Source organism: Peromyscus californicus, unplaced genomic scaffold, assembly GCF_007827085.1.
Source record: "Peromyscus californicus insignis strain IS unplaced genomic scaffold, ASM782708v3 Scaffold_22__1_contigs__length_63687245, whole genome shotgun sequence".
Lineage (NCBI taxonomy): Eukaryota > Metazoa > Chordata > Mammalia > Rodentia > Cricetidae > Peromyscus > Peromyscus californicus.
The window spans coordinates 16,492,510-16,564,598 of NW_026294525.1; the positions used below are offsets into that span (position 1 = coordinate 16,492,510).

Below are 72,089 nucleotides of genomic sequence, written 5' to 3' on the forward strand. Positions count from 1 at the left end.
TCTCTTTCATGATTTCTGTCTTCTTTTCTACTAATGGTCCACATAATTGGAAAACTCAAAATCCAACACCCTCTGAAGAAAAAGAAAGAAAGAAAGAAAGAAAGAAAGAAAGAAAGAAAGAAAGAAAGAAAGAAAGAAAGAAAGAAAGAAAGAAAGAAAGAAAGAAAGAAAGGAAAAGAGAAAAAACAAACCACCAAAGGTGGATCGGGGGATCCCTGCCAGACAACACAGCTTGATCAAAATGGATTTTTCCCTTCTTTCCAACACTGACCAAGGAGAATTTAAACAATTTTCAATATGTAATTTTAGAAAGATTAAAGACAAATGCTAAAAATATTTCCTTTGTTTCCCAGTTGGCCCCAGATTATAGAAAAAAGTATAAAAGTTAAAAAATTAAAAGTATAAATAAGTCCCAGTTCCTGGAGGTAGCTCAAAGGTGTTTAACTACAGAGAAGTGATTGGGACAAGACCTTTTGCATGAACTGAAAGCCACCATCACCTTCTCTGATGATGAGACACAGTTAGATTATGGACACTCAACAAAATTTAGGTGTCTTATCCTCTGTCAGAAGAATATATCCTAGCTGAAAGTACTGCCTCCAATCAAAAGATACAGTTGGACTATATCACAGGTTTACAACAATTATTCCACAAATGGGACATCTATATCATATTCCCTGGACCTAAGTCTCAGGAACCATAATGACAAGAGAATATCTGATTCAGTGTTTATAGTAATGTTTTTCTTCCTTCAGTTTAAAGATTTATTGTTATTTTATATGTATTCATCTTTAATGTTGACTTTTATAATATGTGTTTTTATAATGCATGGTTTGCCTGGACATAGGCATGTGCACCATGGACATGCATTGCTGGTAGAAGCCAGAAGACGCATCTGATCCACTAGAACTGGAGTTACAGACAGTTGTGAGCTGTAGGTGCTGAGAATTGAACCCAGGTCCTTTGGAAGAGCAGCCAGTGATCTTAACCGCTGAGCCATATGTCCATCCACTAAAATAAATTTTTTTTACAAAGACACAAAGTTGGGAATGGATCTAGAAGAAGTGAGGGGAAAGTGTTGGCCATAAATATGATCAAAATACATGTATGCAGGCACAACAATCACAAAGAATAAAAGTACTGTGTTTAAAATGCCTTGTTTACATATAGAGATCCACAGCCAGATATCATGCAGAGAGTGAGAGACCTTGGATCAATTATCCCTAAATGGGATATCTTCAACAAATCCCTCCTCAGAGTTCAAGGAACCCTGTGGAAAGGGGAGGCAGAAAGAGTCTAACAGTGTAAGAGCCAGGGCGTGGAGGGGTGAGGGAAGAGATGGGGGGATGGGCAGAGGGGATGGAGGACTCCAACAAAGCAAGGCTCTCTACATTAGCAGGATCAAAACTCATAGGTACTCACAGGACTGAAGCATCATGCACAGGTCTGCACAGGTCTGCACCAGGTCCCTGTGCTTATAGCATGGGTTTCAGTTTAGTGTTTTGATGGGATTCCTGACCATGTGAACAAGTTTATCTCTGACTCTTGAGCCCTCTGTCTGGGTCTTTTCCTTCTGTTAGTTGTTGTATTGTCTCTCTTCAATGTGATAGTTTTTGTTTTATGTTGTAAAGGTTTTTAAAAATGAATGAATGAATGAATGTAAACCTAGCCACTAGGGGATAGGTTAACAAGGGAACTTTCTTGTATACTTGCTGGGAGAGGAATAGTTTTTCTAATAGAAATCACACTGGCTATAACAAGCACTCCAGGGCACATCACCTGTTCAGAAGTAGTTGACCAACAAATAATGGATACCACAGTTGTGTGTGTGCCAGCGCTTTCATTTGGTTACAGTTGGGTGTTTTGTTTGTTTGTTGTCTTTGTATCTTCCTTTTGGGCGATGTTATATTTTGTTTTCTAGGTTTTTAGACATTTGTAGCTGTATTGGCATTTTAGATTATTTTTTGAGAAAGAACTTAAAGTTGGGTGGGTAGGGAGACGGGGAGGGTCTGGACAAACTTGGGGGAAAGGAAGAATACAGTCAAAATATATGTAATTTGAAAATAGTTTTCAGCCAAGTGGTGATGATACACATCTCTAATCCCAGCACTAGGGAGGTAGAGGCAGGTAGGTCTCTTAGTTTGAGGCCAGCTTGATTTACAGAGTGAGCTCCAGTACATGCAGGGCTGTACAAAAAATAATAAATATTCAAAAAATAAATAAATAAAATAGAATAATGGTTTTAAATAATAAAAATAGAAAAGATAAAAATACTGATACATGCTGATTATAAACTCATAGAATGACATTTATCACATCTACTGTTTGAGAAAGAAAGGGCTTTCTTTTCCTCTCTTTCCAGATCCCCATGAGTGCTACTCAAATGCTCTTCCTCTAAGCCATAGCCCCTTCTCCTCACCAGTGCCATCCAGTACCAGTACCTACAGGTTCTTGCATGGGATGGTCATTTTGAGACAAACCAACCTACTCCAATAAAGCTGCTGAGTGGCAGAAACAACATTTTTTTTAAAATGTGGTACTTAATTTTGATATTCTTGTGGCTTTCTCTATTTTCTTTCTGTTTATTAATTTCTGGTTTAGTCCCTTTTCACTATTCATTGATAAATTATATTGTATTAATGTTAACATTATTTAAGCATTGCATAGTTAGGCAAGCTCTATCCTGGGAAATAGTCTATGTACACTTGAAAAATAATATAGGTTATACTGTTCTGTGCATTGTGTGGGGTCTGGATTGTCTATAGTAGAGGTCCAAGCCCTATTTCCTTACTAATATCTGTTTGTTCTTTCCATTGCTGAGAGTGAAGAATTGATCCAGGTGTAGGGAACATACCTTTAATCCCTTCAATAGGGAAGTAGGGTCAGGTAGATGTCTGTGAGTTCAAGGCCAGCCTTGAACTGTATCTTAAAAAAAAAACTAACTAAATACAAATAATAAATGCAAGGAATTAAATTGCCATGTTGCTGTGGATTTCTCACTTTAGCTATAAACATTTGCTTCATTTGGAAGTTCTGATATTAAATGAATAGATACTTATGACTGTGATATGTTGCTGTTGAACATATCCTTTTGCCTTTATGTAATGCCTTTATCTCTTGAGACCCCAAGTTAACAACATACAGCAAACAATACAACTAAAACATAAGAAAAAGGACTTGGAAGGACATTTACCTTAAGATGATATGCAAATGACCAATAAGCCTTTGGAAACATTCGACATCATTTAGCACTGAAAATGTAACTCGAGATCACAGTGAGAATGATCCTTCATATGTGTTAGGGCGACTACTAGAAAATAAATATCCTTAAGGATTTGGATTCGGAGAAATGGTACTCCTCATGTACTTGGTTGGGTTTTTTTTAAAATTTTTTTCGTGTTTTTTGTTGTGTTTTTGTGTGGTTTGAGACAGGGTTTCACAATAGAGCCCTGTCTGAACTGGAATTCACTATTTAGTTCAGGCTGTCAATCTTTCATCATTCTTGCCTTCAAAACCAGTAACACACCAATGAAGCTTACACATTGCCCAGTTCAGCTGCCAGGTCAAGATGCCACCTGGCTCCACTGATTCGGATTTCTATGCGCTGGCTCTGGAGAAATACTTTCCTATTGTCCCTCAGTGGTGTTGATCCCTTGTTAATCACAGATGATTCCTTAACCTTAGTTAGCGTGATCAGGTAACAGTGATACCCATGAGGGATTCCTTGCTTAACTGCATCATTTGAAGTGGGAAGATCCACATCTAATCTAGATGTTTAAGGGAGGAAATGAACATTTCATCTAGATCTTTTGAGGTGAGAAGACCCACATCTAATCTGAGTCACACTTTCTATGAGGTGGGAAGACCCATCTCTAATCAGGGCCACACCTTCTGGTGGCAGCCTGTATAAAATGACATGGAGGAAGGAGGCTCTCTCTCTCTGCCTGCTTCCTACCTCCCTTGCTAGCAAGTCCATTCCTTCACTGGCATTAGAGCACACTTCTTCAGGATCCAGCACATACTGAAGATCAGCTGAGATATCCAGCCTCATGGATTGAACAACTACTGCATTCTTGAACTTTCCATAAATAGGCAGCCATAGTTGGATTATCTGAACCACAGCCTATAGGTCATTCTAATAAATCCCCTTTCTATACATATATAGAGAGATTCATTCTATAAGTTCTGTTACTCTAGAGAACCCTGACTAATATACCTGTCATGTGTTTCAGACAATATAGGTACCACAAGTTAACCCCTTTGTGACATGATCAGTTGAGTTTCCTTAAGGTTATTTAGGGAGACTTAGGAGAACACCATGGTCTCCATTGATTTTCCTCACTTGAGAGTGTTCTCTGCTGGAATGGGTTAGGGCATTACTGTAGTGTGTCTTCCTTGCAAGCACTGAAGACATTTCCCTCTGTGATTCATCCTCTTTACAGAATGCATGCTGGTTCAGGTCCAACCTCTGTCATCTCCATGAACTCTCTGATCAAGAGGACATTGTACAGGATACAGAGGAAAGTGACTGACGAACTTTGCTAATAGAAGGCAGAATAATCCTTCAAGTTTCTTGCTTCACTGAAAAGTCTGCCAAATATTCTGGGCCTGTAAGTCAAAGATGAATGCCCCGACATTGCAGAGGAACTTTGGATGACTGTCTAGGCAGGTAGATGTCTTTGTCATTTCTAGAGTTTTGGAAGTAGCTTGCAATGTCCTTTTTGTTTACTCAGGTAATGTTACATGCTTCTGGGATCTTTGATGAAGTTAAAGACTAAATAATTAAGGTTTCAGTTTTCCTTAGTTATGATAGAAATTAAATTAATTATAAAACTTTGGAGTCATTAAAATGGGATGAATGGTGGAGTGTTTTCTCTAAATTTCCTAAATACAAATGGACTGAATATTATAAATGTAATTCTTACTTGATAATTGTTTTTGTTGAATGTAATTTTACTATGTTAAAGTTAAAACCTTTCATTTTTATTTATATGAAAAGGGGGAAATGTGAAATATTCATTTTAAGATGTGTTACATTTGTTTATGCTGTGGAACATTTGTTTAGTGATGCAAAAATGTGTTGCATTCTTTTATATTATATTTGCTTAACATTGTGAAGCTGTGTTACTTTGCCTGTCTAAAACACCTGTTTGATCTAATAAAGAGTTGAATGGCCAATAGCTCGGCAGGAGAGGGAAATAAGCAGGACTGGCAGGTAGAGACTTAACTGAGAGAGAAAAGAAGAGGGAGGGGGAGAGAGAACGAGAAGGAGGGGAGAGGACACCAGGGGCCAGCCACCCAGCCAGCAATATAGTAAGAAGTAAAGAAAGGTATATAGAAGAGAGAAAGATAAAACCCCAGAGGCAAAAGGTAGATGAGAATCATTTAAGTTAAGAAAAACTGGCTAGAAATAAGCCAAGCTAAGGCCATGCATTAATGAATAATAATAAGCTTCCCTCTCATTTATTTGGGAGCTAGGTGGCAGGCCCCCAAAATGCCAAAGAGTAAAAATAACAGCTGCCCATAGAAAAGAAGTTTGCTGTCATTTTAGAGGTGGCATGAGACCTCAAACTCAAGCTTGAAAGACTACTTGGAAGGCAGTAATTTGAGTGTCTCTAGGTGGCTGCATGGAGCCTCACCCTGTCCTGCTGTGCTAGATGTAGCAGCAGCATGTGTTAGGAGGGACCTGCAAGGTCTCTAAGAACTTGACACTCCTGAGCGCTGTGATGTGCCATGTATAATTCAACCTTGCACCCCATGTCCAGGTTTGCACCCACAGTTCTCACTGGTGACTCCAGTGGACCTGTTCTCGACCAAGAGCTTCAGGGTAAGTCAGACTCCTAAAGACCTGAGTAAGAGGAAAGTCTAAGGAACCCAGAATTAAGAGCTTGCAGGAAGAGGGAAAGGTTAGGAAAGTCACAGTTGAGCAACCTGAGACCCAAAAGGGGAAGTCATCTCCAAAGAACAGCAGAGATGTTAGCCCTCCACTCCTGATTCACATCCTGTGTTCTGCACCTCCACTGCAGGCTGCTGGCAAGAATGACATCAACCAGACCAGAAGCTATTTTTGTAGGATCTCCACAGCATCCCCCTGTGACGCCTTAAAGTCCTACTCTAAAGTCTGTGGAGTCCTTTGGGAGGGCAGGTGTATTGAGACAAGAGAGAGGGGCACTGGGAACTCAGGCAGCCTATGGTGGAAGACAAGATCTCTGTTCTGACTGTGGATGGGTTTGGTTTTTACTCAGAGAAATGTCAGAATAATCCTTCTGCTGGGCCTTGCAATGGGTAAGAGCCACCTGAGTGAACTGCAAGTCAAATTGCTTTAGGTGGGTCCAAACCTCAGGAACATGTTTAGTAGAGGTATCATGGGCAGTGAGACAGCCCTTTCTTTGCAGATGACTACATGGATATGGGTCACGTGGATAGCAAGGACCAAATACATATAAATGCTGACCCTCACCCCCAACACACACACACACTCACACACACACACACACACACACACACACACACACACACACACGCACGCACGCACGCACGCACGCACGCACGCACGCACTAGTGAGAGAGCCTTACAGAAGGTAAATGGTTTAGCTTTAGGAGCTATTCTTGAGTTATGAAGATGAGGCCCAGATTCTGTAAGCTCTGTGAGGGTCACACCCACATACCACAAGAGCCTGTCTCATTACACCATACAATCACCTCCAGCATCGAGACCTGGCAGGAAGGCAGCAGGATGTGAAGATGGATGAGGTCTAATCTCTGGAAGAGAGGTGTCTGGTACTCACTGATCCTGTTTGCTGACACCCAGGAGAAGGCCTTCACTTAGAGCCTCAGGGAGCTGCTAAAGGGTTTACATGGGCTTAAAGCTGGTGACTTAAATGACTCTTTGTAGGGATTAAAACACCAGGTTCCCAAATTAACCAGGAGGAGTGAGAATCCCAGTGGTAGATGATGGGATTTTATTTGGTGATGTTGTTACTTTGTTCTTCTTGTTGGTGGTGGTGTTTAATCCTTTTCTGGTTGCATGTTTAAGAGCATAAAAGTGCCACAAACTAACTTTGTTTTGTTATGATCAGCTAAATGTCACAATTGTTACTTTTAGGGCCTTGAGAACATTCTATGTACTTTCCACTATTAGTTATGCCATCTGCTGGGATGGGCAAAGCTCTTGCTGTCCATGGGACTTCCCTTGGAAGCACAGAGGACCCTCCTCTTAAGATGCTAAAAAGCATTCTGCTTAGAGTCCAACCCCCAGGGTCTCCCCACCTCTGTACCTGTTTAGATGAACATGACACCCATAGGCTCAGATGTTAGAATAGTTAGTCCCCAGTTTGGAAAACTATTTGGGAAGGAGTAGGAGATGTGGCCTTGCTGGAGGAGGTGTGTCACTGGAGCTAGGCTTTGAGATTTCAAAGGACTCCACCATTCCCAGTCTATTCCCTCTGTGCCTCCTATTCAAGGATCAAGATGTGATCTCTCTGCTGTTTCTGCTGCCATGCTTTACTCTACCCTTACAGACTCTAACATCTGAACCCAGAAGCCCAGTTAAATGCTGTTTTTAAAAGTGTCTTGGTCATGGTATTTTTTCACAGCAAATGTAATTAAAGCAGTAAACAGGTAACTAAGTTGGAAAGCAACTGTCTTAGTTAGGGTTTTGTTGTTATGAAGAGACATCATGACCAAGGCAACTCTTACAAAGAAAACATTTAATTCAGGGTGGCTTGCTTACAGTTTCAGAGGTTCAGTCCATTATCATCATGGTGGGGAGCCCAGCAACATGCATGCAGATGTGGTGCTGGAGCTGAGAGTGCTACATCTTGCAGGCAACAGGAAGTGGACTGTCACATTGAGTGAAGCTTGAGAAAAAGACCTCAAAGCCCACCCCCACAGTGACACATTTCCTCCAAAAAGGCCATACCTCCTAATACTGCTACTCTCTTTGGGGGCCATTTTCTTTCAAACCACCACGTTCTACTGCCTGGCCCCCAAAGGCTTTTAGCCACATTACAATGAAAAATACATTCCGTCCAACTTCAAAAGTCCCTATAGTCTATAACAGTTGGAAACTTATTTCAAAGTCTCTTCTGAGATTCATGACAATCACTTAGGTGTAATCACCTGTAAAAATCAAAATTAAAAATCAGATCACATACTTTCAATACCTAATGCGCAGGATATACATAACCGTTCCAAAACACAGGAAAGAGAGCACAGTAATGAAATACTGGACCAAAGCAAGACCAAAAACCAGCTGGACAAACTCCAAATACTGCATCTCCACATCTGATGTTAAAATGCTCTTCAGGCCTCCAATTCCATTCACATTTGTTGACTGCCACACACTTTTTTCTCTTGGGCTGGTTCTACTCCCTGTTAGCAGCTCTGCTTGTCAGGTGTCCCACAACTGTGGCATCTGTAACATCGTAGGTTCTCTAAGGCAATCCAGGCTTCAACTTAATAGCTTCAAGCAGTGGCATCTCTACTAAGTCTCCATTCAGGGACATTCCTGAGCCATGCCTGGCCTCAGCGTCTTTATTCCATAACTCCTTTCTTCTGTCCTTAACTCTAAACTCAGAATCACATGACTGAAGCTGCTAAGTTCTGATGTTTGCTGGAGCTGGTACATTGCCCCTGAAAGACCAAACAGACACCATAATACGCTGCTCAGTCTTCTCTCAGATATCAGGCCTCAATTTCAGTTTCCTGAGACTGAGCAAGCACTTCCTGAGAGGGCCATGAAAAAAAGACAATTAATCACTGATGCCCCTGTTAGCAGGGACAGGGAGATAGGATTCACCAAGCTTGGGCCACTGAGCCAGCCCCCACAGTCTATACATGCTAGGTCTGCCAGCCTCCACAGCAGCTCAAGGACAAGGGCTGGGATTTGTCCAGGCCTGCCCAAAAATGGATAACTGTAACCCCTAACTAACGCTAGCCAATTAAATGTTACTAACATGATTGCCACTCAAGTAAACCAATCCTGAGTCTGTTCCTGTATAGTCTATAGACTTCAAGACCCCCTTCTCCTTACTTTACCCACTATAAAAACTTTGCCCCATTGCGACTTGGGGTCTCTCCTGCTCTGCTCTTGTGCCAGACTCGAATCCATAAAACCACTCTTTGCTTTTGCATTGGATTTTGTCTCTTGGTGGTCTTTGGGGGTCTCTGGGTACAACAGCCCCCTCATTCAATTAAATCTTCATTCAGGTGGGAGCTCCACCACAACCCCTGGTGCCCTGGCATCCTTATATCCAGAGTCTGGAATGTTCTGGTAGAAGATCTACCTCAACTCCCCTCCCCTGTCTCTTTCCCCAAAACCTCCCCTTCAAACCCTGCCAAACACAGCTCCTCCCCCAGAGAGGCTCAGGACCACTCCCACCGGGTATATAAGCTGCATCCCAGAAAACAGACACATGGTTCTTCTGGTCTCTAGGTCCCTTCTCCTCTCTGAGGGGCCAGGAGTCACCCAGGAACGCTTTATCCATTAAATTTGGGCTTTTCCAATTTCGGTCTGATTCAGTTTGCTGCATCGGCAGAGAGGCCTTTAGGATGAAAAGACTTATCAATCTTCACCAGCTTTTTGTCTTTCACTGCCTAAATTTGACTGTCTTGAAACTTGCTCTGTAGACCATGATGGCCTCAAACTCAGAAATCTGCCAGCCTCTGCCTTTCCAGTGCTGGGATTAAAGGCTTGTACCACCACACCACCAAAACTGGCTCTAAGCCTTTCTTTAGTTTTATTCCACAGGTTGGAAATTTAGCTGGGTGGGATATTGCCCAAAGGTTACCACTCCCTTTATTCAATTTCTTAATCCACTTATCTCCTGGAATTTAGGATTTAGCTCTATTCTACTTCTTGGTGCTCTTTTTCTCCTCAAAGTTTACATTTTGTAATTTACCCTGCTCAGCTTTCTCCTTTTCACTATAAATCTTCATTAGAGTTACCACTAATATCCACACACAGAATCTATACTATGATGTTTCTTCTGCTAATGGAGTTAATCCAAAACTCTTCACTTTAGCCTCAAGCGGACTCTTCCTACAATGGCAAAAAAGGCTACTTTCTTCACCAAAATATCACAAGAACGCTCTCTAGGCAACATGCTAAAATTCTTCTCCTCCAACCTTTTGAGTGAGCCCCCCACAGTTCATCAAATCACACTCAGCACCACTGTCTTCCATGCTCCTAAGAGTATGGCCCATTAAGCAGTGCTTAAAGCATTCCACTATTTTTATAACCCAAAGTACCAAAGTCTAAATTCTTCCAAACAAACACATGGTCAGGCCTATCACAGCAATATCCCAGTCCCTGGTACCAACTTCAGTCTTAGTTCGGATTTTCATTACTGTGAAGAGACACTATGACCATGGCAACTCTTGTAAAGAAAACATTTAATTGAGGGTGGCTTGCTTACATTTTCAGAGGCTCAGTCCATTATTATCACAAAGAGGTACATGGCAGTGTGCAGGCAGAATATTATATCTTGTAGGCAGCAGAAAGTTGACTGACTGTCACACTGAGGGAAGCTTGAGAAAGAGATACCTCAAAGCCCATCCCCCATAGTGATACACTTCCTCCAACAAGGCCACACCTAATAGTGCCACCAACTTTGGGGGCCATTTTCTTTCAAACCACCACAGTAACTAAGGCAGTTTGTGTGATCAGAAGGACAGGTGACTTACCAGGTAGGCAGGCCCCTTTCTGAAATATCTCCTCCTCTGGTGCCCTTGGAACCTGACTGACCTTGAGACAAAAGCCAAAATACCACTTGCAAGCTCAGCTCCATGATCCTGCTTAGTTTTGGCCTCCAAGTGTGATTATGAAGTGCCCAGAAGGTCAGTTACACCTTCTTGAAGATTTCTCAAAGATCTGACATCATTTCAAATCTAGTCCATGTGTAACACTGGATCTTTGACACAGACAGTTAAGGACATCTTGGCTCTTCAAAGAGTCAGTTATGAAAGTGGTTAAGACTGTGAAAAACATGGTAAGAACTGGATTCCACCACCTTGACCAAACATAATATTTTTGTTCTTTAAGAAGTTTAAAATAAAATAGCATTTTTTAAAGTTAACATATCTTCTGTGACAAAAATTAACCTTATGGGTTTTGTTGATCAAGTGAATTCACTTACCACAGAAATCTTTTCTTATTCAAAAGCATTTCTTTTTTATTGTGACTGTGTTTTCACACGTATAATATTCCATATCTCTTTCTCACATTTACTGGGTCCTTTCTGTTTTACCTTCTCTTCTAAAATTCTTCACATTCTGGGGGACTCTTTGCTTAAAGTCTCAAAGGCCAGGACATAGGGCACATCTGACCATTTTCTGTCCCTTACAAATGTAGCTAGAGGGTGGTGTCGAAGGTTGGAGCACTACTGATTAATTTTTTTTCAGCACATAATGTCAATCATCGGGTGACATTGTATGGTTTGTATAGGTCAAGTTTGTCTAAGGTCAAAATGAAAGTAACTAATTTGTTAAATTTGCTTACATACTGTGAATTGAAAGGAATTATCAGTAAATTTACATGTTCACTTTTATGTAGAAGCCAATTTGTATTAACTTCTTAGGGGGAAAATATATCACGGAAGCATATACATATTTACATCACATATATCACAATATGTGTTAAGGTAGATAACAACTACATCAAATCATAGGTGCAGCTTGCAGCTGGACCTGAAGAGCAAATGGCACCTAAGCAATTACGTAGAACGACTACAGAAACTCAATAGAAACTCAAAGGACATATAGATGACTGTGTTCATCAGAGTGCTTCCATAGTGGACATTCAAATCTCCATCACAGAGATCTCACCCTAAGCACCATGGAGACACAGCTTTAACTCTTCACTGAGTTCCCTGCAGGGAGTTCCCAACTCAGTGTGTGCTGAGAGAGCTATGGGTAGGGTGTGTCTGAGACTCCAGGCCACTCTGGCTCCATAGCAGCCTCAGACATTCACTTGAGGTGTATAAATAGTATTGACTAGTGGTTGAGTTATTACATGAGAGAGTAGCGCTCAATGCTACAATTGAGAAGCTCACCAAAGCTGGTGGCGCATGCCTTTCATGAGAGCACTCTAGAGGCAGAGGCAGGGGGATCTCTCTGAGTTTTAGGAAAGCCTGGTCTACAGAGTGAGTTCCAGGACACCCAGGAGCTACAAAAGGAAACCCGGTTTCAAAAAAAAAAAAAAAGAGAGAGAGAGAGAGAGAGAGAAGTGAACCAAAAAAAGGAAGGAAACTCCTTAAGTGAAAAGATGTTCAGGGTGGAGAGACCGTTGAGACATACAGTGTTTGCCCTGCACACATAAAAGCCCAAGTTTGAGCTTAGGACCCAAGTTTTAGAGGGAGGGGTGGTAGAGCATGCTGGCCATCTCAGAAGTGCTGAGGTAGAGACAAGTGGATTCTGGGGATTCAGTGGTCAGCCAGCCTAACCTGCCTACTTGCTAATCCCCAAGTCAGTGAACCCCTCTGTCTCAAACTAAAGATGGGAAACAGGTAGAGAACCACAGCCTTGCTAGTTCTCTGGCATCCCCTGCACAGGCATGAGCACAGAGTATGTGGGCACTACCCCTGCCTATGAGCACCCACCCCTCCCCTTCACCACACACACAGGAATAGAAACAGAATTACCGAATGTCAGCTGGATCACACAATTCCTGCCTGCCAGTGGTAACATTTTCTATGAAACTGATTTCTGCAGTTGTTTGTTTTATTTTTTTGAGACAGTCTCTCCCCAGGTAACTCTGCCTGGTCTTTAACTCAACAGAGATCTGGTGCCTGCCTCTGCCTCCCAAGGGCTGGGATGAAAAGCGGGTTCCATATGAGCAGCAAAGAAGTTGCTTTCATTTTGAAAACTCCAGCCATGTAAACAAGAAGACCTGCATATCATCCTCCATAACCCACACAAAAACTCCAGAAATGACAGTTTGTGCCTGTTATCCTGGACACAGGAAGATTCCCAGGTTTTGAAAGCTGTCCAGTCTAGCCAAAGCCATGAGCTCACAACTTCAGAGGGAGACCCTGCCTCAAACACCTAAGTTCACTTTCTTCAAGGCCTGTGCACACCCAGTGTTGACCTCTGGCTTCCACAAATGAGATGAGGGCCATTGCAGGGACGGGAAAAGCACAGCTTTCAGACAGGCCAACCAACAACTCTTGGGTGGGCCAAACTTCTTCGGTTTTTAAGACATAAAGGAAGAAGACAAGGGCAGTCTGAAGTGGAGATGCAGATGGGAAGAGAGAGGGGGTGGGGTGTGAAGATGGATAGACATGGCCAGAGAGGTGCAGGAAGGCTGCCCAGGAGGGCAGAGGAAGCTGGAAGCAGCAGAGGTGGGGAGTGGGTGTGGAGGTGTAGCTGCCACCACAAAAACATGCACACTCAGCCTGGATTACTTGCCTCTCTGGTTGCAGCTCCCTGTGGCCGCTTTCTCTGCCTTCTGTTCAGGTTTGCTGCCCCAAAGTCTCCAAGGACAGGCCGGTGAATGACTGTTGTAAGTAATCCAGGGCTTCTGGGCACTGTGGATGCAGAAGCCTGGAGCCCCTGCTTCTAGATTCCTTCCCATAGCCTGAGGACTACCTGGAATATGACTCACTGGAGTGGCAAGATTGCCATCCTCAGGGAATGGGGACCAGCCTTCAGGGACCCTGGAGTGGCTTTGAAAGCATCTGAGCAAACAGACGAGAACTAGGAACTGGTTTTGGCTAGATCATGGAGGAACTGCCTAAAATTCGCAACCCAAATTTCAAAAACTTTCTGTGGGTGGAGCAACCTGCAGGGAGTGACTGAGGCTTTCCCTCCATTTTTGACAGCTCACGTTGTTCCTGTTGCAGCCCAAGTCTGGAGACGAAACCATGGCGCTGAGTGCAGCCACCAAGCTCATTCATTGCCACCTGTTTCTGTCCCTGATGATGGTCAGGATGTGTCTCAGGCTAGCTGATGATTTCCCAGAATCAGACTGTGGTGGGGTGGTGGTGGAGTGTGTGTGAAGACACAGTGTGGAAGGCAGCCTGGGAACTCAGCTTCTCTGGACTCCTTCCAGAAGAGCCCAGGTCTCAAGTTCCTTCTAGCCCTCACCCCAGCCCTTCTCTCTGTATCAAAACCAGCTCTCAGGCTTTCTCTGGGCTCTTTGCTTTTGAACTTCTCAGTGTGCTTTACTAGATGACAGCTCCTGCAGCCAGCAGCTGCCCCACTCACTCTCACCCCTCCCCCCAAACGTCTGGCTCCTGTGATGGAGCAGTACACTTTGTAGCCCAGGCTAGCCTTGACTTCACTCTGTAGCCCAAGCTGGCCTTGAACTATAAACTTGCACTCAAATGCAGGAATTGAGGGTCTGTGCCACCACACCAAGATTACACCCCACTCACTTGGTTTATTGTTGAACCACATGCAGCTCCCCTCCCTTCACTGCCTTGTCTCACTAGAACAGGACTTTAAGCATCTCCTTCTCTAGCTGACAACACATACATACCCCTGACTGAGGACACTCTCCATCAAACCCACCCATTCCCACCACATAACCCAAAGCAGAGGGATGGGCATAATTTCCACTATGTAGGACATTTAAATTGTGCAGAGTAGAATCATATGAAAGGTTCCTCCCTTGCACCATCTAGTCTACCTCCTGGATAGGCAGCATTAAATAATAGTATTCATTTAGTCAGAAATCAGTTTCTCTATAAAAAATCAGGTACTAAATATTAACAAATTGGCAATCCATGCTGTATCTGACTCTTCATCAAATACTCAGTCGATGAACGGGAGACCAGATTTGGCCTCAGACCTAGTCTTCTGACCCCAGATTAAGGCACATGCAGTATCACAGGATTGGTGCCCATCCCCACATCACCTTCCCCAAGTGATGTGAGAGGTTCCTGTGTCAGAGTCCACAGTGAGTCCTGCACTGCCTGTGGCTTCTGGTGAACTGGAGGAGACATGAGAGGGACTAAAGTTTGTCACCCACTGACCTCTCCTCCGCTGTCCCGTGGGTTCTTTGGTTCACACAGCCCACAGGGACATCAGTTAGGCTGAGGTGGCAGATTAGTGAGGACCTCATTCCTGACACATCTTCCACGGGAAGGTTTTTTAAGTGTACTGTACAGGAGAACAACGGAGGCTGTGTCAGACAAAGGTCTCCTCCTGCCATTGAAGCCCTGACTATCAAAGTGCCATGCCTTGCCACTGTGGCGATTTCTTTCTGAGCCTCTTCTCTGCATCCGGGGCCTGTCTAGCTAATGTCCTACCTACCTACCTCGTAGGAGAGAAGCCCGGTTCGAAGTAATCCCCTGAGGCTTCGTGGTCCCTGATATCCCATGACCAGAGACCCCTGTCCCTGGGTTCAGCATGATGCTGAGCCACTCTGGATGATGCATGTTAGGGACCCGAGTTAGCTGAGAGGTCCAGAGTTCTTGCTGCTCTTCCATAGAAACAAAGCTCAATTCCCAGCACCCATGGCAACCAACACACAACAATCTGAAAGTCTAGCTCCAAGGGAGCTGAGACTGCCTTCTGGTCTCAGTGTACACCCACATGCACAGAGACATACTCACACACAGTCACACAGACATACACATCAATTTTAAAAGTTAAACTTAAAAAAAAAATTTCTTAAAAATGATGCATGTTTCTCTGCTGTCCTGTGTCACCAGCTTGCTCCAGACTCTAAGGGTCCATATTGTGATTCTCCAATTAGGAACTTCCATGAGCCGTACACAATACTTTTCCTAAGTATAGATGCCTCAGTAGTATAGATTGGCATGGATCATCGGCACTATAAGGCATGGTGTGTGTGTGTGTGTGTGTGTGTGTGTGTGTGTGTGTGTGTGTGTGTTGCATCTCCCTGGAAATGGCTTATCACATCAGAATTATTAGAGATAGCCAGGTACTGAGTTTCACAAAGGGCCTATAGTGTTTTCAGAAAGAGGCTTTGTAAGTTATCAGGAAGAAATTCTGGACCTACATAAGTGTTGAACTTCACTTTTGGAAAAAAAAAAAAAAAACTTTTTTTTTTCCTTCCTTGCTTCCAATTTTCATAGATGTCTTCTAAAGAATCGGGTCCTTTTGGTGAGTTGTGGCTGATTTCCTACACTCTGACCAGTTTTGTTCACTTGCAGTTGGTCTTGAGAGCTGAGTCTTTCCTGTCTGGTTTGAGCTCTGGCCTTTGAGGCTGTGGTGTCTCCTGTGGATGTCCTCACTGGAGCTCTGCTCTCTACTTCATCATCTACCTCAGCACCTGGCTCTTTCTGGTGGAAGCTGCCACCACATCCGGGGACAAATCACTCTCCAAATGCACTGGAGAGTTTCACCCTCTTGTGGTTCTCTGAGTCTATCTTCCTGCAAGCCCAGTACCAACACCTTCTATGATCCACTGCTCCTTCTTCAGCCATGTGAGTTCATTCATTGACCCAGCTCCTAAATGGATTTATGTTAGACATAGATGATGCTCACTTCATCATTATCTACTTTAACGTGTGGGTTTTGTCAGCTTTTAGCTCACAACTAAAATGAGAGGCCTGGCCCTGCAGAGGGTTCATGTTCATGTGCTGTGGGATATCATTCTGTATGCTGTTAATATGTGTTGCTCTGATTGGTTGATAAAGGAAACGCTGATTGGCCAGTAGCCAGTTGGAAGTATAGGTGGGGTACGCAGACCAGGAGAATTCTGAGAAGAGGATGCTGAGTCAGGAGTCGCCAGCCAGACACAGAGGAAGCAAAATGACAAGGCAGAACTGAGAAAAGGTACCAAGCCACGTGGCTAAACAAAAATAAGACTTATAGGCTAATTTAAGTGCAAGAGTTAGTCAGTAATAAGCCTGAGCTAATGGCCGAGCAGTTATAATTAATATAAGCTTCTGAGTGATTATTTTATAAATGAGCCACCTGCCTATGGGTGCCGGGCAGACCAGAGAAACTTTCACCTACACTTGGCTTACCAATGTGTGGCTCTCAAATTTTCATAAGGCCTAAAAGAGTTTTAAAAAGTCTTCTAAACACACAATAATGGAGCCCCAAACAGCTTTCTACTTCATGTTTCATGCGGGTTGAGTTTGGCAGGTTCAAGGCATATAGGCTTGAGTGCAGCATGGTGGATTCCTGCCACTGTACACAGTGGTGTCTGCAAGCTGTGCAGCATGGGGTGTGGTAGCTATAGTTTTTGCTAGTACAGACAATTTGAAAAAAAAAAGAGGGAAGCGAGAAAAGGTTTTTGGGCTACCAAGAGTGGCCAACATCTGAATGAAACAAGCTTCCCATTTCCTCACTTGTATGACCTCCTGCCCTGCTCCTTGCAGAGACACTTGCCTTGTGTCCACTTGGTGCGTCTGAATAATTTGTAAGAGACGTTTGTTCACCATAAGTTAGGACTGCCCAGTGCACTCAGTCCCTCACAGTTCCTGCCACGTTAGATGAACTTAGAGTAGCTGGTGACATTTTTATTTGAGGGGATGTATTTATTGCAGTTTAGTGGGATTTAATTATCGATGTGACCACATTCCTTTTTCTGTGTTGTCGCTGATGGGCAGAGCCCACAGCCAACTGCGTTAACTAAATACCACAAGAATGAAATTGAAGTGACAGATGAATTAGCATGTCCTGGGTCCTTTCACAGCAGAAAGAATGAGGATATCATAATATCTGCAGACAGAAATGTAAAAGATGGCCTCAAGTTCAGTTCTAGAACTTCCTGTGTGAAACACACTCCTCAGCCAGAGCCCGTCTGTCACCCACAACTTCAGTGAAGCCTCAAGAATGCCGTGTCATCCTATTTCCTACAGTCCAGCTTCTAAATTCTCTTTCCCTGGCAAAGGTCTCATATTTTGAGCCTGTTAGTGTCTCAGCAGAAGCAGGAGTTGTGATGTGCTATTGCACAGCAGGGTGACCAGAAGGACACAGCTCCACAGTTTTGTTCAGTAGACTTGCCAGTGCTGCTGAATAAGGTCATTTCTTGTGGGAGCCTGTTCTCGGGTTCCTCGTGGCTTTACCCAGCAGGTCCGCATAGAGGATGATTAGACCACAGGCCTAAGTGCAGGTGTCTGAGATGGTCTGCACTTGGCAGTCCTGGGGGAGGAGGTCTTTTGCTCCACCCCTTGGCGTCTCTATAAAAACCCTGGGGCAGAGACAGTCGGGCCCGTTGGAAAAGGTTTCAGGCCCTCTCGAGGCTATCCTTTATTTTCTATCTGTTTATCTCCTCAACATTCTCCGCAATAAATCCTTCTATCTAATATTTCCTGCTGCTCACACTCAAGAAAACTCTGGGGAACTGTGGGGGTGGTGGGTAAACGCCCCACAGAATGACGCCATGAACAGGGACTAAAGAAAAAAAAGGACTAAAAAAAAAGGGGGGACTAAAGACAAATGAACAGGGACTAAAGACAAAGTAATAGGGACTAAAGATAAAGGAAAATAATAGTTTTATTACAGAGTTTTTGGTGAAAGTGCTGAGTTCAGCCCTGCCAGTGGATAAGGCATGCCGGTGTTATGGAAAATATATATTTTATATATATTATTGAGAGGCAGGGGTTTTATCCTCGAGAGAAAAGGAAAGCGGACTGGAAGGATGTCCGATGCTGCAGCGAAATTCTCTTCTGTCAAAATTTTCTATCTTCTATCCCTTTCTCAATTTCTATCTGAAAAAATATAAGGTATAGGGTAGTAATATAGTTTAGGAAAAACTTAGAAGTATAAGATTGTGTAGGAAAAAATAAGTAAAGCAACTAGACAGAAAAACTCTACAATTTTCTAACTTTGGGGGCTATGAATGCAAATTGGGGGAAAAAATCTTTCTTTGGGCTTTATGGGTAGTGAAAAAGCTCTTCTCTGAGCTTATGGGGAAGAAAAAGTTTCCTCTGGAAGCTTTTGACCTGGAGACAGCTGAAATGCTAAGTCCAAGTGGCAGGAGAAAGTGATTTCTCCCTGAGGCAAAAAATGGGGGTGTAAAAAAGTCAAAGTTTAAAGTTCAGAAGCTTTGGGGAAAGTTGGTCTTTCTCTCTTGGGGGAAAAAAAATTTCTCAAAAGCTTTCCTTGGAAAACTTGGGGGGGAAAATCTCTCTAAAAAGCCTTAATCTTTCTCAAAAGCTCTCAAACTTAAAAACTAAAGCCTTTAACTTTCTCTCTCGGAAAGACAAAAATTAGAATCACCTGAAGATATTAGTATGGGGACCACCTGTAATTAGTTCTAAGGGAAAACAAACTTAAAGCAAAACCTCTCTAAGTTCTCTTTCAAGCTTTAAAAATCCTTCCTGCAATGCAGGAGGCAGGGACAAGTTCCTAAAAACCTCTTCTAAGCTCTGACTCTTCAAGCTAGTAAAAGACAGTGGGTCAGAGTACCCTGAGGGAAACACTTGAGAGAGTGTGGGTAAAGAGCTACAGAAAGCCCAAAAGGGCAGGAAACTTTACCCGAGAAAAGCAAAAAAGCCAAGCTTTTCAGTTACAGCTGGGTTTTGTTTCTGAGTGAGCGTTTCAGAAAGAAAAGGTGCTCCTAATCATCCTAATGCAAAGATCCCCTGAAGCAATGCAAACTGTCAGCATTCTATCCTTGCTTCTGACCAAAAACCCAGAGGCGACTGGCCAGCATCTCTGAGTTGGGGTGCATTTCGGGGATACTAGGGTTCCTGCAGTTGCAAACTTCCTGGAGCACAGAGCTGAGGCAGGAAGGTGCAGGGACCCAGGGGAAGATTGCTAATGAACAAACAAAGCTAAAGCTGGTGGGAACGGCACAGTTGCCCGCTTTCCTACAAGTCCCAGGTTGTTAGGTCCACAGCTGAAAAAAAGAAATCCGAGAAAAAAGCTTTCCTATCAGAGAAAGGACCTTTCTGGGAAAACAGTAAAGCTGAACTGTGTCTGAAGCAGTTGTGCTGCTGAGTCAGCACTGTCTGGGGAAAGAGCCCAGCCAGGGCAGGACAGAACTATCCAGGAGTAAAGTTTTCTTTTCTGTCAGAGAAAGCACCTCTTTGAGAAAAGCTTTGTTTCAACTGACTCCCTGAGATGAGGGAGTGTAGCCCTAAGGGATGATTGCCTCTGGCATAAGCTCTGTCCTTGAGCACCCAGACAAGCAAATACAACCCACTGGGGGACTGGGCCAGGTGAAGGCCTCATGGAACAAAACACCTGTCCTAACGGGAGTTTAGAGATGGCAAAAACCTCCCTTGTTAGATTTTCAGTCTGTACACAAACCACACAGACCCCGAAAACAGAAACGGACAAAAAGCCCCTACCTTCAGTAGCAGGGAAAGCCGCCACTGTAGTGTCGGAAACTGTTTCTGGGGTAGAGGGGATAAACTGAGACCAAACTGGGAACTGTCTGGGAGAAAGACTCTGAAGAAACAGAAGGGACATAAAACCTCCCCAGAAATATATGACCTGAAAAAGCTGCTAGAATTTAAGGCAGATTTGGGGAGAGAAAAAAGCCCCTACCTCCAAAGGCAGCTAGTAGAGGAACAGAGCCACAGACAGATACCTGAAGCTCTGCATCTGGGGAAGGAAGGAACAAGCAAAATGAGATAGATCAGTAGGAGAAAATCTCTGAAGGAGCTATGGAAATGCTGTTGTACGTGATCTTGTTTTTCACTGACTGGCTAAGACAAACTCAAGCCCCCATGAAAGCTGCTATCAGAAATGCCAGCCTCAATGCTAGCTAACGAGGCAGGTGTGGTTCTGATTTGGGGCCAGTGTCTGATGAAGGAGAAACACCTGTTAAAGCCAGCTAAGGAGAGACCAGAACCCTCCCAATGTGCCATAATTGAAAATGTAAAATGCTTGTTCAAATCTCCCGTTGTAAAAGCAAACTTTGTTCAAAGCTCCCGGGCAAGAATTTGTAAGCAAGTCTGGTAAAAGAACCAGTTGATTCTCAGACCCAAAAAGAACTATGGGAAATGACTGATATAAGGGAAATGATATAAGGGACTGATTTAAGGGACTGATAATATTATGGACTGATATAAGGGAAATGCATTCTGGGAAAGGTAGTTTTTCCGCTAAAGATGGCGACATTGCCCTGAAATACTTCTGTCAGCTCGAAAATACGTTCATGGTAAACTTAAAATACAGCTTTTAAAAGAATAAGGAGGAAAATCGTCTAAGAGTTTAAGTGTCAGTTCCAATGAAAAATTGAAAGGATACGGAACTAGGTGCTTCGCGGTTTGGGGCTCCGTTGGTAAAATGCCTTATTTACCCTAATAGCTGTGCAAAGTTTTTACGGTAGTTGGATGACAAAAAGCTACCTTTAAGAGCAAACAAGCCACTTTAAAATCCTTAAGAAAGCAAGGGAAAGCAGTTTATACACTGAACGTTGTCCTAGATATGAAGAAACTTATGTTGAAATTTAAAAAGTTCTTTGCCTTTTGAACAAACTGCCTGCAATGAGTAATTCCTTTGCAAATCTAATAAGGAGACAAGGAAAAAGGCATTCAAAAAAGAAATGACTGTTTTATAGATGGGAAACAAACTTCAGAAAATCTAGCTGTCTTACAAAAGAGTTGCTTCACCTGAAAGTTCCTTATAAGAAATCAATGCTAAATATTACAGCTGCTAATAATATCAGGAGTTAAAGCTAATTAAGTGAAAATACTAAATACAGTTCAGAGCTGTGCCACTTTTGGCTTTACTAGCTTCTTTAGAAAAATACTTTATATCACCTAATAGCTGTGCGGTATTTGGCAAAGACCTTACAGCAGCTAAATACGGTAATTTCACCCTCATTGTGAAGTGAAGTTTTTCCGTAGAACAAACCAAAAGTACTGCTGTAATAGAAACGTTTGTCTGAATTGAAGCACTTAGGGGAGCTATTATGAATTTGGGTGAAGGGACAGCCTCTAGTTAAAAATTGTCTACCGCTGACAGTGCATCTCTGCCAGTTCGGAAAGGCTGAGAGAACTGGCAACTTTGGAGTGTGGCTTCCTCCTGGGAAGGTTACAGTCCCCTAGCAACAAGTATCACAATTCTTAACAACAACACTCACTAAATCCCAGTGCTTTATAACAAAGCTGACTATAAACTCTAAACTTTAGATATGATGTACGTACTTCCTGTCTAGTTAAGAGATATAGTGATAATAATTAAGAGTAAGAAATAGAAAAAGATGAAGATGTGATTTTGTAAAAATTCTCTTGTTAGATCTCTGTGTTAAATCTTTAGGTGTTTGCTAAGTTAAATATATGCTAATGGTAGCCCTATATAAGTTTGTAAAATAGATCTATAGAGTTCCTTTAAGAATATAAGCTTGCAAGAAATATCTAAGGTAGTCTTAAAACATGTAGTAATAAGCTTGTAAGATGCTAGATGTAAGTTTAAATAAGAAATAAGATGGAATGAATATAAGTAGTATATAAGAAGTAATAAGAAATATATTTGCTAAAGTAGTTCTATAGTTTCCTTAAGGAGTATAAATAAGTAGATGTTAATATGTTATATGTGAGTTTGTAAAATCTAAATGTTGAATGTGAATCTAAATGCTTTGCAAGGCAAAAAATGTTATATGTGAGTTTGTAAAAAAGTGTAAATGTTAAGTGTGCATCTATTCTTAATGTATATGGTGAAAGAACCTGAGACACAGAAGGTAGTGTCCTAGTAGACTGCAAAGTAGGCAGTCTGAATGGCTTCAAAAGCTCCAGAAGCCACTAAGAAGCTAAGAATGGCGGACGCCAGAACCAGCACAAGGCATCCACAGCTGAGATCCGTGGAAAATTGACGCAACACAAAAAACCCTGAGCTAACATCAAAAATGGTGCGGTTTAGAATACTACTGTACCTAAAAAGGTCTCTGGCTTGAGAATAAGTTCAGAGATGCTTGTTTGAACAAAAATTGTTAACTGCAAAAAGTTTTGGTTGAAAAAACGTCTCTTCATATTTTGAAGTGAAAGCCTAATACCAGAATTTATTTGTTTGAACTTTTTGAACTTAAAATGAGATAAAACTACAAAAAGATTTTGGTTATGGATTTCTTCATATTTGGAAGGCTAGTACCAGAATTTATCATTTGAATTTTGGGACTTAAGAAGTGAAATGAACAATAGAGATTTCATTGCAATGGGACAATTTTGAGTTTACTTATAGTAATGACCTAGGAACTGTTTTCTGGAATTGGGTTAAAAATGGAACTGTTTAAATGAAGAAATTTATTATTTCTACCTAGACTCAAGATGCAGTTTTGTGTATGCATATATGCTGGTGATTCATGAATTGTTCTGTGTTAAAAATGCAATTGTTTTGTAGAGCTGTTTATGTAAAAATGGAATTACTTATGGAACTGGTTTTGTGTTACAAATGGAACTGTTTAAACAGAAAAGTTTGGGTTTTATAACTAGGCTTGAGATTCTGCTTAAATTATAAAAGGGAGAGTTAATATTCCTTAGTCTAATTTCAAAAGTTGTTTGAGTGGATTAATGTCATGTTTTTGTTAGTAAGAAATGCAAATGGGGTATATTAAGAGACTACTTTTAAAGTGTAAAGAGTTTTATTAAGAAACTGCTTTTGGATGTTTTGCTAAGTTTTCAAAGTTAGATTGAGAAGATTGCTTTTCAATATGGGTTTGTAGGAATTGTATGTTTGGGTTCTTCTAACTAGGTTTGAGATTTTGTTTAAAAAATTATAAAGAAAAGGAGGAGTTATGAGGTTGAATTGTTTGCAGAAATTATATTTACCCTATTGATATTAATGCACCCTGGTTTTGTGGAGTTAAGGAATATTTAAGTTTGATGTGAATACATCGAAGTTTTTCCTATGTTCTGTTAGCAAGAAAATTCAAATGATTGAGTTAAAGTTGTAAGACGGAGAAAATTGTTAACTATATATAGCACCATATATACTAATTCAAATGGTTCTGTTAAGAGTTTGCTTTGAGTTGCAAGACTGAGAGAATTGTGACTATGTATAGCAATATTTATGTTAACCTGTTAATGGTAATGATGAAGCTAAGGGATTAAGTTTGTAGTCGCTTAAGAGTTTTTGGTTTAGAAAGGGCTTGAGGCAGCTAAGACTGCTGTAGTCAACTTGGACCTAATTCAAAAGAGAAATGCCATCTTTATCATCCTCTACTCCCATACTGGGAGGTGTAACAGCTATGGAGATTGCTGTAAGCCATTAATAGTTATTTTTTATATATTAAGAAAGGGTGACCTATGGGAGCCCGTTCTGGGGTTCCTGTGGCTTTACCCAGCAGGTCCGCATAGAGGATGATCAGGACCATGGGCCTGAGTGCAGGTGTCTGAGATGGTCTGCACTTGGCTGTGCTGGGAGAGGAGGTCTTTTGCTCCACCCCTTGGCATCTCTATAAAAACCCTGGGGCAGAGACAGTCCCATTGGAACAGGTTCCAGGCCCTCTTGAGGCTATTCTTTATTTTCTATCTGTTTATCTCCGCAATAATCCTTCTATCTAATATTTCCTGCTGCTCACACTCAAGAAAACTCTGGGGAACTGTGGTGGTGGTTGGGTAAACGCCCCACAGTTTACATGTAATTAATTAAAAGGAATCAAGACTATACTTATATGTTCTTTTATTCACTCATAAGCCAGTTTAGCTGACACCCTTTGAGGAACTTTAGCATGTAAAAATGTTACATAACATACACTTAAAAGTGAGTAAGAAAGAAACCATAGTGTAGCTAGAGCTGGACCCACAGACCACATGGCACCTAAGCAATTCCTTGAAAACTACTGTGAGCACTCCAACAAGAAACTCAAAGGACATAGAAGATGGATGTTTCCTCAGAGTGTTTCCATGGTACAGACATTCCTATCAACCAGGAAGATCAACCTAAGCACCTAGGGGAGAGAGAGCTGTTCTAAATCCCTGCAGGAAGTTCCTGAGCCAGTGTGTGAGGAGAGTGTACTGTACAGGGGACATGTCAGACTCAACAGTGGGTGTCATTTACCTGTGGCTCAGTCCCACACAGGCTACCACTGACACCTCGAGTTATTCATGTGGAATGATCCACAAATTGATGGAACCAGTGAATCTACACTGAAAATTAATTCTGTCCTATAAGTGAACTTCCCCTGTCACACACACACCAGCACCTTCACCAACATACAATGACCTGCTAAAACACACCACAAAGGGGGAAAACAGTGACAACAGATTCACAATTCACTCCCAAGGGCCGGATGTGACAGTGGTGAACAGATGCATGGGCCTGATGTGAGAGTAGTGGACAAAATGTGTGCAAGTGATTTCTAAGTCACCAAAGTGAACTCCTAAGGGAGAAGAAACCTCTTGGGAAATGGCTCCAGAATGAGATCAAGGTCCTTTCAGATACAGAGCTGGGGAGAGCTGGGGTTTCTGGGACTCACTGGCCAGAACCATGGCCAATTCAGAGAGCTGCGGCCAGTGAAAGAACTTGTGTCCTAAAGCAAGGTGGATGGAACCTGTGAGTCTACACCAAGGTTAATCTATGTCCTATGAGTAACACACACGCACTCACGCACGCGCAAACACACACACACACACACCCCTTTACAAACATACAGTTCACCTACAAAAACACTCCTTAAAAAAGTAATAGCAAATTCAAAATTTTTCACCCAAGGATCTTGACTTTTCCTATGTAAAAGACTCTTTTCAAACATAAAAAAAAAAATACAAAAATTCCTTTTTATCTCATGTGTATGAGTGCTTTATGTCTGTGTGTGCTTTTCTGCACCATGTGTGTGCAGTGCCTGTGGAGGCCAGGAGCCTTCCTGGAATCCCCTGGAACAACAGTTACAGAAGGTTGTGAGGTTCCAACCTGGGTCCTCCAAATGAGCAGCTGGTGCTCTTAACCTTGGAGTCTTCTCTCCAGAACCCAGAAGCTGCTTTTCCTTGGGAGAAGTTTTTGACTTGGAGAACTTTCCTGAAGGTCTCAGGTTCCAGTGTCAAGGAGATAAGGAGAAAAGCACAGACTTCCTTCCCCACAAAACAATTTTGTCTTCAACAGGGAGAGAGTAAAAGGGAGGAAATGGAGGTGGGAGGGGGGGTGACTAGGGAGGGCTGGGGGAGGGGAGACAGTGGCTAGCAGAGGGACAGGAACTGGAGGGTGCAAGGACCTTTGGGGGTGATGGGGAAGGGACCTGGAGGGGCAAATGAGTGTGGAATGGAGGAGAAACTGGAGAAAGAGGAAGGAGAAGTGAGGAAGAGTAGGCTCCAGGTCCCAGGCAACCCAGAGGGAAGGTCTAGGAGACTGGGCACGTGTAGAAATCTAGAGAAGCAGGGCAAACTGCCAAAGCAAAGATTCTGGGCGGTCTGGTGATCAGGGCAGGAATGACAGACGCTGTGGGCGTGGAAACCTGACGGGGACAAGCGCGGGTAAATCCAGTGCATTCTGCAGAGACCCACGTGAAGGTACCGACTTTATTCGGTCTCTCTCTTTCCTGATTCTGTTGCCCACGGTCCCTGAGGGCTCAGCTGCCGGTGAGTGAGGTGAAGGGGCACGGGGTGTAGGATGGCAGGACAGCAGTGTCCTCGCCTCTCAGTTCACATCGCGCTCCCAGCGCCCGATAGTGAAGTAATCGCAGTGTGCTGGGAGGGAGGATCAGAGCCGCGGGGCCCCGAGGGACCCCCGAAGAGATGCAGGAAAAGATGGGAACTAGGAACCCGCAAAGCTGGAGCCCGGGAAGGACTGAATTCACAGCCCGGGTGCCCGGGACTTCGCGAATCTCAGCACAGGGTCCTCTGCGGGGCTGTACTGAGGACTCCCCGATTCTCTCCGCAGCTTCAGTCACACTCCTCGGTAGCGGGTCGCAGGAAGGAACCATGGCAAAGGCTGCAGCCACCGGACGCAATCTTTCCCTAGTTCTGTTCCTTATTCTTTCACTGAGCTGCTTGGGATCCTCACAGCCCAACGGTGAGTTCCCGGGATTTAACTGGGGGAAGTGGGGGAGGGGAGCATCGGACTATTGAGTCAGGAAGGTCAGGGTCTCCTCACAGAAGCTCCTGGGCTTCTCTTCACTATCACCAGGACTTAAGTCTGGACACCCTGGTCCTCACCACGTCCCTCCCCGATTTTCTTCAGTGCATTGACAAAGTTAGGGGGAAAGTCACCGCGGGAGGGCCGGGAAGGGGCTGCGTGAATGAGGAGGGCAGGGGAGCAGAGAGGGTAGCTAGTGACGCCCTCAGCACCACTGGGATCAGCTGAAGCCTAAACCAAGTCACCAGTGCAGACCCTCCAGGAGGAGGTCTCAAACAGCTCCCCTGGACCTAAGGCATGTTGAACTCTGAAGACTGCCTTCCCGGGGATTCCTCACAAGCCCTCCACCATCCTGGGACCTCTTTGTCCTTGAACTTTCTTTCCCACCTTCCCATGGTATTCTTCAGAAGATCACACAGAGGCTTCCAGGGAGAAGGCAGCCACAACCACATAGGTTCCTACTTTGCTTCTCTCTCTCTCTCTCTCTCTCTCTCTCTCTCTCTCTCTCTCTCTCTCTCTCTCTCTCTCTCTCTCTCTCTCTCTCTCTCTCTCTCTCTCTCTCTCTCTCTCTCTCTCCCCCTCCCTCCCTCCCTCCCTCCCTCCCTGCCTCCCTGCCTCCCTGCCTCCCCCTCCCTCCCCCCCAAGTCCCTCCCTCTCTCCTTTTTTCTTTCTGTTGTTTTGTTTTAGGACAGGATTCCACACTGTAGCACACACTATAGAATCTACAGTAATTCCTTCTGTCCCCCAGTCTTCCAATTTCCAGGATTCCAGATTTGTCCCACCAAGCTCAGTTCCCTTCCCTGCCCATCCAGCCTTCCCCACTTTCCCATTCTTAAAGTGCATTTTACCCCTGTTTTCCACTAGGTGGCAATCTGTGCTCATGCCTGAAGACACCTCAGCTAATCCAGGGCTAGCACACCTTGTCCACTATGGAGGACTCTGGCAGTGGTCCTGGGTCGGGGGGTTTGAAAGATTCCCCCCCTTGCTCCCAAGCCCATAGAGTCTACCTTGTGGGGAGATGGCATCAGAGACTGGTGTTCATTTAGGAAGGAGGGGGCTTGTTTTTTCTGTAAATATTTTCAACTTGTCAAACCTCACTCTATCTGTCCTGCATCCAATACTCAGTTCTGCATTCAGTGTGACAGACTCAGAAGGCAACAAGCTGATGAATGGGACAGCAGATTTGTCCTCTGTCCATTAGGGGATTAGGGTATATCCCATGCACCAGTCTTGGTGCCCATCCCCTCAGAGTGTCTTCAAAAGTACAGCCAAAGATGCCTGTTTCCCAGTCAGCAGTGGGTTCTGTGCTGCCTGTGACTTCTGGGTCAGCTGGAAATGACAGGAGGAGGTCCTGGCTTTAGGGCATCTTGATCTCTCCACTGCTGTCCAGTGGATTCCTTGGATCCCATGGCCATAGAGCACACTCCTTGAAGGCTGAGGAGCTTTCTGAGGGAGAGGTGGCAGCGTACTTGAGAACTAACCTCAGTCACTTCCTCTAGATGAGGTAAGATCTCCACAACCATCTGGGGACCAGGAGATGTTCTGTCAGACAAGAGTCCTCATCTCTCCCTGCTAGGCAGCCCTCAACACACAAGTGACTTGTCATGTCCCTGAAACAATGTCTTCCCTTCTGGACATCTTGTCTGAGTGTGACCTGTCCACCTAATGACTTAGTGGGAAAGAGCTCACCTCACAATGTCTGCCTGAGTCCTGATGGGCCTTCTGATAGCTAAGGACCACAGACCACTCTGTCTGTTCCCAGTACCTGCCAGGAGCCACAATTTAATGGAAACTAACTGGTACAGGTGGGTCAGCCTGGTTTCTGCCCAAGTAAGGTGATTCTCCAATTAGACACTGCCATGAACTCCATCCAGGGCCATTTTCTAGAACTGATGCCTCAGTCTGACAGATTGTCCTGAGTCATAGGGCACTAGAGGGAGGTCCAGCCATGTTCTTCATGGATGTATTGTCTGGCTGCTTTCCAGCTACAAAAGCAGAGATGAGCAGGTGTGACTGAGACTGTCTGGCCTGCAAAGACTTCAATATTGACATGATAGCTGCATTAATTACTTTCTACTGCTGTGATCAAACACCACAACCAAGGTAACACACAGAAGGAATGTGTTTTGTGGACTCATAGTTTCAAGGGGACAAGAGTCCATCACCACCACAACAGGGGACATGGCAGCAGGCAGGCATGGTGGCTGGAGCAGCAAGCTGAGAGCCCACATCTTAAACCTCAAGCAAGATGCAGAGTTGGAGGAAATGAGAATTGCACCAGGCTTTGAGGTTTCAAAGCCACACCCCCAGTGATATACTTCCTCAAGCAAGTTCATATCACATAAGTTATCCAAACAGCTGCCACCAACTGGGGACCAAGTATTCAAACACTTAAGCCCACGGAGGACAGTCTCATTTAAACCACTACATCAGACATTCACAGTAGCATCTAGGGCTTCCTCCCTGAGTGACAGGGCAGAACAAAGTGACACAGAAAGAATCACTGCACGTGCTGTGGAGCTGAGTGGTCCCTCCTTGTTGGGACCTGATCTGTCCTCCTAGGAAAGCAGTCTGTTTCTGTCTTTGAAGTTGTTTACTTTTCATGTTTTTAGATAAGTATTTATTTTATGTGCATAAGATCTTGACTGCATTATGTATGTGTACCATGTGTGTGTTTGGTACTCTTGAAAATCAAAACAGAGCACACAGTTCCCTATGACTGGAGTTATAGGCTCATGTGAGCTGCCATGTGGTTGCTGGGAATGAACCTGGATCTTCTGCAAGAAAAGCAAATGTACTTAACTGCTGTGCCATCTCTCTAGCCCTAATAGTTCAGTTTACACAATGGGCACAGGAGCCCTGGGATGGTCCTTTCAGACTCCTGTTCATTTATTTTGTCTAGTTACTAAAATCCAACCACATCTGGGTTGGCGAACCATCTATCTATAGTTAGGATTTTTGTGTTCGGTTAGCCATGACCCCCTCAGCAGTTAGGATTCAGGTTGTGTCTTCCTTACTCATCAATGGACCACTGTCCTTGATGTTACTGCCTTCTGACCACTCCACCTGATGGGATTTTTCTATACCATGCTGCTGGGATTCAGGAATATGGTTTCCCATGCCAGCCTTGAGCCATCATCATCCCTGAGCTTCCAGCAGTGCTGGTGCCCTGCCCCCTGGCAATCCTTGGTGTGCTTCTCAACAGGGATGTGCCAGCATCCCACAGAGCTGCACGCTTGCCCCTCCGAAATGCTTGTTATTACATCCACTCTGACCCATGCGCTTCTCAGAGAGTTTTGATCACCACTCTTCTACTACCAGATTTAACCAGCCTAGATTATCTTTGTCCTGTAGGGTGGACTATCCTCTGACCAGTCCCAGGAAGCCATCCCTGGAGCACTGCACTATGTCCAGGGGATCTGGCATGTGTGGTTCTGGTTTCATTCTGTTGCTGTGAGAAAACCCTTGGACCAAAAGCAACTTTATTATTATTATTATTATTATTATTATTATTATTATTATTATTATTATTACTAGGCACATATTTTGAAGTCAGGAATGCTTTCTTTAAATCACCATAATTTACTGTTTTTGCTTCTGCAAAAAACACTTCCCTTTTATCAACTTTCTAACTAGATTTTTCTTAGAAATACCTGATGCATATTTCATTGTGATCCATCTTCAAGTGCCAAGTTTGTGACTATATTCACAACCCAAAAGCCTGTTCTCTGCTCCGGAGAGCTCATGTTCATGTCCAGCAAATCTTCCAGTGAGGTGTACTGAGAGAGGAAGAATCCCAGCCATCCAAGGACAAATCCAAACCTTAGGAGTGGCAGGAAGGGGAAAGTGGGCGGGGAACTGTGAGAGAGGAAGAGAACAGGTGGTAGAAGAGGCAGAGAGGGGAAGGGAAGAGGAAGCTGGTCGAAGGGGACAGGAAAGGAGGTCCCCAAACCTGCAGCAGTCCACCTCAGAGCAGAAGTTTTGAGGGGATCAGAGAGAAAGAGGGTTTTTTAACATCTTTTTGCATTTTTTAGTGTAATTATATTGCAAACTTGTTAGAAGTTCCTTTTAAATTATTATTTATTTTGGATTCAGGCTCACACCCACACAGGAGAATGTATATGTGCATCCTCACTAGGACTTCCTGCCTGTTTGTGCAGTCTGCTGAACAGAACAGCTCTAGGACATTGTGTCTTCTGCTGCTGTTAGGGAAAGGCTGGGAGACCAGGGGCCATAAGTGTGCTGGGAACAACTGCCTGAGGAAGGGGAGAGAGATCGGGGCTTCAAGCAGGTCACAGACAGTGATCTTTTCTTGAGAATGAGTTAGGGGTGTGATTTAACAGGGGAGAATCTGAGATCTGATGCCCAGTGTTGTTGTGTGAAGGACCCAGTGGGAACTCAAGTGAGCACTGTGTTCACAGGTGCCAGCACTCCTTCCCAGGCCAAGTTGCAGCATTTCTCCAGGAGGCCTTTCCTGAACTCCCAGGCTCCATGTGGAATTTACCACGTGTTCTATGGTGCCTCCTTTTCCCTGTGTGTTCAGTAGATTTTCAGTCCCAGGAACAGACACTATCTGATATATTTTATTCCTCAACACTTGATAAAAGTCACTAGAAGTGCTTGTGAGATAAATCCCCCTGGTGACACTGTGTGCATCTGAGGGGTCCTACCACCCTAAGACAGTCAAAGATGGCACAGAATAAGGATCCAGATAATGATGGACATCTTGACTAGAGCCTTCTCTTTCTCCCCTTTTGCCCTTCAGAGGGATTCTGGGTGTCATCTGGGTGTCACAGAACCATGAGTCTTGTGACTTTCTGCTTCCATTTTGGACCTCACCTGCATGTTTCTCTCACAGATACACACTCTCTTAGTTGCAACATCACTGTCAGAGTTCGTCCCACACCTGGACAGCCCTGTTATGAAGCACAGTGCTCACTGGATGGAGAGTCTTTCCTTCGGTATGATAATGACAACAAAGCCACACCTTTGGGTGACCTGGGAAAGGCGATACATGACACTCAAGTGTGGACAGATTTGATCCAAAGGCTGGAATACTTGGGGCAAGAGCTCAGGAAGAAGCTGGCTGACACCAAACAAGAGACGACTGACCCCAGTGGTAAGTGTGGGATGGAGTTCAGAGGCAGAGACAAGCGGCAAGAGAGAGGAAGGGCAGAGCACGTGTGGGAATGAGATGGTGGTTGTACCTGTGGGAAAGAGCTGAGCATTGGCCCAACCTGGGAAGCATATGGTACCCAATGGGTAACCAAGTCATGTGGAAATGATACTGGCTCATAAGCCAGGGAGAAAAGTCTTGACCTTTGAGGAGGTGATGGATCTATCAAAAGAGAAGAATGATGGCTTTGTATGTGTTTTGCAGGTCACCCCACTTTACAGGCCATCGTGCATTCTAAGTACAAACAAGGACACATCATTGGTGCCTCCTGGCGATTTAATGTCAGTGGAAAGTACTTCTTCATCCTGAACACAATGAATATGAGCTTGACACCAATTAGTCTTGAAGCCAGAGGTATCATGAATGATGAGCAATTCATAAGAGATCTCAAGGTAATCTCCACAGCAGACTCCAGTCACTGGCTCAAGGAACTCTTAAAGCACCAGAAGGAAAAGCCAAGTAGGTATTACCTAGATTAACAGATGGCAACTCCATCAAATTTGATAGACGGGTTGTGTGATTACTTGGTGGTCTTCCTGTCTGGGAGTCATCGATGACCACAAAGAGTTCTTTTCCACCTCACCTCCCAGTGTTTCTCATTCCCTAAATACCAATGATTCAGGCACTCAGGGCCTGCTAACGGGCCCCAAGGTTGTCTGCATCACTGTAAACTTCCAGCCTTTACTTCCTCACTTATAGCTGCCTTTCCATCAGCTCCATCACTTTGAAAGGTTTCATTATCCTTCTCTGGCACAATTAAATACTACCATTTGCCCCAACATCCAGAAAGTTCTACCCACAGTAAATATGTCACATTATTTGATGGTTTGATAGGCATTTGCTTTCTTTGGTAAGGAAATAAACTCTGTAAGGACATTGTACACACAACTCTACTCCTCTCTCTACTCAGGACCTTATAAATAGTTATTAAACATGAGTCCCTCAGGTTGCCTAGAGAGAGAAAGTGTTGAATGATGTGTGTTTTTAGCTTTAGTTTTAGTAATTTTCCTGATTTTTTTTTTAAGGACCAACATCAAGGGCCCCAGGTATCTATCTTCCACCTATCATAGATGCCACCCCTCATCCATCTACCAGGCAGTTTCCTAATAACAAAGAATCCATCATCATAGCAGTAGTCATCTCCATCATCATCATCCTTATTGTTATTCTCATTTGCATGTTTGTGAAGAGGAAATGTTGTCCCCAAGGAGGTAAGGAGGTAAGGCTGGGGTGTCACTCTGGTTCTTGGTAGGGTTAGTCTGCTGAGGACTTCCCACTGGGAATCAGGGATGGGAATTCTGATCCTCATGCTAGCATAGCACAGACCTTACCCACTGAACTCTCTTCCCATCCCCCCAAAATAACCTGTTGACAGTCTGGTTACCAGTTCAATATACTATCTTCATCTCAGACAAGGAGAACTAAATGTAACAAGCTTCAGAACACCTCACTTGCATGTACTCCTATCATGGCCCTTAGAGGGACCCTTACAACGCATTCATTCCAAAAACAATTACAAAGGTGTTTTTACACAGTCAACTAGGACTGCCCATTTACTCTTTCTGTCTCACTTCTCTCTGTCCCACATGCAACTGAAAGGCTGTTGACACTAGAAATGGATCTGTCAGAGAAGTGGTTGGGTGGCCTGCACTCAAAACCACCTTCATTTGTCAGGGGTCATGGTACATCAGGGTACAAGCTAAACGGTGACTTTCAGACTTCTCGGCTGGGGTAAAGGGCTAATGACTTTCAGACTCAGAGTCTGGAGCTTTGGATCTCACTGTAAAACCTTTCCAGACAGAAATCAGCAGCAGTCCATGAACTATTCCATCAACTGCCACAAAGCCACAGAGGAAAGAGAGACCCATGGAGCCAAATGGTGGTGGTCCTTTTCTATAAGAAAGCAAGCTGAGCAAGCCATAAGGAACAATCCAGTAAGCAGCACTCACCCATGCCCTCTGCACCAGCTTCTGCCTCCTGATTCCTGCCCTGTTTGAGTCCTGTTCTGACTTCCTTCAACTGATGGACAGTGATTTGGCAATGGAAGCCAAATAAACCCTTTCCTCCCTAAGTTCCTTTGGTCATGATGTTTCCTCACAGGAATAGTAACCCTAAATAAGACAAATTGGTACCATGATGGTGTGGTATTGTTGTGACAGTCCTGGCCATGGGTTTTGGGGAGGTTTGTAGAAGGGCTTTGGGCTAGAAAAGCTAATTCGGCATTTTTTTTTTTTTTGAGACAGGATTTCTCTGTGTAGCTTTGGAGCCTGTCCTGGAACTCACTGTGTAGACCAGGCTGGCCTCAAACTCATGAAGATCCCCCTGCCTCTGCCTCCTGAATGCTGGGATTTAAGGCATGTGCCACCAACATCCACCAATTGGGCCATTCTTTAGGAACTGTGTAATAGGAATGGAGTCCATAAAGAAAGCACTTTCAGGCTACTACTGAAAGTGCAGTTATAGTAGAAGACTCTAGCGTTTTGGAGATGCTAGGACCATGGGATGACCACCAAGAACAGCAGCAGCAGTGAGTGGAGCCAACCAGAGACTAGAAGACAAGCTGTGTGTGCCACAGAGAAGTATCTAAAGTGCTGATGGTGTGGCATGCACAGCTCAGCCATGGACCCTGTGTCTGGGTTCTCAATGGGGACTCCACCATTGGGCCTCTTCTCAGTCAAGGGTTTCTGGTGAAGCCAGACTCCTACAGACCGGATTAAAAGCAAAGTCTAAGGAACTTCAGAATGTAAGAGCGTGCAGGAAAAGGGAAGGGTTAGGAAATTCCTAGATGAGCACCCTGAGACACAAAAGCAGAAGACCTCCAGCAAAGGAATAGCAGAGATGTAAGCTATCTTAGTGTTCTATTGCTGTGTGGAGGCAATATAACCATGGCAACTCTTATAAAGGAAAGCATTTGACTGGGGCTTGCTTAGAGTTTCGGAGGTTTAGTCCATTGTCATCATAGCAGGGAGTATGGCATCACACAGCAGACATGGTGCTGGAGAAGTACCTGAGAGTTCTACATCAGCATCCACAGGCACAGAAAGAGAGGGAGACAATGGGCCTGGCTTGGGCTCTTGAAATCTCAAAGCTCACCCTTAATGACACACTTCCTCCAACAAGGCCACACCTACCCCAACATGGATATACCTCCTAATCCTTCTAAGTAATGCCACTCCCTGATGAAGAAGCATTCAAGCAGACAACAGCCATTCTTCAAACCACCACATAAGCCCACCTCCTCAGATTCCCTGTGTCCTGCACCTCCGCTCCAGACTGGGGCCTGATCAGTGGTTGTAAAGTTCGTCCTTCCCCACATGTCTACAGTGTCTTTCACACAGCCAGCATCCACACCCAGGAGGACAACAGCTGTGCCGACCCAGCCTGTCACACTGTTCCACTGTCTGCTGATAGCAAACCAAGACATGATCACACAAACTTATGTGATCTTATGAAAACTGGTGTCGTAAGAGACTTCACCTGGGGAGATACACACACACACACACACATACACACATACACACACACACACACACACACACACACACACACACACACACACACACATACACACACTCACCCACTCACCATATAAAGGGAAACTATGACAGACCAAATTTCCAACAGCACAGAGGTCCAACTTGGGAACCACTGGTTTTCTCTGGGGTTACTCACACGAGTGTGGTGAGGAGTTACTTACAGGAGCTGGGATGAATGCACAGCAGCTGCATCACTGCAGAGCCCACCTCAACACAGGCGATGACTCAGGGAACAGCAGAGCTAAAATTGGACAGCTTGCAGGCCTCTGGACAGGTCTGGAATCTTCTCTGAAGCTGATCAGAGTCTTCTTCTTCTTCTACAGCCTGGGTGGGTTCTCTAAAGTTTCTGAGTTTCACTTTCTCAAACACAGGAAATTTGCTTATTTTTGAATCTAAGGAGCCTCTCCCCTCCTCTGAAGAGAGTGTTATTGTAGGCGGAAAGACTAAAAGCAACATGTCACTTTCCATCTAGGCAGAGAATTTTGTCCTACAGACAGATTAAACATTAAAACAAACCCAAAGTGTCAACTCTGCAGAGGACCCAGGTTTTTTGATTTTCAGATAAGCTGTCTTCCATTTCCTTAGGAAGGCCTTCTTCAGAAAAAAAAAAATCACTTCACAGTTTAACACTTCTGTGTACAACCAATGAAATACAGCAGAAAGTAGAGCAGGGAGTGTCTCTAAAGTATCAGTTTCAATCATCTCTGGTATCACTCAGAAGTCATGTGGGGTTCTCCTGAGCAACCTGAGAGCTTCGGACATTCAAATCTGAAAATCAAAATCAAGTACTGCTTCCTGATGGTAAGAGCACACTACACACACTGCACTCTGCTCCAGACCAGTGGCTCTCAACCTTCTGAACTCTGTGACCCCTTAATATAGTTTTAATACAGGTCTTCATGCTGTGGTGACCACCACCATAAAGTTATTTTCATTGCTAATTCATAACTGTAATTTTGTTACTGTTATGAATTGTAATGTAAATATCTGATAGGCAGGATAACTGAAGTGCAACCCCCAAAGGGGTCATGACCCACAGGCTGAGAACCACTGCAACCATGCAGAAGGTTAATTTCTCACTGCGAGATGAAGTATGTTTTACAAAAATTAGTTTCTAAGATATATAGCCTCTCACCCAAATCTTAACACAAAAGACACTTTCTTCAGAATTGCCTTTCTTAGGAAGGGCTTGTGGAGGGCTTCAGTTTCCAATTACTGGGCCATGACTATTATGAGGACTAACAAGAGAAAAGTTTTTTTAAATAATGTAGTGAAAGACAGTTCTTAAAGGCAAGTACTACTGGGTGTGGTGGCATACTTAATCCCACCAGTCAAGAGGCAGAGGCAAGTATATCTTTGTGAGTTGAAGGCTAATCTGGACTACTAGCCCAGGCCAGCCAGGGCTACATAAATTCCTGGAGACATTACACTTCTGCTAAGCTTATCAAAAGCTACAAGAAAATTCCATCCTCTTGAACAATGATTAAAGTTCATTCCAGCCACAGAAAACTCCTTTCCTTGAACTGTGAAGAGAACTGAGACCACAAGTCATCCAGCTGGGTGAACTGAACCAGAAAGAAGGAGAAACTCCTCTGAGGAAGGGCAGGACCACTGCTTCACTTTTTCCTGAGAACAGAAAAAAGGGGTAGCCACCCTACATAAAATCAGAAGCCATAAATTTTAGATGCATAGACCAAAGGTAAACTTAAATATGCCAATGTGTCACTACAGCTGGGGACCTCAGTACTCCTCTCTCAGTGGTTAAGAGAAGTTCACAACAACAAAGACAAACTCAGGATTGGTACAGGAGCCCCAATAGGTATTTTTGCTAACATTTCGAGAACACTCCATCTTGGAAGAGCAAAATATATATTCTGTTTCAATTCATGTGGGACAGCCACCAAAAAAAGATGTTTATTTTTCTGGGTTTTGTTGTTGTTTTGTTTTGTTTTTGAGTCAGGGACTCACTACATAACCCTGTCTGTCCTGGAACTCACTATGTAAAACAGACTGGGCGTGAACTCACAGAGATCCACCTGCCTCTGCCTCCCAAGTGCTGGGATTAAAGGGGTGTGACACTCCGAAAGGTCATTTTTAAGCCACCAAATAGAGTTTAAAATATATAAAGGGTAGATTGTTGTAGAATACTTGTTCAAGATGTGTTACATTCTTTGATGCTGTGGAACATTTGTTTAATGATGCAAAGATGTGTTGCATTCTTTTATGTTGCATTTGTTTAACTCTATGAAGCTGTGTTACTTCACCTGCCTAATTGGTCTAATAAAGAGCTGAATTGCCAATAGCTAGGCAGGAGAGAGAAATAGGCGGGGCTGGCAGGTAGAGACATAAATGAGAGAGAAAAGGAGGAGAGAAAAAGAGAAGGAGAGGAGACACTAGGGTTCAGTCACCAGGCCACACAGCCAGCACTGGAGTAAGAAGAAAGGAAAGGAAAATAGAGAAGGTAAAAGCCCAGAGGCAAAAGGTAGATGGGATAATTTAAGTTTAGAAAAGCTGGCAAGAAACAAGCCAAGACAGAGCATACATGAGAATGCTCTGTCTCCGTGTATTTGTTTTGGAGCTCAGTGGTGGGCCTCCAAGAGGAAAGAGGAAAAAAGACCAACTACAGTAAACAGTCTAAAAACCATGCTACAAAAAAATAAAATAAAAATGCTGTCTGACCACAACAGCAATAAATATGAAATCAATAGCAGGAAGATATGTGGGAACCCTCAAACATTTCAGTGTCAAAGAATATGCTTCGTATAACTCTGTGTTAAATAAGATATTAATAGAAAAACTAGGACATATTTTAACACGAGAAAAAATGAACACTAGGTATTAAAAACACAGTGAAAAGCTTAATCTTATAGCTAGCGGATAGAATAACTTAGCAGATGTCTTGGATCAGCTCTGGTAACCCAGGCTTCCAAAAAATAGATGAGCAGGAAATGTCTGCAATGGTGGAAAGCTTTCAGGTTGAACATTCTCTGGAGCCTGATATTCTGGCTGAAACTTCCCTGACATGTCATGAGAACTCACCCCTTCCTATGTGTCAACAGGCAGAGGAGCAAAGTGACAGGAGCCTTCCAGGTAAGGGTGACAATAATGTGACCACAGAGACACATTGGTGGAAACTCAGAGAGCATTTTCTAAATCTGAAAGTTCTGTTTATGCAGTCGTTACAAATGTGGAAAAGGTAAAGTTAAATAAAACATAGAGAGTGTAGTCCAGAATTAGTTTTAAAATTTATTTGAGAGACTCAAAAGAAGTATGAACAGTATGCTATAGGGAAAGAAGGTAAAATTATTTTCTCACCTCATCAAACTGAAATTTCTGGTAGAGAATCAACTGTTAAAATATTATACCACTCAGATGAAGGTGAACATGAGAAAAGACACTTGTGCACATGTCCCAAAGACTATAATGTTGTATGATATTTTGTTTGAAATGTGGGACTTCTGGAAAGGATGGGGCTCATTCTCTTCCCACATTCCTCCTTGTTACAAAGTGTCTCAGAGGCCTAGTAGCATTGCTAGACAGCTCAACTCACAGAAACATGTGAGGTGTTCTGAAAGTTTTCAAATGAGAGACCCTGGAAAGGGGTCAGATGGCATGCATTGACTGATGGGCTTTCTTCTCATGACTCAAAAAAGGAAAAGTGAAATTATCTCTTTAGTTTCAGTGCACTCCTATCTGACTGCCTGTCTGTCCATTTTTCCAGAGGTGATTTTTTTTTTTTGGCAGAGAGCAGACAGGCATACAGGTTGGCCACTCCTGATGGAGCAGCATGCCCTCTAGATCAATGAGCTGTGGCATGCTCTTTCCACATGCTCAGAAGATACATTTTAGACATTTATATATATATATATATATATATATATATATATATATATATATATATATATATATATATATATCACATACTGAGTCAGACACTGAAAATCAGACCTCTCACTCATGGGAATAGCTACACTGATGTAATTTTCAAATCAGCAAGGAGTTTATTCCTAAATCTCAAAGATGAATGGGCATCAGAGGCTGTACATTCATCTCTTGGGTCTGCTAGAATTTGAAAACAAAAAGTGTCATGAACTGATCCAGGTAAGATCTCCTGGATGACCTGAGTAATTGTGATATATTGAGATTTATTGTGTAAACAGTAAACAAACTATGGTTAGGCTGGAGAGATGGCTCAGTGGTGAAGGGCGCTGGATACTCTTCCAGAGGACCCATGTTCAATAACAAATACCCACATGGTGCTCACAATCATTTGCAAGTCCAGTTCCAAGGGTTTTGACACACTCTTTTGACCTCCATGGGCAACTAGGTGTTGCTAGAATTTTCCTGCCTGACCCACAGTAGGGACAAATCTCTCTCACCTGCCAGTCCCACAGCTGCTCAAACCCGACCAAGTAAACACAGAGACTTATATTGGTTACAAACTGTATGGCCGTGGCAGGCTTCTGGCTAACTGTTCTTATAGCTTAAATTAATCCATTTCCATTAATCTATACCTTGCCACATCGCTTGTGGCTTACCGGCATCTTCACATGCTGTTTGTCATCGTGGCGGTTGGCAGTGTCTCTCTGACTCAGCCTTTCACTTCCCAGCTTTACTCTCCTCCTTGTCCTGCCTATACTTCCTGCCTAGCCAATGGCCAATCAGTGTTTTATTTATTGACCAATCAGCAACACATTTGACATACAGAACATCCCACAGCAACTAGGTTTACATGGTGCACACATACATACATTCAGACAAAACACCCATACACATAAAGTAATATTGTATATATTGTACTTATTGTATATAGTTTTTTATGGTAGTTATAACTTTCTTTTATTATTTTAGACAAAAAGGGGAAATGTAGTGATGTATTTGTAATCTAAGAAATAAAGCTTGCATGAAGATCATAGAACAGAGTCAGCCACAGAGTTAAACATAGAAGTCAGGCAGTGGTGGCACACACCTTTAATTCCAGCTCTTGCCATCACACACCTTTAATCCCAGCACTAGGAAGGTTGAAACAGGAAGTAATATGGCTAAGCAGAGAAAGGAATATAAGGCAAGAGGAGACATGAATTTGCTCTCTTGCAGAGGCTCTATCAGGCTGAGGAGTTGGTGAGGTAATAGGTGGTGGCTGTGGCTTGCAATGCTTCTCTGATCTTTCAGCTTTCACCCTGATATCTGTCTCTGGGTTTTTATTATAAGGCCATTTAGGACTTGTGCAACATATACAAATCTCATACAAACAGTGTCACCACATAATTTAAGTGCTAAAGGTAGGTGCCTGCCAAGGCTAGAAGATCCTCTGCAGCCAGGTTGGCCTGAGCCACCATGTGGGTTCTGGGAATTAACTGAACCCTGGTCATCTGCAAGAGCAGTCATCTCTCCAGCCCCTAAGTCACACGTTGAAATGAGTTAACTGATAATAACAGAAAATTTAATACCATTCTGTAACCAAATTTAAAAATTACTAATTTGTAACAAACCACACGCCACTTTTACAACCCAGGGTACTCTTGAGTAGGGAGAAGTGAGAAATATTAGCTAGAAAGAGATACCTATACGACCAGAGGAAAGACAGAAACACAGGATAGCCTCGGGAGGGCCTGGGTCTGAAGCCACCAACCTTGAACTTTATTCCAAAGGGCTTTTTATGACCATGCCAGGGGAGGAGCAAAGACCTCCCCCTTGCTCAATACAGCCAAGTATAAACCCTTCCAAATACCTGATACTCAGGCCTGTGGTCCAATCATCCTCTTTATGCAGACCTGCTGGGCAAAGGCACTAGGAATCCCAAATGGACTCCAACACTAATTAGAATTACTATTCTAACTGTATAGAACTAAGACAATGCCATATGCCTTTTGAGTTTCCAGTTAGAGTGTTTGTAGACATTAGGGCTGATAATTTTTTTAGGGCTAATTAATTTTGATATGTGATTTCTTTTAAATATGCAAGTTACTTTAAAAGTAAAAAAATTCAAGATAGAGTCTCTCTGTGTATCCCTGGTTCTCCTGGAATCCCTAGTGCTGTAGACCAAGCTGGCCATGAACTCAGAGAGATCAGCCAGCCTTTCTCTCCCAGGAGCTGGGATTAAAGGTGTGCACAACCAAACCCAGCTTATGCAGTTCTTTATAATAAAGTTTTAGTAAACTGACATCTATTATTAAAGGACAAAAAAAGGATCAGATGTGGCCTGTGTCAAGGGCTTTGTGACTTCAGGTGAAAATACTAAATCACATTCAAGAATTCTATAAAACAGTAAAACTAGCCAAGTGGTGGTGGCACACACCTTTAATCCCAGCACTCGGGAGGCAGAGCCAGGCTGGTTCAAGGCCTGCCTGCTCTACAGAGCGAGATCCAGAACAGGCACCAAAACTACACAGAGAAACCCTGTCTCAAAAAACAACAACAAAAAAGTAAAACTAGTAACTGGAGAAAGACACACAGACAGTAGTAGGGGTGTGTGTGTGTGTGTGTGTGTGTGTGTGTGTGTGTTTGTGTGTGTGTGTGTGTATGTTTGTGTGTGTCTGTGTGTATTCGTAAAACAGATTTTTGACAAAAAAAAATGCTCTGTGGCAAGAAAAGATTTTGAATGAATTTTGTCCTAAAATAAAAATTACAGAAAATAAGAGAAAGAGGTCAGGAAAAAGGCATGTTAAAGTAGGGCACAAGAATGTGGTAACAAGTCCCCAGATCTTAGTAGGCACCCAGACCTTAGCACAACTGACTCCATGATGGAAGTACCATTCAGGCTGTAAATCTCAACACATGGGAAGCACCAACTGCCAAAACTAAAACAAAGGCCTAACTTATCAAATCTATAGTTCTGGGAAAGTCTCTAAATGTACTAACCTTGCTTTTTGGCTTCTGTAGTTCTGATTCTGGCTAACTGTTCTTGTTAGGTATGTCAACTCAGAACATGGTTTTTGTGCTTAAAATCTCACCCTGAGAAAGGCTCAGTGCTACCCTGGGATCCCAAACACCCAGTGCAGTTGTCGGCTGGCTGATAAAAACTTACTATTGGTTTAAACCAACATTTGAACAGGCTTCTCTGGTGGATACCTCACAACAAATGTTTGTGAAACTTTACTTTTAGAAGGGCGTGGGAACGGATGTGGTGGCTTATTCTTTTAATCCCAGTACTTGGGGGGCAAAGGCAGGCAGAGCTTTTTGAGTTTGAAACCAACCTAGTCTACTTAGAGAATTGCAGGGCAGCCAGAGCTACAAGGTGAGAGCCTGCCTCAACAGAGTCAAGTTACTTTTGGTTAAGGTTTAAGTGTTCTATAATGGCTGAATTTTAAAGTATTATCTATTCTTCAAGACTGGTGTAACTGACCTTCTGTTCCTTCAGTACACACTTGGAAGCTGATGTGGGTAAGGATAGTGGGGCTAAGAAAAATGTCACAATTTTGTCCCTTGCTCCCAGGTCATCCAGGTCCCAGGTGACCAGGGGTCAAGAGACAGGTCAAAAGCATCCACTGTTCTGATAAGCCATCTGTCTTCTTGATCAGAGAGATCATGGAGATGACAGAGGTTGGACATGAACCAGTATGTATTCTGTAAAGAGAAGGATGAGTCAGAGGGAAATGTCTTCAGTGCTTGCAAGGAAACCACACTACAGTAATGCCCTAACCCATTCCAGCAGAGAACACTCTCAAGTGAGGAAATTAATGGAGGAAATGGCATTCTCCTAAGTCTCCCTGGATAACCCTAAGGAAGCTCAACTGATCATGTCACAAAGGGTTAACTTGTAGCACCTACATGATCTGAAACAAATGACTGGTGTATTAGTCAGGGTTCTCTAGAGGAACAGAATTTATAGAATATATATATATATATATATATATATATATATATGAAGGGAATTTTTTAGAATGACTTACAGGCTGTGTTCCAACTATTCCAACAATGGCTGGCTATGAACGGTAAGAGCAAGAATTCAGAAGATGCTCAGTTCCCAAGGCTGGATGTCTCAGCTGATCTTCAGTATATGCTGGAATCCTGAAGAGGTAGGCTCTAATGCCAGTGAAGGAATGGACTTGCTAGTGAGGCCAGAGCAAGCAGGGAAAGAACTAAAGCTTCCTTCTCACATGTCATTATATAGGCTTCCAGGGGAAGGTGTGGCCCAGAATAGCAGTGGGTCTTCCCACTTTAAAAGATCTGGATTAAAGATGTGGCTTCCCACCTCAAAGAACAAGATTAGAAGTGGATCTTACAACTTCAAAGGATCCAATTAATCAAAGAATCCATCACAGATATGCCCAGCCATTTTTTGGTTTTAGTTAATTCCAGATGTAGTGAAGTTGACAACCAAGAACAGCCATCACAACAGGGAAAGTGTAACCACATTTTCATACACTACTATGAATAAAATTACAAAAAATTCTGCCAGCCACCAACTGGGATGCTCACCTGACCTGGGTGACTTGGGGACATAATGCTTTATGTCATTACAAAGTCAGTTTTTTCAAGTAACCAGCTTTAGTTAATGTTAAAATGCTCCAGGTCCTTAAAGCTCTCATCAAGGGCCTTCCAGTGGCTCTCAGAAGACAAAATCAGCAAGTACCAGACTCTTCTCTTCCACACTACAGAGATTACTATAGACCTTGTCAGATGTTATATCGGGTGCCTTACTGCCAGATCTCAACCCATGAGTCATCTTATGGTGTCAGGACACAGGACATTGTGGTATATGTCTGAGCCTCACAGAGGTTATAGAATTGGGCTCCTTCTGGGTAATTTCATGTTAGACAATATGCTTAACAAGATGTCTGCATAAGGATTCTCCAGCAAGAACAAGGATGAGCATCAATATTTATACAGATTTGGCTCATGCTTTCTATGTGTATGTGACCTTTGTCATCCAGCTGTCTGAAGAGAAAGGTAACAAAATAATTGGTTTCATCATGAGATCTTCATACAAGTAAAAAATCTATTTCAGCCATATTAACCCTTGTATTTCCCTCTTATTTTCACCCCCAAAAGACTCCTTCTCTTTAAGGTACTATTGCTTCTACTTCACCCTTGTGTGTGTGTGTGTGTGTGTGTGTGTGTGTGTGTGTGTGTGTGTGTGTGTGCTTATGTGTGTCTCAATTAATTTAATTAGGATTATAGAAGTGTGGGTGAGGGGTTAAGTACAGGAACATGGTATCTTAAAAGTGACTAAATCATTGTTAAAAAACATCTCTCCCCTTACAGGACCATTAATTGTATTTATATCCCCGGGGAGCTCTGAAGTCTCATGAGCCCCTCTCCCTCCATGAAGGGAAGGATGACAGGCCTGCCCTTGTGCAGGGATCGTGCAAGTACTCAGAGCTGCTGAGTTAAACAGTTCAACAGCTCCATCACAGCTGGAAAATAGCATTTCACAACATTCTACCCCTTCTTGTTCTCACATCCTTTCTTCCTCCTCCTGTGCGGTGGTTCCTTGCTCTTGGATGCTGTAATATACATGTTTGGTCTAGTAAATGCTTTTGCCTCATGCTTTGGGGGGAACTCTTTGCTCTTTCCTCTGTTGATTGTGGTGGTTGTTGGAATAGTCTGATTTCTGTCTGGGGAGAATTTGCAGGGAGATCCAAAGGCCAACAGGTTGGAATCTGGACCACCTCCATTTATCAGGGGTCAGGGCAAATCAGGATATAAGCTAAGGAGACTCTCAGACTTCTCTGCAAGGGTTAAGTCCTAATTTCTCTTTAATATGTGCCCTCTTATGGAGAAAGGAGAGTGACAGCTCATTTCAGGAGGCTTGAACATACTGTGAGAATCTCCCCATCCTCTCTCCCTTTTCCCTATTTACAGTCGTTGCTGTTCTTCAGCATGGGATCGAGAGAATGCCTGGCTGACAGCATTTGTGTCTGCCATTTTCATTTCTGGAAAGACATCCTGATATATGGGCCTGTGGGTAATCAGGTTTTTGCTCTCTGCAGGATGATGAGTCCCCTTTCCCTCTAGTTAGGGTTATTATTGCTATGAAGAAAGCAAATTAGGGATGAAACTCTAGCTTTGTCAAGTTGAAATAAAACTAGCCAGCACAACTGAACTGTACTGGTACAGAGGAAAGAAGCATTGCCTCCTTTAGGCCCTATAGCCCAAGGTCATGGATGGAGCAAAGAGCACTACATTGAACCCTTGTCAACTTGACACACAAACACAACACTTTCTCTTCCTTCCTTCCTTCCTTCCTTTCTTCCTTCCTTTCTCTTTTATCTTTCTTTCTTTCTTTCTTTTTTGATGAAATTTTTTTGTTTGTTTTTCAAGACAGGGTTTCTCTGCATAGTTTTGATGCCTGTCCTGGATCTCACTCTGTAGACCAGGATGGCCTCCAACTCACAGAGATCCACCTGGCTCTGCCTCCCAAGTGCTGGGATTAAAGACGTGCATCACCACTGCCCGACAATGAAACACTTCTCAATCAGAACCTTACCTTTCCCATATCCCCAAGATGGCATGTTAATATTAATATCACTATATAAAAAATGACTTAAAACACCCCACAGTCTATATCAATTCAAACACTTTAAAAGTTCTGTCTCTGCAAAAATCTAAAATCTTTTTAAAAGTTGAAATTGCCTTTGATTCCATCTGAGAAAATTCTTAGCTTTTGGGTTTGGGGAATCTAGAGGGTCTATTCATACATTCTAAGGACTTATCTAATAGTCATAGGGATGTTAGGTCACATGCAAAGATAGGCAATAAATTGTTCCTAACAGGGCTGAAGATGGCCCAAGACAATGTATCTCTGGAATTGTGGCATTCCAGCATCTCACATCACTGAAGATGTACTCAGTCAATTAGCTTTTGTGGGTGAATGTCTTTCTGGGCACTTCTGTCCACACATGCCATGGTTTCTGTGTTGTTTTGTTGCCTGGCCCAGCTGTTTGCCTGTGTCTTTGATTTGATGAATCTGTTCTCCACATTCAGGTAGATGCTATGTGGTATGTTTACATGAAAAAGCCCAGTCCTCAAAGGATATAACTTAAATTGGCAGATAAGTAAGCAAGAGAACATTCAAGCTGAGTTCAAATTTCTTTTAATTCATAAGATACAAACAAATATAACACATTGGATTATTTTAAATTTATCAAGAAAAAAGGAAGTATCAGCATTATACAAACTGTCACCAGGTTATTGAAGCTGTGTGTGAAAAAGCACATTTGCCATTGACAATGTTGGCAAGACTTGATACTATTGTGCATCTGAACCTATTTTGTAAAAGAGAAAACATGACAAAGTTTGCTGTGTTCAGGTTTTTACAGCTTCAAGGAAAAAAAGAATAAATTACAGCAGGAAATTAGCAAAGAACAGAAGCAGCCAAAAAAGAGATGGCAATGGCTATATATAGGTATAGAGACACATTTCTGATGGAGAGCATATGCTTAAGGGTCAGGAGGATTTGTATGGTAAATTAATTTCCACCTAACGGATTGTTACAAGATCTTGCAGAAGTTCCCGTATGTCACGAGGTTTGCAACAGTTCATTCAAAATGGTATGGGTTAATGAAAAGCTTACTTAATTACATTCATGGTTGTCAAAACAACTGCTTATAATTTCTTCTGTGTTTGGCAGGACTGTAACTTTCCAACAATGGGCTCTTATCAGAGTCAAGATTGATTTAATATTTGTCTTTCTCAATATTTATTCATCAGAAGTGTCTAATCTTTGATAGTATGACACAAAGTAATGTGCATAATTCATGCCTGAAAATCTATATAATTCCACATACAATCCAGTAACCTAAAAATCTTTGCAAAACTATCACATAATGTTTTAATGAAGTCCCTGAATTTGATTTGACCACAGTCATGGGTATCCTGGGCTGTGAGTTGGTCATCCCTGAAAGTTACATAACAGATTAAAACCACTATCTGTTCCTCAAGTCTGGTGTAACTGACTTTCTGAGTTTTCAGTAACCACCACTAGAAGCCTAAAGCAATGAGGATCAGGGGCTAGATTGACAGTGAATATGTTCATCTTCACCTCCAGGTTGGCCATGTCCCAAGGTGGAGGACAATGGGACAGCTCTAAAAGGGTCTCATAGTTTCATGGAGGCTATGGAGACCCCGGAGTTTGAGCTTTGGGTCATTTCACAGAAAAATAACCTTTGTTCGGTAGATTATAATGAGTGGAGACAAGGGGCTCCTAAAACTCTCCAACACCCCTAAAAGTATCCCTAAAGAGATACGACTGCCAACAACAAAGAGAAGCTATTGGCCATCTTCATGTTTTTAAACACTTGACAAAAAACTACAACTAAGAATACTAAAAAATTAAAAATCTACCAGCTGCAACCAGGTTTCTCATTATGACTTGGGTCAACTGGGAGAACTGAAGTTCCTAACACCCTCTAAATTCTAATTAATCCTCATTTATGATCTGAATTATTCCCAACTCTACATCTGTCAACTTTTGTGATGCCTTCACACTAGGGTTTTCCTTAACACTGCTCTCTCACTATATGCAGAGACCTTTGTGTCTCCGTATATCATTGGGACAGATGATCAAGGCTGTCCCTGAATACTAGGATAAGGACAGTTCCACCTCTGACTCCAAGTTTTCAGGATTAGCTCCAGTTATTAAACAGGTGATTAAGTTTATCTTAAATTTCTTCCACAGGATGCAAGGCCATGGGAGATGTCTGGACCAGCTCCTATAAGGTCTTTCTCATCCCTCCAACTGTAGTTAAGTTATGAGGCCTGTCTCTGTGGGTTGATCTGATGAGAGGCAATAGCGTTCCTCCTGCACAGGCTCAAACAGCTCATTCCTGGGAGCCTCTTGGAGATTTTTGTTAATTCTTTCATGTTTGATGAAGCATACACAATCAAACACATCCAGACTCAAAAAGGTCCTCCCTTGAAAATAAAATCAAAATACGCTATTTTAATTCCCAGACTCTGAGTCTGACTTAGTTTCTCTTGATCGCTCATACAATTAGAGGGTGAATCCTACCCAACCTGGCACCTTAGGCCAGTGGTTGAGCAATGGTGCTATGAAACTTATCTAAGAAGACATGAGCTGTCCCCCTCTCGTCTATTCAAATACGAACATAAAAATGGCCCAGAAGACAAGGCCAGGCACTATCTCGTAACTAATATTAAAACCTCCCATTCTCTCTCAGGAGTATTGCCTCTTTAGAATTCACTAGCTGTGTTTTGGTCAACTGTGTCTATCTTTCTCGTGTGCATATATACACGTGTGTATGCTCATTCATATACTTGTACCTATGGAGACTAAGCTTTCACTTTGGGTGTCATTCCTCAGGAAGCCATAAACACTGTGTTTTGAGCCAGTCTGTACTGAAACTCACCAATTCAACTAGTCTGGCTGATGAGGAAGCCCAGGAATGCACTTCTCTCTCTCTGTCCCTTACATTGGGATTATAAGTGTGTGTCACCATAGTGTACATGGATTCTGGAGAGTACACTCAGGTCCTCATGCTTGTGAGGCGCAAGCACTCTATGACTGAGCTATCTCTTTTTTGCTCATTAAACATTTTTGGTCTGCTGAATGTAACATTTCTATGGCTATGCCACGGTCCCCTGTAGTTCCTGGCATGGCAGTGCCCTCCAGGACTGTTACTCTCACGTGTTCCTAACCTTAGTTCTCTGGTACTGTGGATCCCTAGAAGCAGCACTGCCATAGGGTTTATCCCTTCCGTAGTCTGCTACTCACCTTTCTTACCTGAGTTTTCTTTCATACAGTATAAATTCTTTGTATAATATAATTCTATATCCATCTTATATATAAATAACCATAGATGTGTGATTTGAGGTTTGCTCATTTCTTTTTTTCTGCTTTACTGTTTATTTTTGCTAGCCCACTCCTCATGAGAGGCTGGATGGGTACCTTCCCTGTCCCTAACACCTTGCTCTGGTATTATCCTGAATTGTGGAGGATTGCACTATGGTGCTGGACAGGCACTTGGTCAATGGAGCAAGATAAGTCTCTGTTGACCAGTGTTTGGTAGGGATGCTGAATTTTATTTACAGCAATAGAAGTTTCATGATTTTTAAAAAAATATCTATTTCCAATTTTTTTGCCAATGGACTGCTTACTCACTGGATCCCTATATTATGAGTGAAATCCTGAAAGAGTGAGCTATGCCTACAGAAGAGTTGCTCACATGTGTCTTAATTTTCAAGATCCATCAATTTCACTGGCTGTGATTGCCAAGTAGGCCCAATTACCTTTGATAACTGGTCCCTGGACAACATGGGCTCTTTTACTCTTGTCTTAATCACTAACATAAACTCTCAGATCAGACATTATACACCACGCAAAAGCATATCTATCTATATTACAGAATGGCTTCAGAAGAGTGGAAGAGATGCCGCCATAGATTACAGAGACCAGACTGGAGGCAGAGACAGAGCGGTCATAGACACACGGAGAGACTCAATGCAGGGGGTTAGATGGGCTGATAAGGAAGCTGGTAGAGAGCTGCAGGGTTGCAGGGTTGCACTGGGCCACAAGATTCGGTGGCACTGCTGAGGTGAGGTGCAGGACCACAGGATCCAGCAGGTGAGATGCAGGACCACATTAGGATGACCAGCAGCTAAAGTGTCGGAAAGTGATTCAAGTAGAAGGCATTAGCAGTGGGGATGGAGCTGAAGCTTCGAAGATGGCCAGGAGTTCTCTGCCTGCTGGTTCCTTGACACACTAACAACCAGGTGACAGGCTGGGGGGCCCTGACTGTTGCAGTGTTAGGTGTCCTCTTCAGGGGTCCAGGTGAGGGTGTCAGATAAGTTCTCAGGCCTGATCCTCTGATATGGTTGTGATAGGCACATGGAGTGACTGCTTCCAACCTATTTTGATAAGTGTATAGGAGACATATTTTTACTTTAGGATTAAGTTAATTATCAGCCTGTGCCTTGTGGATGGTCCTGGACAGGCGTGTGTCTGTGTACAGAGTGAGGTGTCATCCAACTTCTGCATTGCACTCAGAAGGGAGTCCCAACTGCTGCATGTAAAATGGAGTCACCCAGGGCAAGCCAGTGTTTTGCACAGTGAGGAGTAGTTTAGAGCCCAGCCCAGCTTGATCTCCACAAAGCTATCATCTAAGAATAAGACAGGAAAATGCACCTATCAAGAAGAAGCCCCTGATGGCAACAGCCTGTCACACTTAGATGCCCTGGTGAGTGAGGCCCCAAGGACCATCACTTTCAGTGTTACCAGTTTGGTCAGAAGTCAGTGGCACAGGTTTCCAAGAGATATGTTTGTTTGCTTTGTTGAAGAAGGCACATGAACTGTTCAAGAGTCACTGGACACAGCTGGTGATGAGGGCTGGAGGTCAGACTACAGAGGAAGATGCGGCAGGGAGCACCTATTGACAAACAGGGGTGTGGGTTACAGTGGGCTCCTGTGTACATAGTTACAGCATCCCACACTTCATTTCTCAGACACTCCCCCACCTCACAGACCACAGAACTCAGTCACACAGCCCTTTTCTATTTCATTTGTTCCTTCTAGATCTTTCTGATACTCTAAGTCCTGGTAGGATAAGACTTCAGATGTTTCTGGAGTTGTACATGCATTGAAAAACAGATTGTGAATAAAAAAAAAAAAAGCAGTGAACAACAACAAAAAAAAACCCAGAAAATATGAAAGACCAGCAAAATATACCTGTATTTCTGTCTCTGCTCACCTTTTAACTTTACTTTCATTTTTTGTTTGTTTGTTTTTGTTTGGGGGGACAGGGCTTTGCTTCATAGCCCAAGTTGGCTTTTAACTTACTATATAACCAACGACAGGCTTGAACTTTTGCAGCAATCATCCTGCCTCAGCTCCTCACATACTGGAACTGTAGCTCTGACCAAATATACAGGTGGATTTAAAGTTTTTTATGCAATAAGAGTTATTCCAAAATAATTATACTGACTTAAAAATCTAACATATTAGCTGGGCGGTGGTGGCACACACACCTTTAATCCCAGCACTTGGGAGGCAGAGGCAGGCAGATCTCTGTGAGTTCCAGACCAGCCTGGGCTACAAAGTAAGTTCCAGGAAAGGCGCAAAGCTACACAGAGAACTCTGTCTTGAAAAAAAAAACTAACATGTTAACCAGTATTAGCTATGAATCTTTTTTTTTTTTAACCACTCCATGCTTACAGGGAAATTTGTTAGATCATATTGAAATAGTTAGGACACTGGCAATCTTCATCACAGTCCTGTATTTTTTTTAAAGATTTATTTGTTTATTTACTACATATACAGTATTTTGCCTGCATATATAACTGAATGGCAGAAATAGGTACCAGATCTCATTATAGATGGTTGTGAGCTACCATGTGGGCGCTGGAAATTGAACTCAGGACCTCTGGAAGAGCAGCCAGGGCTCTTAAATTCTGACCCATCTTTCCAACCCCAAGGAAAAAGAATGGAAGATATCTTCTTTGTGTTTATATTGATTCCATGTTAAGGTCGCATTTAAGAGATAGTTGTTTAAATAAAACATATTGCTAATTTTAAAAAAAAGCAAGAAATATACGTTGCTGTAAGTCTTAAAATGGTCACTGTCAGACATGAATCCCAGTGTTCAAAAGACTAAATGCTTTTTAAAAATTACTTATGTTTTTATTTTATGTGAATGTGTGTGCTCTCAAGTGTATATCCATGCACACATGTGTACAGGAACACATAGATGCCATAAGATGGCATCAGATCCCCTGGAACTGGAGTTACATGTGGTTGTGAGCTGCCATGTAGGTGCTGGGAATTGAACCTGGCTCCTCTGCAAGAGCAGTAAGTGTTCCTAACAGATGATCTATTACTCCAGCCCCCCAAAACAAAATTCTGAAGAGCCTTTTATGTGCATTCTCCCCTATGTACTCATTCACCTTACTCAGATGTCCACGTCTTTAGGTAAAGAAAACTGAATGTTAAACACCCGTGGACAAAATTGATAAACTGCTTTGAGAAATGACTTTATTAAGCACCCTGCTGTGCCATACACACCACAACTTGTGTCCACTCCTTGTCCTGGGGTCAGGGAGATGGCTCTGGGCCTAAAGAGCTTATGGTACAAACAAGATGACCTGAGCTGAATCTCTGGAAGGACTGACTCCACAAATCCTTGTTCTTCTGCTGTGACACAAATAGGTTCAAAACACGAGAACTTTACTAGAGCAATTGCAATGCCCAGGACACATACTGGGAAAAGATTTCATACATCTATGTGGGCCACTTCCTGAGCCTAAGATGTGACGGGCCTCATCAGGTGCCTGCCTGTTCCTCACCTCCTGTTGTGTTTAACTTTTTCACAGTGATAGGGACACCAATAATGACTTGGTTAATGACTCTTCAGATGATAAATCTTTCCTCATATGGTATCTGAGTGTTTGCTAGAAAGTGTGTAGCCTCCTGAGGTTGTGGTTCTGATTTTGGGGGCAATACTTTTCTATTTCGGTCTATAGTTATATCTCATTGCATCCTTTCTGCTGGGCATGTGCCTGGCATACACTACTCTCCATGCTAATCCACATGTCCCTTCAAGATGTTGCTTGTGTCTTGGTATTCAGTGAGTCAGCACCATCAGCTTGTGGTTCCTGCACCTCAGTATCAACTGTATACGAAAGAGTTTGACCACGGAGACTAATTCACTAAACCACCATGAATACATTTCTAGCTCACTTTCCCTTTAAATAAAAATCTCAGCACCCACTCAACTGAATATTGTAGGGAGGGAAGTGAGACAGAAAGTAACATGGGGAGTCCTAATGAACTGTGTGGAAATAACTACAAATCTTTCTGGAGTGAGCACAAGGCAAGTGTCATGGTGGTACATGCAGGGAAGGCATTCAGGAGCTTGTTTAGTTCAGTTCCTGGTGTCTGAGCAGAATATAGTATGTTGTACTGGCAGCTAGACTATAAAAAGATCAGTGTTGGGGGATGGGAAGATGGCTTAGTGGGTAAGGCCCTTGCTATGTAAGAATGAAGACTGGAATTCACATCCCTGATTCACAGTGGGACACCTGTTCCAAGTCCTCAGCAGACTAACTCTACCAAGAACCAGAGTGAGACCCCAGCCTGCTCCTTACCTTCTTGGGGACAAGTTTCATAAGTATCCCACCAATTAAAGGCAGGAAGATGGCAATGACTGCTGCCGTGGGGATAATTATTTTCTCATGCTGAGACATGATGTTAGGTGTTCTCTGGGTAGTATCGATGTTGGGTAGAATCTGTGTGGTATCCATGGTGGGTGGAAGCTGGGTGGTAGATTGAAGCTGGGTGATATCTGGGGCCCTTGATGTTGATCCTTAAAGAAAAAATCAGGAAAATAAAGTGAACAACACATCCTCATCAGCACCTTCTCTCCCTAGGCAGACTGAAGGACTCATGTGTAGTAACTATTTTACAGTTCCTGAGTAGAGAGAGGAGGAGAGTTGTATGTAAGATATCCTTGCAGACTTTATTTCATTACCAAAGAAGCAAAAGTCTATCAAACCATCAAACAACGTGACATATTTACTGTGGGTAGAAGTTTCTGGATTTTTGGGGCAATTTGTGGTGTTCAATTGTATCAAAGATAGTGAAACCTTTCAAAGTGATGTTAGTGCTGGTACAAGGGCAGCTATAAGTGAGGCAGAAAAGGCTGGAAGTTTACAGTGATTCAGACAGACTTGGCCCTATTCGCAGGCCATGGAGTGCCTGGGCCATTGGCTAGTAGGGATTGGGAAACATTGGGAGGTGAGGTGGGGAAGACGGAGCCTCGTGGTCATCACTGCCTACCCAGGCACGAAGACCACCAAGGAATCACTCACCCAGTCTATCAAATCTTCATTATGCACACATGCTGATGTCTACATAGGGAAGTCACCAGACATTTCAAAGGAACTGCCATGCCTTTCCCACCCTGTGGAGGTTCCCCTGTGATAATCGACCCAAGTACTTACTTGGCATTTCCTTCCAGTGCTTTAAGAATTCCTTGAAGCAGTGACCAGAATCCCCCGTGGAGAAAGTTACTAGATCTTGTGCTAGTTCTCTGTTCATCTCCCATTTCTCCATGATACCTATGTCTTTATCATAAATCACTCCCCATTCCTTGTTCTTTGGATTAAAGTATAAGAGACGCTGTTCACCAATTGTGAAGTTCCAGCAGGCATCGGTGAGTTGTCTTTGTTTATAATGAGATTCCATGGTGCCCTGCAAGGTTTGATGATCTGCAAATGACACACAAAATCATCATTTTAGCTGGGCCATAGTAGTGCATGGCTTTAATCCCAGGACTCAGGAGGCAGAGCCAGGCAGATCTCTGTGAGTTTGAGGCCAGCCTGGTCTACAGAGCGAGATCCAGGACAGGCACCAAAACTACACAGAAAAACCCTGTCTCGAAACCACCCCCCCAAAAAATAAAAAAAACCTTATCTTCTTTCCCTTATAGAGCCATCACCCTTCCAAGGTCAAGTCTTTCTTCACATGCTTTGGTACCTGTATTCTTTCTTCCCTGGCTTGTCATTTCTTACCCATTAGGTACCATGTACTACCAGCCTGGAACAGTATTGAGCTCTTTCATGCAAATACATCCACAGCCCCCTTCCCACATAGGCTCTGCCCTTCCTGTTTCTTGTGGATGGCCTCTATCTTTACATCCTGCCCATACTTACCCCTGGTCTTGTCTGCCACTGGTTCCATGTTAAGTAGCTGCTTCCTCAGCTCTTCGAAAACGTCTTTTAGTTTTTGGAACAAATCCACACATTCCTTAATAGCATTTTCCTCCTTTCCCTGGTCACTCAAAGGTGTGGCTTTGTTGTCACCATACGGAAAGAAATGTACTCCATCCACTGAGCACCGTACTTCAAACCAGGGCTGTCCAGGTGTAGTACGAGCTCTGACAAGGAAATTGCAACTAAGACTGTGTGTATCTGTGGGAGAAACATGCATGTGAGGCCCAAAGTGGAAGCAGAAGGCCACAGGAATCATGGTTCTGTGATACCTAGAATCCTTCTGATGGGCAAAAGGGCAGGAAGTAAAGCCTCTAGTCACGATGTCCACCTGTGGTGATCTTTTGTGTATGCTCTAACAAAAAAAGCTTGTCTGAAGATCAGAGGGCAAAGCCAGCCACAGAGTTAGCCATAGAGGCTAGACAGTGGTGGCACACACCTTTAATCCTAGGACTCAGGAGGCAGAGGCAGATGGATCTCTGCTAGTTTAAGGCCATCCTGGGCTACATGACATTAATTCAGTCTAAAACAGAAACACAGCCAAGTGGTGATGGCTCATACCTTTAATCCCAGGACTTGGGATCTCATGTCTTTGCTGCCAGTACTTGGGAAGCAGACACCTTTAATCCCAGCACTAGGGAGGTTGAGACCAGAAGTGATGTGGCTGGGCAGAGGAAGGAATATAAGGCTGGAGGAGACAGGATAACAGAGGCATTCAGGCTGAAGTTTATGGAGAGGCATTTAGTTTGAAGAGGCATTCAGTCTGAGAATTCTTGGAGACAGGACCTCCCCTTTCCACTGAGGAGTTGGTGAGGTGAGAAATGGCTGTGGCTGGTTCCTTCGTCTTTCTGGTTGTTTTTGCTTTGTTTTATTTTGTTTTTTTTGTTTTGTTTTGTTTTGTTGTTTTCAAGACAGGGTTTCTCTGTGTAGTTTTGGTGCCTGTCTTGGATCTTACTCTATAGACCAGGATAGCCTTGAACTCACAGAGATCCACCTGCCTTCCGAGTGCTGGGATTAAAGGCATGCGCCACAGCCACCCGGCTTCATTTTTCTTTCTGATCTTTCAACATTTACCCCATTTATTATAAAACCAACTAGGATCCATGCAATATCTGGTGCCCATCTTTTGGGGCACGAATTCACGAGAAAGCTGCTGTCCTGTGGCTTTGCAGCCACCAGCACAGGACGGAAATACACAGGGCTCTTTGGAGTCACTACCCCTCTGGCTAAGGAATCAGCCAGAGTTACCAGGAGTTTGACACTTTCGACATTCCCGCATGCAGACTGCTGGCTCTTTGGCTTCTTCTCTCCCAGTGGGCTCTGGGCTTTTACTGGACCCCCTCCTCAGGCTGCTGCCACACTAGGCAGCTGCCTCACTTCACCATCATCTGAATCATCATTTGTCAGCAGATTTGGTGAGTCAATTGGGATTTCTTAAAGGGAGGAATTACTTTTAAAAAAAGACAGAGAGAGTTTTTTTCCCAGATTAAGAAATGGGAAACACTATTACAATGAAGGGAGTTTGGTCTCTGTTTGATAATACGCTAGAGAGTTTGAAAATGGAACCATTAAATGAGAGGATAATTAACTTATATGGGATTTATGTAATGTCAATTATAAATATTATTTGTTTGATCATTTGTTTTATCAAAAACGTTGGTTAATATGAGTCCAAGATAAAAGTTTTAGAAAAACTTCTTAAAAACAGATCATAGAGATATTCAGACCCAGACAGAACAATTTAAAAGAGAACCAATCTCAGCATTGCGTTATAAGGTTATAGTGGAAAAGCCTAAGGTTTTCAAACAGCCAAACTTAACTTACAGGAACTGTCAAATGATACATATCCCCCAGATTGTGTAAGAGCTGAATGGACTCCTGTGCAAATATTAAATTTGACAAAATTCAAGGAAGAGATAGTATCATATGGCATGCATTCACCTTTTCTGAAGCTGATGTTAAACTCATGGTCAACTTGTAATAGAATTATCCCTCAAGACTGGAGAGATTTGGTTACAGCAGTTTTGGAGGCTGGTCCCCAATTATAATGGAGGACCTGGTGGAAGGATAAGGCTAAAACCATTGAACAATGAAGTATGGCTAGAGATATTGAAATCTCCCAAGACAAACATCTTGGAAGGGGAGATTATGCTAATGTAGAAAGGCAATCATTATATGATGACCAAACCCTGGCTTTATGCCTTGCAGCAGTCTTGAATGCCTGGGACAGAATTGAAGAAGAAGGAAAGAAAATTTAGTCATTTACTAAAGTTATACAGGGCCCAAAAGAAACCTTCACTGATTTCTTACAAAGATTGACTGCAGCAGTAAATAGAATGACACCAAATTCAGAAGCTAGACAAATAATAATTGAATCTCTGGCTTTTGAAAATGTTAATGCACAATGCAAAAGGATAATTAGGCTGTTAAAGACAAGATTAGCACTCTTGGGGGAATGGATATGAGATATAATCAATATTGAACTATGATGATGCTTGGATAGGAGAGTTGATTTCCAGAGGTTTGAAGAAAAATTGAAATGTCAAATATTTCAGTTGTGGTAAACAAGATCACCTGAAAAGGTAATATAAACAAGGTGCTCCTAGAAACAATGTTTTTCAGGAATAATCCCAACAGAATACCTCTCCCTTCTGGATTATGCAGAAGGTGTGGCAAAGGCAGACTTTGGACTAACAAATGTAGATCAACAAGGGACAGACAAGGTAATCCTTCACCTTTGCCATCAGGAAATGCCCTGATGGGGCCTCTCCCAGGCCCCCATATCAAATTTGGTTCAGTCATTTCCTGTCATTGTGAAGGAAACCCCTTCCCAGAGCAATTAAAGAAACTAATACCCATTGTAAAAAAAAAAAACTGTACTGCTCTGGATGATAAAGTAGCTTTAGAAGAGAGAACAAACAATTTTTGAGAAACCATAAAGTGAATATTTCAGCAAACTTCTATAAATGAACCAAGACCAAAATTAAAAATACAAATAAATGATGTTTTTATTGAATGTCTTGTAGACAGAGATATGGATATAACAATAATTGCACTGGAATATTGGCATCCATATTGTCCTCTTCAGGAGGTAAATGTTTAGCTATTAGGGATTGGAACATTATCACAGGTAAAACAGAGGATGAGATGTGCAGGACCAGAAGGTCAGAGAGGAAAATTAAAGCCATTATATGGCTAATATAGTGATTATTTATCTAATTTATGGGTATGTGATTTGTTACAGCAATGGAATATCCAGATTAACATTCCTCCAATCTCAGAAACAAATGATAAACTAACATATGCTTCTGGGAAACATATTAAAAGGTATTATAAAGAACAGTCACCAACCATCCTGATTGTACAAGAACAGAGCACAACAGCTGCTGATCTTTCAAAGACCTTTAAAATGGTTAACAGACAAACCTGAATGGGTTCAACAATAGCTTTTAACATCAGAGAAACTGCAGGCCTTAGAACAGCTGATAGCTATTAGCTTAGAATAGGAGCAGTTAAATGCTTAGCATATTGAAGAATCAATCAGCCCTTGAAATTCTGCTGTATTTGTTCTTAAAAAGAAATCTGAGGAATGGAAAATGATAACAGATCTAAGAGCTGTTAACAAGGTGATTCAGCCAATGGGCTCTCTACAATCTGGAATTCCTTTGCCTTCTCTGTTACCTAAAGGGTGGCCTCTTACAGTTATCGATTGAAAAGACTTTGTTCACTATACCTTTACGAGAGAGAGAGAGAGAGAGAGAGAGAGAGAGAGAGAGAGAGAGAGAGAAAGAGAGAAATTTGCCTTCACAGTACCTACTTATAATAATTCCCAACCTGTTAAGAGATAGCAATGGAAGGTTCTCACAGGGAATGCTAAGTAGCCCCAACCTGTGCCAATATTGTGTATGATGGCCATTGGAAATGATACATATACAGTTTCCCCAATCTATAGTTTACTATTACAAAGACAACATCTTACTAGCTGATTCAAATGTGGATACTTTAGAAGTAATGTTTGAAGAAGTAAAGAAAATTTTGCCTTGTTGGGGATTACATATTGCTCCTGAAAAAATACAAAGAGGAATTCTATTAATTATTTAGGATATAAAATATGTCTATCAAAATTAGTCCCCAAAAGTTGCAAATTAGAAGAGATCAATTATGGACTCTTAATAATGTTCAAGGATTGCTAGAAGACATTTCTAATCTATGGCCCACTATTGGAATAGAAAATCATGAACTGAGTAATTTGTTTCAAACCTTAAATGACTTAATGACTTATATGACTCAAGTGACAAGGACTTAAATAGTCCAAGAGAATTATCAGCTGAAAATGAGAGCAAATAGGCTTTGGTGGAAAAAGAGATTACAGAATGCACATGTGGATCATGTGGATCTAGAGCTCAACTGCATTCTGGTTATATTACCCTCTATTCATTCTCCTACAGGAATTTTAATGCAGAGGGAAGATATTATACTGGAATGAACATTTCTACCACATAAATGAAGTAAGAAATTTAAGACATATGTGAAAAAGATTTCTGATTTGATTTTAAAAGGAAAATTAAGACTTCATCAATTAGTAAAAATAGACCCAGCAGAAATTGTAGTACCTTTTACTAATGATAAAATTGACAAATTATGGGCAGAAAGTGAACGTTGGCAAAGAGCAGTAATTTTTTGGGAGAGATTAACAAGAAATATCCCAAAAGCAAAATAATTCATTTTATAAAGAGAACTAACTGGCTTCCTTCTTATATTGTACAGGGAACACCAATTTCTGGAGCCTCTGCACTTTATATTGCTGCAAATAAATCAGGAAAGGCAAGTTATATATTAAGAAATTTAAGTAAAGTGGCTCAAAGCCCTCATGATTCTGACCAAAAGTCATAATTATATGCTATTCTAATGGTATTAATGGATTTTACAGAACCTCTTAACATAGTTACTGACTCCCAGTATGCAGAAAGAGCTGTTTTATACATTGAAACTGCTGAATTTATTCCTGATGAGTCAAATTAAATTCATTATTTATGCAGTTACAAGAAATAATCAGGAATAGAAATCATCCTTTATATATAAAACACACATCTGATCTCATATGAGTCTGCCAGGCCCTCTAGCACAAGGTAATGATATAGATCAACTGTTGATAGGAAATGTACTCGAGGCCTCAGAATTTCATTAAAAACACCATGTCAATAACAAGGGTTTAAAAAAGGATTTTGCCGTCACTTGGCAATAAGCCAAGGAAATTATAAAGAAATGTCTTACTTGTTCTTTACGTATCCAAACTCCACTACCTTCAGGAAGTAACCCAAAGTGTACTCAAAGGAATAAAATCTGCCAGATGGATGTGTTTCATTTTGTAGAATTTGGAAAATTAAAATGTAACAAGAGCCTCAATGGCATGTGTGTGTGTGTGTGTGTGTGTGTGTGTGTGTGTGTGTGTGTATATAATATATATATAATTTGTTTTGTTTTTTGTTTTTCGAGACAGGGTTTCTCTGTGTAGCTTTGTGCCTTTCCTGGAACTCACTTGGTAGCCCAGGCTGGCCTCAAACTCACAGAGATCTGCCTGGCTCTGCCTCCCAAGTGCTGGGATTAAAGGCATGTGCCACCACCGCCTGGCTATATGTCAATTTATTAAGGGGTTCTATGGGGAAACCATAGATAGACTCACTGATATAGGATAAGGTAAATCCAGTTGCCGAGTCCTTGGAAAACTTTGTACTGATCACACCTTCATGTCACCTGATTTGGTCTTCACCACACAAGAGACTGTGACACCCTTTCTCATCCCTATTAAGTGGTCATGTAGGCAGATAAGAAGCACTGCCTCTATCAGGCCAGACAGCCCAAGGTCATAGGCAGAGAGAATTCCCACTACACTAGAATATGTACACCACACCTTTGATACCTATTCAGGATTTCAATGCGCAACTGCTTTGAGTTCTGAAAAGACTGATTCTGTAATCATGTATTTGCTAGAAGTTATGGCCATCATGGGAATATTTGTACAAATTAAGACTGACAATGCTCCAGCATTTATCTCTAGTAAAATGAAACAGTTTTTTGCTTATTACAATATAAAGCATATTACAGGTATACCACATAATCCTACAGGGCAGGCAGTTAATAGAAAGATGAAATTGAACCCTAAAGGATATGCTAAATGAACAGAAACGGGTAATAAAGACCCCCCAAAATAGATTACATAATGCTTTATTAGCTTTGAATTTTCTCAATGCTAATGAGAAAGGAACTACAGCTGTGGAGAGACTTTGGATAATAGAAAAAACTATGGAATTGATCAAAGAAAATGTCTCAAGAAAAAGAGTAAATTGGTCTATTGATATATCACATTTCCAATGGATGAAATTTCATAAATCTTCCTATGTGTTTGTTTCTGCTCTTCTCTAAAGTCATATAATGCAAATGGTCTTTTTGTAGTCCCAGTTCAATTAAAAATTGAAACTGGCTTTGGAGTTAGAGTGTGGTTCTCTCCTTTTCTAAACCCAATCATGCTTGTTAAAAGGAAAATCCAGCCCGGCGGTGGTGGCACACGCCTTTAATCCCAGCACTCGGGAGGCAGAGCCAGGCGGATCTCTGTGAGTTCGAGGCCAGCCTGGGCTGCCAAGTGAGTTCCAGGAAAGGCGCAAAGCTACACAGAGAAACCCTGTCTCAAAAAACCAAAAAAAAAAAAAAAAAGGAAAATCCAAAATCTCTGTCTCATGTCAGAAGAGCCATCTGATATGGGACAGAAGAAAAACCAGATTTAGAGACTATTCTATTGCTACTAATATCATAATTCTTTGGTTTTATTTTGGCTCTTAAAAGCTGTTCTTAAAGGATAAATACTATCTCAAAATTTATAAGATTAATATATATATACACATATATTTTAAACTCTTTGTCATGATACTAATGGTCATATAGAGTACTAATTCTAGAAAAAGGCTTCATCTAGCTTCCTGTACATGATTTGGGGTTTGAGTTGCTATCAGTTTTCTGCAGTGAACCATGACCATGACTAACTGTGACCTTTGAAGTCTCCAAAAGGATAAAGGGATTTACAACAATGATTTCACATGGACTATAGTAATGCTACTAATCTGACAAACATCACCCAAAGATCAGCTTTGTACTACAAACTGCTCAGGACAATTTCAAGGTGGCTAGCTGAGATGATCCAGCCTCACAGACTACTCTAGCCAGGACTTGAGACAAGCCCTGCGCTTTCCCATTATGTAGAGATTGGACCACAAATGATATAGCTACCTCTCCCAGGACTTGACAACTAACCCAATTTTTTTTCTTTTCAGGATCATCTAAATATGCCCTTGCCCCCAGACAGCAGGAAGCAATTTTAAGAGACACACCCACGTTCCCAAGAGGTGGGGTGTGGTTGGTTTTGATCTTTCAATGGGTTATGGATAATTGTCATTGTTTAGGTTAGTTGGTTACAAATTGTCATTGGCAATAGTCAGGAAAAGAGCTAAACAAAGGAGATTAGATTCAGGGTTTTTGTTTTGAAAAGAAAAAAGGGGATACAGATATGACAAAATAAAAAGATAGACTATTGAATCTACTTTTAGAAAGCAACTATGTTTTAAATATTTTACATTAGATTGTATTTTTGTACATTGCATACAATTATATATATATTGATACAAAGTTGAGATTATTTTTCTTAGAACACACTGTATATACATTTCTACTCTTGTTCAAGGAAGTGTACCTATACAACTCATTTAACAATATAATGCAAATTTCTAGTCCTTGAAAGTTATTATTACCAACTAATTAGGATATAAAGAAATGCAAGTTAGTAGTTAGTCACCCATTACAATCAAACTTGTAGTCATGTTAGGTATGTTTTCAATGTCAAACAGAGATATATTTTAGAGAGACAGGTTATCTTAAACACTTCAGAGATCTACAGAATATGGCATTTAGGATGTTTTAATAACATAGGCCCTTTTCTTTATGACAATGAGACATGTCTGCTCCTATCAGCACCAATCTACTTTAGAGAAGATGATGGGCATCAAAGAAACTCCATGTGGAGTTTACTTTCTTTGTGGCAAAAGTAAGCCACTGGACAAGAAAATGCTGTAGTTTTGACTGCTGACAATATGCTTTCCAAATGGACAAGCAGAACACAAAAGAAAGGATTGCTGAACCTTTCCAAGACAAGGTAGAATAGCCTGTCAGAATATCATGCTTCACAGAAAAGTCTGTCAGATATGCTAGTCCTGTAAGCCCAAGATGGATGCCCCAACATTGCAGAGGAACATTGGGTGACTGTCCAGGCAGCCAGATGTTTCTGTCATTTCTTACATTTCTCACATATCTTGCTTGCTTGCACTTCCTGCTTACTCAGTTAATATTATTTCCTTCTCAGGTCTCTGATGGAGTTGAAGACTAGATAGCTATTGTTAAATTTTTCCTAGTTACAGATTCAGAAAAGAAACCCACTAAGAGTGTAAAGTGTATAGGGTTGACAGATTTAAAAAGACAGTTTCAGTAATACAAGTTAAATAGAAAGTTAATTAGGTATAACACTTTGGACCAACAAAAATAGGATAAATAATGTAGTATTTTCTCTGAATTTATCAATTGTAAATGGACTAAAAGTTACTGATGTAATTCTTGACTGTATAATACTGTATATAGTAATCATACTTATTGTAAATCATTTTTCTTATATTGGTTATAACCTTTTTTTACTTTAGACAATAAAAGGGGAAATGTGGTGATATAGTGTGTATACTCTAACACATAAAAATGGTCTGAAGACCAGAGAGCAGAGTCAGCCACAGGGTTAGCCATAGAAGTCAAGCAGTGGTGGGGCACACCTTTAATCCTAGCACTCAGGAGGCAGAGGCAGATGGAGCTCTGTGAGTTCAAGCCATCTTGGACTAAATGAAATTAATTCAGTCCAAAAGAAAAACAGAGCCATGTGGTGGTGGCTCACACCTTTAATCCCAGCACTAGGGAAGTTGAGACAGGAAATGATATGGGTGGGCAGAGAAAGGAACGCAAGGCAGAAGAGACAGGATCACAGAGGCATTCAGTCTGAAGATTCGTGGAGGGACATTAAGTGTGAGGTTTGGGGAAGACAGAACCAACCTCCCAGTTTCAGCTGAGGAGTTTTGGCAAGGTGTGGAGTGGCTGTGGCTGGTTCCTTTTTCTTTCTGATCTTTCACCATTTACCCTGATATATGGCTCCAAGTTTTACTATAAGATCAATTAGGATTCATGCAACATCCACCAGCTTCTGGATCCTTACTTCTGTGCCATCTTTGACTGTCTTATGGTGATAGGTCCCCTCAGATGCACACAGTGTTACCAGGGGCATTTATCTCACAAGTACTTTTAGTGACTTTTATCAAGTGTTGAGAAATAAAATATATCAGATAGTGTCTGTTCCTGGGACTGAAAATCTACTGAACACACAGGGAAAGGAGGCCTCATAGAACACGTGGTGAATTCCACATGGAGCCTGGGAGTTCAGGAAAGGCCTCCTGGAGTAATGCTGCAACTTGGCCTGGGAAGGGGTGCTGTCACCTGTGAGCACAGTGCTCACCGAGTTCCCCCTGGGTCCTTCACACGACAACACTGGGCGTCAGATCTCAGATTCCCCCATGTTAAACCACACCCCCAATTCATTCTCAAGAAGAGATCTCTGTCTGTGACCTGCGTGAAGCCCCGATCTCTCTCCCCTTCCTCAGGCAGTTGTTCCCAGCACACTTATGGCCCCTGGTCTCCCAGACTTTCCCTAACAGCAACAGAAGACACAATGTCCTAGAGCTGTTCTGTTCAGCAGACTGCACAAACAAGCAGGAAGTCCGAGTGAGGATGCACACATGCACTCTCCTGTGTGGATGAAAGCCTGAAACCTAAGATAAATAATAATCTTTAAAGGCACTTTTAACAAGTTTGCAATATAATGACACTAAAAATGCAAAAGAGATGCAAAAAATAAAATAAATAATAAAATAAAATAAAAAAACTCTTTCCCTTCTCCGACCCCAAAACCTCTGCTCTGAGGTGGACTGCTGCAGGTTTGGGGACCTCCTTTCCTGTCCCCTTCAACCAGCTTCCCCTTCCCTTCCCCTCTCTGCCTCTTCTACCACCTGTTCTCTTCCTCTCTCACAGTTCCCCCCCCCCCCAACACTTTTCCCTTCCTTCCACTCCTAAGGCTTGGATTTGTCCTTGAATGGCTGGGATTCTTCTTCTCTCAATACACCTCACTGGAAGATTTGCTGGACATGAACATGAGCCCTCTGAAGTAGAGAACAGGCTTTGTAATTGTGAACTAAAGTCACAAACTTGGCACTTTGCTGGATCAGATAGAATAAGCATCAGGTATCTAGAAGAAAAATTCACTTAGAAGTTTGATGAAAGGAAACTGTTTTTGCTAAAGCAGGAACAGGGAATTATTAAGGTGATTTAAAGAAAGCATCCTTGATGATGATAGATCCAAATACACACCAATAAGTAATAACAAAACAATAACCATAATGATAAATGTCTTATAAGAACTACACACAGGCCTTCAGATTTTAGTAAAGAAACCATTTTTATAACCTCCTACAAGTGTGTCACCATAGTATTGATTAGACAAGGTCTCTAAGAGGCCTGGGACTCACCAAGTAGGCTAGACAGGCTCGCCACTGACCCCAGGGTTCCCCTGCCTCTGCCTTCTTAGTACTGACAATAAAAGCACACAGCACCATGCCTGGCTCTATTACAGGAGTTCTAGGGATCAAACCCGAGTCCTCATGGTTGTGAAGCAGGCCCTCTACCACTCAGCTGTCTCCTCATGCTTTGACACACAGGACTTTTAGTAGTCAGCAAACAGCCAAGGTTCTCTGGAGATAATGCCCATGTGCTCCAGGAATGGCTTGTAGGATCCTAGCCAGAGGCTGGTTCATACTGCCTGAAATAGAAAATCCAGAACTTCTAAAGCTGGTAGTGAAGGGTGTGTAAAGGCTCAGAGTTGTGTCAAAGAGGATGTGATATGAAATATGTCCACTCTGTTCCTTGGAGAAGCATGGATGACTCTTGTTTTCCAAGCATGTAAAGGATGCCCAGGGAGAAGGGCACAGGACTTGGCAGATGCCAGGGATGAAAATTACACAAGGGCAAGGTTGTGCTGTTTGAATAAGAATGGCCCCCATAGGCTCATATACTTGAATGCTTGATTATCAGGGAACAGCACTACCTAAGAGGGATTAGGAGTGTGGCCTTGTATAAGTAGGTGTGACCTTACTGAAGAAAGTGTGTCATTGGACATGGGGTTTGAGGTCTTAAAACACCCATTAAAAGCCAAGAGTCTCTCTCTTCTTGCTACCTTTGGATCTGGACATAGAACTCTCAGCTACCTTATCTGCCTGTGTACCACCATCCTCCCCACCGTGAGGATAATGGACCAAACCTCTGAAACTGTAAGCAAGCCTCAATTAAATGCTTTCCTTTATACTTGGTCATGGTGTCTCTTCACAGCAACAGAACACTAAGCAAGACAGTGTTTCTCACGTTAGTTGCTTTGGTAGAGTGTTTCATCCCAGGAACAGAATGAAATCAGTACAACACATTGACAGATTCCCCTGGACATACTGCAGTGCTCCAGGGATGGCTTCCTGGAACTGGTTAGGAAATAGCCCGCACTACAGGACAAAGATAATCTAGGCTGGTTAAATTTGGTAGTAGAAGAGTAGTGATAAAAAATTTCTGAGAAGTGCATGTGCCAGAGTGGATGTAACAGCAAACATTTCCAGGGGGAGTGTGCAGAGTCCATGCTGCTCGGTGGGATGCTGGAGCATCCCTGTGGAGAAGCACAGCGAGAACCATAGCTCAAGGCTGGGGTGGTGTTAGGAAACTATTTCTAAGTTGGAATCCCAGCAGCATGGTACAGAAAATCCCATCAGGTGGACTGGTCAGGAGACAGTAACATCAAGGGCAGTGGTCCACTGATGAGCAAGGGAGACCCACCTTGAAGCCTAACTGCTTAAGGGGGTCATGGCTAACAGAACACAGAAATCCTAAATAGAGATAGATGGTTAGCCAACCCAGATGTGGCTGGATTTTAATAACTAAAGACAGAACAGATGATCAAGAAGCTGAGAGCTGCTGTCCATGAAAACCCCAGGCTCCTGTGCCCAGTGTCTAAACTGAACCATTGGGGCTAGAGAGGTGGTGCAGTGGTTAAGGACACTTGTTGTTCTTACAGAGGATCCAGGTTTGATTCTCAGTGACCACACATGGTGGCTCACCACTGCCTGTGACTCCAGTTCCAGGAGATCCAATGCACTCTTTGACCTCTGAGGGCACCAGGCACATATGTGGTACACATACATACATGCAGTCAAAACATAAATCTATAAAACAATTAAAACTGAACCACCTCAAAGACAGCCCCAGATTGCCTTCCTAGGAGGACCCATCAGGTCCCAACAAGAGGGACCATCCAGCCCTGCATCAAGTGCACTCATTCCTTTGTATCACTTCATTACTGTCTTGTCACTCAGGGATGAACCCCAAGATGCTCCTGTGAATGTCTAGTGTGGTGGTTTGAATGAGCCTGTCCTCTATAGAGTAGGATGTCTGAACACTGGGTCCCCAGTTGGTGGCAGCTGTTTGGATAGGTTTAGGAGGTAAGGCCTGGCTGAAGGAAGTATGTCACTGGGGGTGTGGCTTTAAAACCCATTGCCATTTCTTCATCTCTGGACCTTGCTTGAGGTTTAAGATGTGGGCTCCCAGCTGGGCATTGTATCACAGGGCTCTCATGCCAGCACTTGAGAGGCAGAGGAAGGCAGATCTCTATGAGTTTGTGTCCAGTACATACTGAGTTCTAGGACAGCAGAACTATATACTGAGACCTTGGTTCAAAATCACAAACCAAACTAAATATATAGGGACTCTAAGCTTGCTGCTCCAGCCACCATGCATGTCCATTGCCATGTCTCTCTGCGGTGAGGTGTTGGACTCTTGTCCCTCTGAAACTGTAAGCTTCCTCAAACTCTTCCCTCTGTATGTTATCATGGCCTTGGAGTTTTATCACAGCAACAGAAAAGGAACCAATACCTCTATGATATAAACAGGCCAGATGGTCTCTGTTTTACCGGCTCAGTTCTTACTCTATATGCTGGACAAAAATGCCTCGACCTGCCTTAAGGGCCCTATGACCCAGGACAATCTGTCAGCCTGAGGTATCAGTTCTAGGAAATGGCCTGAGGGAGTTCATGGCAGTTTCTAACAGGAGAACCTTGCTTGGGCAGGAGCCAGGCTGAGCCACCTGCAGCAGAGAAAATATATATATTCCATATCATTGTGACTCCTGGCATGGTTTGTGGCCCTGAGAGAAAGGGGCCTCTGGTCCTGAGCCATGACCAAGGCAGACATCATGAGGTGAGCTCTTTCCCATAGGTGATTAGGTGGACAGGTCACAGTCAGACAAGATGTCCAGAGGGGAGACATTGCTTCAGGGACATGACAAGTCACTTGTGTGTTGAGAGCTGCCTAGCAGGGAGAGACGAGGACTCTTTTCTGACAGAACATCTCCAGTTCTCCAGATGGTTGTGGAGATCTTACCTCATCTAGAGGAGGTGACTGAGGTTGGTTCTTAAGTAAGCTGCTACCTCTCCTTCAGCAAGCTCCTCAGGCTTCCAGGAGTGTGCTCTATGGCCATGTGATCCAAGGAATCCACTGGACAGCAGTGAAGAGATCAAGATGCCCCAAACCCAGGACCTCCTCCTGTCATTTCCAGCTGACCCAGAAGTCACAGGCAGCACAGAACCCACTGCTGACTGGGAAACAGGCAGCTTTGGCTGTACTTCTGAAGACATTCTGAGGGAATGGGCACCAAGACTGGTACATGGGATATACCCTAATCCCCTAACAGACAGAGGACAAATCTGCTGTCCCATTTACCACCTTGTTGCATTCTGCATCTGTCACATTGAATGCAGAATTGAGTATTTGATGCAGGACAGATGTAGTGAGACTTGCCAGGTGGACAATATTCAGTGCCTGCCATTTGCAGAAAAATCAAACCCCCTCCTTCCTAAATGAACACCAGTATCTGATGTCATCTCTTCAGGAGGTAGACTCTATGGGCTTGGGAGCAAGGACAGAAGCTTTCAATCCCCCACCCAGGACCATCGCCAGAGTCCTCCATAGTGGACAAGGTGTGCTAGTCCATTAGCTGGGGCGTCTTCAGGCATGAGCACAGATTGACAGCTGGTGGAAAATGGGATTAAAATGCAGTTAATGGACTGAAAAGTATGGGAGGCTAGATGGGCAGGGAAGGGAGCTGAGAATGCTGGTGAGTCACATGGGAATTGAAGCTGACCTTGGTGGTACAAATCTGTAATCTCAGAAACTTGGATGACCACGGGAGAGAAGGGATTACTGAAGATTCTATAGTATGTGCTACAGTATGCAATCCTGTCCTAAAATAAAACAATAAGAACAGAAAGAAGAATATAACGGAAAAAAGAGTGAAAAAATTAGGAATGTCCGTGGTTGTGGCTGCCTTGTCATCTGCTGAGAAATACCTTGGGAAGGTGGGAAAGAAAATTCAAGGACAAAGAGGTCCCAGGATGGTGGAGTGCTTGTGAGGAATCCCCGGGTAGGCAGTCCTCAGAGCACAGCATGCCTTAGGTCCAGGGGAGCTGTCTGAGACCTCCTGCTGGAGGGTTCTCACTGGTGACTCAGTTTGGACTTCAGCTGATCCCAGTGGTGCTGAGGGCATCACTAGCTACCCCCTCTGCTCCCCTGCCCTCCTCATTCACACAGCCCCTTCCCGGCCCTCCCGCGGTGACTTTCCCCCTAACTTTGTCATTCCACTGAAGAGAAGCAGGGAGGGACGCGGTGAGGACCAGGGTGACCCCGGACTTAAGTCCTGATGATAGTAAAGAAAAGCCCAGGAGCTTCTTGGGAGGAGACCCTGACCTCCTGATTCAGTAGTCCAGTGCCCTCCTTCCCCACTTGCCCCAGCTAAATCCCAGGAACTCACCGACGGGCAGCGTGGGCTCCAGACAGTTCAGTAGAACGAAAAGGCTCAGAACTAGGGAAAGATTTCCCCAGGTGGCTGCAGCCTTTGCCATGGTTCCTTCCTGAGACCAGGCTACTGACAGGTGTGACTGGAGCTGTGGAGAGAATGGGGAGTCCTCAGTACAGCCCTGCAGAGGATACTAAGCAAAGATTTGCAAAGTCTGGGGCACCTGGACTGTGAATTCAGTCCTTCCCGTGCTCCAGCCTTGCTGGTTCCTACTTCCCGTTTTTTCCTGCTTCTCTTCTGGGATCCCTCAGGAGCCTGGGGCCCTGGTCCTCCTGCATACTGCGATTTCTGTCACCCTGGGGCGCACAGAGTGCCCGACTATGCAAGAAATGTGGGGACTGCGGCTCTGGTCTTGGGGCGGTTGCCAGCTCGCTGGCCTGCCTGTCTGCTCTCTGGCCAGCTAGTCCGTCGGCCCGGTCGCCTACCCACTTTGTCACTGCCCTGGGCCCTCACTACTCCGCGCTCTGGCCTGCTGCTTCTCCCACCTGTTAGCCGGGCCGCGCTCTGGTTCCCGAGTCCGCCCACACTCTTAGTGGGCCTGCCTTGCCTCCCTTGTCCGCCCCTTCCCTGGGATGCGCCCTGGCTCACTAGTCTGCCTGCCCCGTCGCTAGGTGGCGCCCTGGCTCCGTAGTCCGCCCGCGCACTCTCCGGCCTGCGCTGTGGCTCCCTAGTCCGTCCGCCCCGGCTCCACAGTCCGCCCCTTCGCCGGCATGCGCCCTGGCTCCCTAGTCCGCCCGCCCCCTCGGCGGGCCCGCCTTGGCTCCACAGTCCGCCCCTTCGCCGGCATGCGCCCTGGCTCCCTAGTCCGCCCGCCCCCTCGGCGGGCCCGCCTTGGCTCCACAGTCCGCCCCTTCGCCGGCATGCGCCCTGGCTCCCTAGTCCGCCCACGCACACCCCATGGCTGCGCCCTGGCTCCTTAGTCCATCTGCCCCGTCGCCGGGCCCCTTCCTGGCTCTCTACTCTGCTCGTGCCATCGCCCTATGGTGTCTTGGTTCCCTAGTCCGCCAGCCCCGTCGCCGGGCCCGCCTTGGCTCCCTAGTCTGCCTGCACTCTCGTTGGCCCTGCCTTGGCTCCACAGTCCGCCCCTTCGCTCCTTCGCCGGCACGTGCCCTGGCTCCCTAGTCTGCCCAGGCACTCCCCACAGCCGCGCCCTGGCTCCTTTGTCCATCTGCCCCGTCGCCGGGCCCCTTCCTGGCTCTCTACTCTGCCCGTGCCATCGCCCTGTGGTGTCCTGGCTCCCTAGTCCGCCCGCCCGGTCGATGGGCCCGCCTTGGCTCCCTAGTCTGCCCGCCCCCTCGCCGGGCCGGCCTTGGCTCCATAGTCCGCCCCTTCGCTCCTTCGCCGGCACGTGCCCTGGCTCCCTAGTCTGCCCAGGCACTCCCCACAGCCGCGCCCTGGCTCCTTTGTCCATCTGCCCCGTCGCCGGGCCCCTTCCTGGCTCTCTACTCTGCTCGTGCCATGGCCCTGTGCTGTCCTGGATCGCTAGTCCGCCCGCCCCGTCGCTGGGCCCGCCTTGGCTCCCTAGTCTGCCCGCCCCCTCGCCGGGCCGGCCTTGGCTCCACAGTCCGCCCCTTCGCCGGCATGCGCCATGGCTCCCTAGTCCGCCCGCGCCATCGCCGTGCGGTGCCCTGGCTCCCTAGTGAGCCCACGCACTCCCCACGGCCGCGCCCTGGCTCCTTAGTCCATCTGCCCCGTCGCCGGGCCCCTTCCTGGCTCCCTACTCTGCCCGTGCCATCGCCCTGTGGTGTCCTGGCTC

General features: G+C 43.4%; 1 protein-coding gene across 1 annotated transcript; it reads left to right on the plus strand.

Moving 5' to 3' along the window:
• Window positions 1–26,729: 26,729 nt before the first annotated feature.
• On the plus strand, window positions 26,730–48,294 carry LOC128118731 (retinoic acid early-inducible protein 1-alpha-like). Its single transcript, XM_052751569.1, has 5 exons — window positions 26,730–26,820; window positions 31,742–32,002; window positions 32,264–32,518; window positions 33,085–33,270; window positions 48,218–48,294. Exons 1-5 carry the CDS (start codon window positions 26,730–26,732, stop codon window positions 48,292–48,294), a joined length of 870 nt encoding a protein of 289 aa, XP_052607529.1.
• The last annotated feature ends 23,795 nt before the right edge of the window (window positions 48,295–72,089 follow it).

Bases quoted from the DNA above. Each gene is read 5' to 3' on its own strand.
- LOC128118731 (XM_052751569.1), top strand. From the start codon at position 26,730: ATGGCAAAGGCTGCAGCCACCGGACGCAATCTTTCCCTAGTTCTGTTC. The intron at 26,821-31,741 runs GTGAGTTCCCGG...TTTCTCTCACAG, and splicing joins GGGATCCTCACAGCCCAACG to ATACACACTCTCTTAGTTGC. The intron at 33,271-48,217 runs GTAAGGAGGTAA...TTTCTTCCACAG, and splicing joins GAAATGTTGTCCCCAAGGAG to GATGCAAGGCCATGGGAGAT.